The sequence below is a fragment of the Nothoprocta perdicaria genome, unplaced genomic scaffold (assembly GCF_003342845.1).
Source record: "Nothoprocta perdicaria isolate Ctin4 unplaced genomic scaffold, notPer1 scaffold_11, whole genome shotgun sequence".
Lineage (NCBI taxonomy): Eukaryota > Metazoa > Chordata > Aves > Tinamiformes > Tinamidae > Nothoprocta > Nothoprocta perdicaria.
The window spans coordinates 3,620,634-3,692,722 of NW_020454205.1; the positions used below are offsets into that span (position 1 = coordinate 3,620,634).

Genomic DNA, 72,089 nt, shown 5'->3' on the forward strand with positions numbered 1-72,089 from the left:
ACATCTAAAACATTTTATTTATTGTCTAATAGAAAGCACTTAATCTGTACCCACTCCGAGCTGTGCTGCCACTTGCATTCTGTACACACAGAGCAGAGCGGATGTGTTCTTATACATGCACACGACAGCTGATGAGTGGAGCAGAAATTCAGTCAAGAAGTCATAATTCCTATGAAATTGCTGGTGTAAATAAAAAGTTACTCCAGCACTTAACGTATGTACATAATAGTTGGGGACCACTGTGGTCTGATTTAAAACATCACATCGCACATTTACAATGTTGATTGTGAAATGCTTCTCAAAGGTTTATTACACAGGTAGCTGGTGCAGCTGCAGTTCCGCGCGGGATTCCGGTGACCGGCCCTGGTGCCGTCGTGGCCACAGTCGCTTTGGGAGCGGAACTGGAACAAAGTTGGGGAAAACGCTTCCAAACCAAGCAGTTTTACAGAACAATGGTACAATTGCAAGTATTTTTGGTTCCCCACAGAAGTATTTGTTATTCTTACTTTAATTCCCCCTGAAATAAGGCAGGAATTTTTCAGAATGTGGTTTCTTATATATTTATAAATCAATGTTGACTACCTGTGTGCAGCACCTTTAACTCATGTAGTAAGTGTAAATGTGATTATGTTAAAGCTGTTTAAAAACACTTCATAACTGTCAGCCAGAACAATATATTGCAGTTCTCTTGTAAGACTGTCAGATTCAACACTACCATAATATGAAATCTAATTAAAGCCAAAAAGATCTTGTAAGTCACAGGGAAATCTACAGCATTTTTTCCTCATGTTCCAGTTGAGCCTTAAAAGTAACGCGGGCAACTGGTTTCCACTGAACAAGGATGGAATAAATCTTGTAACTGGAATTCCACTGCTACCACTCTCCAACTTCTAAATTAAAGACAAAACTCAGAAGAGGCTTTAACCACGATAACCAGTTGCAGCAGCAGAATTTTTGGGTAACTTCACTTGTTTAAACTGACGTACACGAGTGTAAACTCAGTGCAAGGCTGGCCAGACCTTATACTTTAAGGGAGGCCTAAGCTGGATCTCTTTCAACCCGCTCAGGGCAGGCGCCTGGGTTTGCTCCTAGCCAGAAATGCAGAACGATGCCCAGCTTTCCTTGGAAAAACCTGTGCTCAAACACAAGGTACAGCTAAAAGTAATTACAACACACAGACCCGGTAAATCCACATGAATTTTTGCACATTTAGTGACAGTAGCCATCATTAACAAGAGTCAAAATACTAATTTTGTGTTAAATTCTGAAAAGTGACACGTATCAAGGAGATACAAGGAGTGATTTAGGAACGTGAGTTATCATTGCAAGCCAGTTTGGTTCAGTGGGAAGGAAGGGAAGAAAATATCTCATTCTAAGTTTTAACATTGTGTGAGTAGTTTAAGGCTTTTAAGTTTAATTCACAGGAACTAGTTTAAAAAAAATAGCTAAAGTCTTTTTTTTAAAAAAAAAAAAAAAGAAAAAAAAGTTGGCACTTCTGTGATTAATTTGAGAGGGTGTCATTTTCTTACATTATATACAGAAAATCTGCATGACAGCCACAAAAGTAACCGAGGAGGCTTATAGTCAACACACAGATATGCGTTTATACATTTTAATCGTTTTTGGTTTCAAGCATACAAACTTCGGATCACGTCTGGTGTCAGATCTCCCTGTATCTGCATGCCACTATCTGCCTTTTTGAGCAAGCCCAGAACACCCACTGTACAACATGCCAGAGAAAAGGGGGAGCAAAAAGAAGAAAAAAACATCAAAAATAGATTTACATAAAGAATAGAACCTTTTTAAGGGAAATCTTTTTCTCTATATATAATCTGTGAAAATGATATGTTGATTTTATTTCCATATTTACACCTTTTTCCTTCCTGGAAGAACCAGACATCCCTCACTCCATAGCTTCCATCCCCAAGAGCCTCCTAGCGCAGGAGGCGGAACAAGGCGGACCAAAGCCCCGGGAACAGGGAGCTCTCAGGGCAGAGCCCCAGGGAGCCCGTCAGGACCCGCTCCCGGCATCCCCGGGGGTTTGTACTTATCATCAGGCTGCAGTTCTGCCGGGGGTCAGCTCGCTAGCTGCGCTGTTGGATGTGAGCCATGCAGGTTACCCTTTCGAAAAGGAGCTCCTCATGCCACTGGAGTTTCGATAAGAAAAAGGAAGTCATGCGAACTTGGGTGAAGGTAGAGTACCAGCAGGTTGGAAAAAAAAAAAAAAAAATCTTCTGCTATTTCTGTAGTTTGAAACAGTTCTCTTATTGCACTTGGTCTGTTTCTCCTCCTTTGGTGGAGAAAAGAAGAAAAGCTGATTTGGAAACAGTTTCCTTTAACCCTGGACTGTTAACATTAACAGAAGAAAGGTAATGGAGAAAGTATAACACACTTCTCTCCACAAAGAACAGTTTTCTATCATCCCAAATCCCAACACCCCGGCATTGTGTCTAATGCATTTTTTTTTTTATGTGCTTGCTTACTGATTTATTTCCTGTACAACTACATACCCAAAATCCGGTAGTGCAAGGAGAAGCTTTGTGAATCAAGTTTCTTCAAATAGGGCCTTGTTGCGTTGGATCGAACCTTCGTTTTTTGACGTTTCTTCCAGGTTGCATCAAAAGAAGATGAAAAGAAAAAACAGCAAAACATTCGTCAGGAGTAGCAGGAACAGAGCGCAGCACTAAGGTCGTGGCAAAGCAAAAGGCTCACACCGAGGCAGCTTAACAAGGCCAATTGTCACCGCTTGGAAAATTTAAGCAGTTTGTGTGTTTTTTTGTACCGTAATTTCAATTACGAATTTCCTCGGGCAGTTCAGGGCTGTGCTGGCATCCTTCAGTTACTCCTGCTTCAAGCAGTGCTTTCAGCAGGCAGGGATTTCCCCCGGGTTCGTGTCCTGCTGGGGCGGGAGCCTCGGTGAGCCCCGGCCTCGCCACGCGCCGCGCGCTCCGAGCGAGGAAGAAGGTGCAAACAGAGGCAGGACGTGGCGCTCGGAGGAGACTGGACATGGCCACGAGCCGGGGGGTGGAATGTGATCAGAATAGCGGGTGGAGGTTCCCGCGCTGGCGTCCAGTCTCCTCCGACACTCGCGTCCTACGTCAAACAGCAAGACATTACAAGCGACAACAGAAGTTAGGTGCCACCTCCCCAGTGTCTGGCTTCATGTGGGGCATCAAGCAAGGGGCTCATGCATTTAATTTGAACGTTGGGCAGATGCACCACTACCGCCACCAAACTGACATGCAAAGAGTACCGAAAATCATGAATTCCCCCAAACTGTGCAGCATCCCCAGGACTGTTTCTGTAGCCCTACTGCTGCTACCCACTGTTCCTAGGGTACCTTAGTCAGGGGCTGCTGGGGGCTTAAGGGACAGGTCCAAAAGTCCCCCTCCTGCCCACAACTTTTCCCTGGGTACCAGTACCTTCTTTATTTATTTAAAGTATGCTTAAGAATTGCTTGTTTCTAAAGTATCATTATATTGTTTAATCATTTTCTTTCTAGCAGTGCTATGCTAAGTGCTCCTATAAACCATCACGTTCCAGTTAAACTTGAGGAGGAGGACTAATCATTAAGATTCTATGCTGAATTTTGTTACCAGAACTTTGTAAAATTAAATTGGAAAGTGGGTTTTGTGAGCTCTCATATAAGCTATGAGGGGGAAAAAACACGTCACTAACGTTCCCAGTAACACCTTCCAACTGAACCGTTCTGCCTTTTCCAAGCTGAGCCTTTTCTAATCCCACCTGCACCAGCGCACAGCAAAATGCATCAGACTGCTCTGCAGCGCCGGGTGCACCCGGGCTTTGGGGCAGCAGCCCCAGTGCTGCGGAGCCCTCAGCACGTGTCCTAGCGTGTGTCCAGACCGTCGCTTCACCCAGTTCCGTCAGCGGAACTGCGCACGTCCAGGAATGTCCCGCGCATCCAGCCGTTGCCTCGCACGTTCCGCTGACGCTACCGCCGCAGGGAGAAGCCTCCGAGGGTCCGCAGGCCCCGAGGCGGGAGCCCGAGGGAGGGCAGCAGCGCCGGGGAGGCCCTGTGGTGCGAGGCCTCCGTGGGTGCTCGCAGGGGCTCGTGTCCCCGAGGACACCGCGCTGGCTCTGCGCCACGGAGCAGGGCTCTCCTAGACAGCCAGCCTTGAGGCAGGGGTTCAGACAGAGCGGAGGACCTAAATGATACTTGATCCTGTTTCCTAGTTACTTGTTTTAGGTAGAATCTATAAAGCACTAACACATTAATATACTTAAATAACAATGTTCCACCTCTGTCTGTAACGCAGCAAGAAAACAAAAAAGTCTCTTATCTGGACAAAAACTAATTTACTGATAGTCCTGATTCAGAAGCAAGCAAACCACCCTATATGAGCTGCAGGACACGGCTCTCTACAACACGATTTTCCTGCACAGACCAAAAAATATTTCAGAAAACATCATCTTTTTCAAAAGGCTAAATAACATGTAAGAAAAATCATTCTTTGCTCCTCTGCTCTCTCCCTCCTCCCAATTAGAAATGTGTTTACACAACACCTCCTTGCTTGTGCGTCTCTGTCTGCTTTGTGTGCTGTCTAAAAACAATCAAGTCTTACAAAAGTACCTAAGATTTGCTCCAAATCAATATTTTAATCTCTTCAGATAACTAATGTTTCTATAAGCATTTTAAAGCAAGGTTGAAATGCTGAAGAAGGGATTAAATTAATGACCTTTTGCTGTAAACTGATGCAAATTAACAAAGAACTAAAATTAGCAGCTTAAAATAATAATATGTTGGCCTACCATTTATTGTATTAGTTTGGAGGAAAAAAAAAAAAAGATGATAAGTCCAGTTTGAATCTTTTGTTTAGATATGACTGTATCTGAATCACTGTTCATGCTGTAAAGAAACATTGGTAAGGGAGACAGGCACATACCTCAGCACAATCTCCATTAGTCTTTCAGTGCCTTATTTTGCAGAAACCTTTTTGGGCCTCTTTTGGGTATCTGCTGAGACCAGCAGACAATTTCAGACCTGTAAGGGCTGGGTAAGTCTTTGGTCCATCCATAAATTCTTAGTTTAAAAAAAAAAAAAAAAAAAAACCCACAAAACTCTGCCTAAACACCAGGCTGGCAGCTGCAGTTACTCTTTATCCTCGTTTACCAGACGCTGTCAGGTTCTGCAAAGCTCCTGCAGCAGCATCCAGGTGCTCATCCTGACAGGCCTTCCCTGCTCCGGCATGGAACACTGTGCATCCAAGCCCCGTGCAGACCTGCTGCACTGAAATGGGTATCAGCTTTGTGACTGCAATATTTCCCTGTATTGCCCAGCACAGTTCAGGTCAGTCCTATAACATGATTCCTTCCCTGCAGTCTAAACACCAGCAGCTTTAAAGGGACTGTGCGTGGCTCTGCTGAAGTTGTTTCCTAGCAAGGTTTCCACTCACACCCTTGTAACTCTACACCACCAGATTTATTTAGCCAGGCTCTGAGTTGCTCAAAACTTTGTCAGTAAACTTTCTAATTTCCTATTCTATTGGCATTATTAACTTGATCAGGAAAACTTAACCTAGGATTCATTCTTGAAACTGGAAGGTTTTACTGTTTCCTAAACCTGCATGAAACCTTCTTTTCCAGTTCCCCTTCCCCCCCTCAGCCCCTCCTCACCTCAGGCCATGAACAAAGTTTGCTTAGTTGCAGCTTACGTTTGATTTGGACTTGACACCACAGTACCGTATGTTCATATGAACATCTGATAACCTGTGAAACAAAAATCACATCTCCCAGTTTGTAAGGCATTAGCTACCTTCTCCCGCAGTCATAGTGACTAAACACGTCGCTTGCTTGAAAAGGAAAAGTTAAAATCCTCGTTTTTCTCCTCAGCTGTCCCTCCACAGATGTCTGATGCAAAGTGTTGGAGGGTCTTGTGTGTGCAGGCCAGTTCCCCTCTGAGCCCAAGAAGAAACATGCACTTCAAGCTGTGAGCTAGGCCAGCCCAGTGTATTTGAGGTTCTGCTACAGAAGAAACATCTTTACCTTGCTCTTTTGAGAGCAACAGCTTCAAGAGACTCTTCCAATATGCATCTTGAATAGGGATAACAAACTTCGTTTGAGCAAAGGAATAACACCAGGATGCAAAACTGAACAGTTGTGGCAGTAATTTAGGTACAAAGGTTCCTATGCAACAGGAGAGCTTCAAAAGAATTTGGAGCCAGATGCTGCCTAAAGTGCGAGCATTTTAAATTTTAATAACTTGTACTGTATTTTAGTCAAATTACCTTTTGGATTACAAATGCATTACTTAGGGGTAAATACTGATTTCTGTGCATGGAAAGTATATGCATTGTTAAGTAAAAATTCTCTCTCTGATACAGATCCAGAACTATAAACTGTCATATTTTTTTTTTCCAGTGAAACTTGCAAGTTTCTGTAAGAATTAAACATGCTAAGATCAATGTTTTTAATATTATCACTTTAAAAATTCATGCATTTGAGAACACTGTTGGTCTCAATAAATCAACAATATAACAGGAATATTAAATATAAGGCTTGCAGAAAACTTGGCTGTATTTTTTAAAAAGCCAACTGCAGTAAAATCAGTTCTGCAATTAAGCTATTTCCATATTGCTTTATGTAAGAGAAAGTCTTTTCACTTTTAATCTTACATCTTTTCTACATATCCTAGTAGATGTTAGTGCACCTGTACTAACTAATGCTACAGAATATGTCTAGTACCTAAAGAGTGTAAAAAGCACAAGGCCAGAACGGGCCCTTCACTTAAGAAATCTTTTGATTCATCAAGTGAAGACTCTAAAATATACACTTCATTTGAATTTCTGCCTTTTATTATCTATTTGAAGTAATACAACAAATCAAAACCACATAAATATTAAATAAGCAATTTAGAAATCTGGAAAATACTAACTGCAATTATTTTATGAGAAACAATGTTAAAGACACATGACTGCATTAAACTACTTTGTTAAGTAAGGATCATATGCCCATGGTTTAAACAAAGATAAGACTGACATGTATTTCATCTTTCCCGCTAAACAAATGAGGTGTGGTGCCTTTTAGACAGGAAAGGGCAAAGCATTTTCTCTTCTTGAATGGGCTAAAAGACACTTAGAAAGTTTCTACATCCATAAATATATATACTTACATAATGCAACTGAACACTATAAAAATGTAACAGTCTAAAATAAGAAAATAAAAAAATCCCCAGACTTTAGGGGACCATTCATAGTGAAGGTTATAGTAAAGTTACATATACACATAACTTCAGGGTTAAATATAACAAGGTGAACTCCTGAAGTTAAATTATTTCTCTCCTCATTGATTTTCAACTTTGCACCCCGATGCCATCTGTCTTGAATCTACCTCCTCCTCTCCCTCTGCGCATACATAATTCTTTCTCTTTAAGGAAGTTTGTTATAGTTTGGGTTTCCTTTTTCTTCTTTTTTTTTTTTTTTTTAGCACACAAATCTTGTAGCAGGAGCTCAAAAATTAGTGATGTAAGCAAGAGAGAAATGCCATAGCCACCGAAGAGAAGACATGCGGCACTGCTTACTTAAAGCCCCATCCTGTCCCCCCAAGGACAATAGCTGCTACCAGGATGGCACCAGCGATGGAGCCTATTATAAGATTGGTGGCACTAGGACCTGCGATAAAGGATTACGGGAAGAAAGACGTAAGAACCAACCACTTTATTCACGGTAAGTGAAGCAATTGAAGGGTAGGCAAACACTCAATGGAAAATAGACAGCACACCAGGTGATGTCTCCACACACTTTCAGCAGGCCCTACTTGCTTTTCTTTAATAGTAAGAATGAAAAAAGCTGTTGGTCTCTCCCAGGCCTACGTTAATGTCTACCACACATAAAAAGCTAGTATTAAAACATAAACTCTATTATGACTTCTCCATTATCTAGCAAATAAACTGTCACCTGAGAGCTTTACATTAATAAATAGTTCCTTAATTTAATTTAAAGGGAAAAAATTATGAATGTTGTGTTTTTTTTTATGCCTACAGCAAAAGAAAATCAGAAAGCCTGTTTTTTTTCCATGTAGATCCTGAAAGGTGGTAGATATTTTCTAATCTGAGCTAAGAGGATCTAGAGCTACATGCTGTCCAGAGTCTCTGCAATTACATCAGTACTAAACTTGCAAACAACAGCTTAACAAATAAAACAACGGGACTACATAATAAGGAACCAAATTTGAAAGAAAAGCTGTATGGCCATTAAACTTTCCAACATCAAAGTATTTCTTCAGCATCCTCAAGAAGCTACTTAACAACAAAGTAGGAAGGGCTGGAGCAGGAAGAAAGAACAAAAAGCAGCAGCACAAAATATATATGGGTAATTTTCTGAAGAGGGCAAGAGAACACCTAAATACAAAACTTACAATTAATGCTTAAGTGATCTATTTTCTGAGGGTGGAGGTAGACGAGAGGGATCATTGTTTTACCAATCTAATTTGCTCAGAACATGAATCCTACTGAGCAGCCTTTGATGTAAAGCTAATTGCAAATGAGTTCAAGGCAAAACGAAAGCACCACAGCAGTTCTGCAACAAGTTGCACACTTGGAGTTCAAACATCTACATGTCCAGAATTAGGCTTCAAAAACAGTGTTTATCTCCTATCCCAGGCCCCTCAAACCAACACTTCCACTCAGCAAGAGGGAATTTCTATTCTAAATAATTTCTATTCTCTGCTGCAGAGTCTGGGTGGGCAGCTGGCAGAGGGGCAGCTCTGCAAGTGCAGGGGAGCAACGAGAGCCTCAAGGCATCAGGCCAGTCCCACGTGCCCCTGTCCCAAGCACTACAAGAAGTGAGGACAGCAGCACTGCTGTTAGATACCACATCAGCCATAACCAAAATTTTAATTCGTAACTTTCAGTGTTATGAAGGAAATATTCTGCAAACGTTTCATTTACTCTTCATATAAAAATACATTTCAGGCACTGCAGAGCATACAGACCCAGCTGAAAGTCTGTATGACTTATCATTTTGATTTAGTACATATAAAATTATCCCTCATCCTTCAGAACAAAAACCCAGATCTTGAATGATCCCGGGTTGAACAGTATTACTGGTTTTCCAAGGAGTTCACATATACTTCAGGGGCACTGCTTGCAGATTTCTTTCAAACAAGTGTAGAAAAAATAGACATTTTCCAAAACCCTTTCAAACATTTGGCTTAGAAATGGCTTTCTGCAATTCCTACACAAAAAAAAAAAAGTGTTCAGGAATATTAGTAAAAGACTAAAATATAGAAATATATTTAATTAGAAAATAATATATAGTGATTTTTACATGTATAAGCAGGGCACAAACTTGACAACAATAATAAAAAGGTAATTTTTCCATGCTTTGGAAGAAGACATCTTACTGGGACTTACCTTTAAAATTCCACCTGGCTATAAATCAACAGTAGTGAGTGTGGTGGAGAGTAAAGAAGGGCCCTTTCACAGGCTTTATATTCCCAGCTGAAACTTTCCTTCAACAGTTAGTATCCTAATCAGCTAGTGCACCTGACTCAGAACTTTGGCTTTCTTCACCAAAAGAAACAGTACACAGCAAAAAACTGACAACAGAGCAAATATTGGCTGCACCATTTTTTAGAAGTCTTGAAAAATTCCGATGCTAATTTCTTGCTAGCCCTAGAATGTTATTTTTCCCACAGAGGAGACAAGAGGTACTATGATCAACTGTTAGTAATATATTTATAATTTAGATAATGAATTACCAAATGTCTATTTTTCAACATTTCCTTATAGGAACTCTATATTCCTGGTGATGTTTGCACATCCAGGTAACAGGCAGTGTGAACTTTCACACATAAGCAGGGAAGAATTCACTTAAAATTTAAACCACGGAGGGTAATATACAAACCAGTTAGGGCTAGTTGAGCAGAAACACAGTGAAATTACGGTAAATGTTAAAGGGGTTGCAATAAAAAGATTTTTCATGTCTTACTCAGTTTTAGGAAGTGTCATTAACTAAAAAAAACTTTATTTTTGACACAACTGTGAAAATCAAATGCTTATAAATATTAGACATTTCCAAATGCTTATAAATATTAGTCATGTAAATAAATCTGCTAAGAGCCTTATAGCAATGTAAAGAATAGATGGCTGTGAACAGGCAGATGGCATGTCTGTTTCTAGGGAATAATTCAAACCTCTTCAAAGACAGTCCTCCAGGAATAACAGGTGATATGAATGCAGAGAAACAGTTCTTTTTCCTAAATCAATTAAAGAAACCAGAAAGGCAACAATCAAGGTAAAATTTTACTTTTCTCAACAAGACTCTAATCTAATTTCAAGACTTCTGTGCAAAAACTGCTGATGAAATGTTTCTGCTTACTAAACATCATCGCCTTGGCTATGAGACTAGAGCTCTCCAAGCGAGCAGCTCCAGATCCAGAATATTTAGAGATTTGCAAGGATTGTTGGGAAGCCAAAGAACACAGCAGACTGCAGAGAATAGTACCTAAAAGGGAATGCAAATACTTTTACATAGTGTTGCTTGCCTTAAAGCCATATACATCACGTTTTACCAAGTGCACTAATGAATTAGGTTATTAACGAGGTAGAATCTAGCTACCACTATGAAGTGGTACTTTGCAGAGGGTTGCTACTTTAGTTTGTACCACATAGGAAAAAACTCAAGTATCTTTCAGCCAGATGGCCTTTCCTGGTCACAGAGCTGCGGCCAGACGGAAGGTGCTGGGGGGGCTTGGGGGCACCCCCTTCCCCGGGGCAGCTGGGGCCGCCTCGGCAGGGCTCTCTGCTGCCGCGTGGGCTCCAGCCCTCCCCTTAGACCTTGGTGCAAACCCTGCTGGAGCTGTTGGAGACGAAGCAGAAGCTACCTGTGCTAATATCCCTGGTCTTTCTAAATCTTCATCATCATCAGACAGCCTCTACAAGAGCTAAACACACGTTGTTTTGAAATTCTTTTTCGTCACAGAAGAGGTAAGGTTACAGATTGTCCTGAAAGTAACGACAGGCCCCAGCTTGATATTTTCTAAAACTTTTGTTCCTTTTGCCTATCACTCTGCCAACCTAAGCCCCCAGCCTACTTATCAAAGCCGGACAACCATTTCAGGATGAAAGTTGGAAGAAAAAGATTCAGCTGTATCATCCCACTTGGTTGCTATAATAACCCCACAGAGCATTGAAGTGAAATCACTTTTGAAGAAAAGTTTGCAATTGACAGCTGAAGGGGGTAGGGAGGAGGAGGAATGACCGGACCTGGCACTAGGGCAGTATTAGGGCCCTTGGACATCACTGTGAAAACTCATCCTGAGCTGCTCGAGTTTCCAAAGGCTGAAAATTGTGTCTCTGCTGCAGCGCTGTGGGACAGAGCAGATGGTGACAAGAGCAGCCTGCCCTGCAGTCAAGGCCATTGGAAACGCACAGGCTGTTGGTGCTGCCTCTGGTCTTTCTTGAACCCGAGTGCTCTGACCTGCAGGTTTGCAGCTGAAGGAGTTAGAGGAGCAGGAAAAGGGCAGCTGGGGTCTTAGACTCCAGAGGAAGCAAAGAGCAGAGGAAGAAAAGCTGGAATTAAGAGTTGAAGGATTCGGGAGCAAGAACAAATGGCCAGGGATGCCAGTAACAGCAGCAGGGAGCTGTGCCAGGAGGCAAGGCAAGATAAAAGCAGAAGGGAAGGGTTCAAGACAGTATAAGCAAAAAGCAGAACTGTCCTTAAGATTTAGTAAACACTCTGCTCCAGAATACCCCTACCTGGTGTATATTCTGCTCTACAATTTTCATAGTAAAAAAAAAAACAACCCACCACCCAGAAAAAAAACAACAACAACAACAAAAAAAACCCCACCACATCAACAACAAAAAAACTTTCTTCCTTTTACCTATTTTTCTGCAAGGTGTCCACTGTTGATCCCAGGGGTCTCTACTCTCCTGAAAATCTGAGCAGTCCAATTTGGAAAATAAAAAGCATAGCTAAGCCAGGGTTGCAAAATTAAACACACAAAGTGCTGCCTATTCTGGGGAGGCTGCTGTGTTTCCTTCATGTGAGCTGTGTGGCAATGCAACCTTCCTCACAAGGTCCAGTTAGAAATCAAACTATCCTGTTCTGATTAGAAATCAAACTATCTTGTTCTGTCCCCTGCTTCAGGAGGGTGGCGCAGGACGGATGCTTTCGGAAGACTGATGATAGAGTACTAGAAACGCCGTGAAGTTGGAAGTGCCAGAAGAGCAGATTAACAGCAGTTCATTCTGCAATTTGCACTGTGTTCTGTGAACACAGAATAAAGACAGCTCATTGCAGTGTGTGGTGACCAAACGGCTCACTCCAATAACCACTCTTAAAATTGAGACCACTAACACTTAAGCTTAGTTCCCCATAATTATGAAAAGACAATAAAACTATATATTTTATGTATGCACTATATATGAATTCTGTAGTGTTCTACTGCCTTGAKGTACCATAATCCTACCAACAGAACATCAGAAAACTTGACTCTAAAACTATATATAGACACTATTTTCAGTCTTCCTATTCTCAGACAGATTTTGAGACCCATTATTAGACTGAAAAACCCCATGGATTGAAATAAGCATTTTCTGCCCAGGTTGCTCTGAATCTATTTGGAAAAATAATTACAAGCTTTCATTTTTCCCCTCCCCCATTATTTTTAAAATTTGGAGCAATGGAAACATTTAGACATTCAATTATATTGTGACAATGCAAAAATCCACGAACTTACTGTTTTATGCCCCACATTATCCGAGACAGGAGAGGGTTCAACACCGCACGAGCAGATCGCACGACACAGACACGGTCAAAACCACACGACAAACACGGGCACCACACGACGAAGCTCATGGGGAGCACACAGAGGGCTCGGGGGCGCACAGTTACCTCACACACGAGGCACCAAACATCAAACTCAAACTGAGAAAAATGCTTACTCTATTCCCCACCCTGTGCCTCCAAAAATCACCCCCAAGGCCAGAATGGTCCCTGCCACTGCACCTATTAGCCTGTTAGTTGCCATGCTCACTGTGTGGAGGGAAAAGGGAAGATTCTTTAAGGAAATGATCACAAGTCATATATGTCTGAAATGAAAACATGAAATAATATCTCTAAAGAAAATTTTGCTCTGTAATCCATTTTCTGTGAAACAATTTAAACCCCCTAACAAAACCTTCCTGGACTCAAATACTGTATCTCTAAAAATGCACTATATTTGACTTTATATGAAAACTTGCAAACACTTCATTAAGAAATTCTCCTGTAAAATTTAAGACTATTTTCTTTTGCTTGTGATTCTATTGTGTACTTAAAAAATGAAATGTCTTCAATCTACTGTTTGTTTAAAGTATCCAAAGTGTAATAAAATCACTAAAAACTTCCTTTTGATCACCAGAAACATACTGTATCCATAGTATAACTTAACAAATAAAAACAGCTTGTCTGGAAACAGTTCCACTGCAGGAAAAATATGGGTTTTAATTGCAGCATTACTTATTTTGTTACCATATTTATATATATATATATATACACATACGACTTTATGTTTATCTGTATCTTACCAGAACAGCTTTAAAAGGAAAAGCCTACACTAGAAATTTGCTTCAGGTAGTACCCTGGAATTTTAATGTTCTGATGGTCTCTTTTAATATTTGTTTTTTCTTTTTTGAAGGGAACTCTTCTGAGAAAGAAAGCATCTATATACTTCCTGTGCTATTAAAGATTAAAAATACAATTGATTCATTCAGTCATAACAGACCGTAAGCAAGCACCTGAATTTACAGCTTCTTGGTCTAATGGAAAATTTTCTATATTCTAAAACTCCCTAGTCTTCATGCTGAAGAAAGTCTATTTTATAACCTCTGTTTTTTACCTTTTTTACATTTCATAAATGCACACACACACACTTAAGACAAATTTTGCATTAAAACAAACGAACAAACACCATTCCACTAGTCAAACGAGGGCCGAATTCTGCAAATGAAATTGCACAGGAAGAAACTCGTGTACATAAGGAGTCCCACTGACTTCAAAACTCGTGACCAACACTAACCTAATTCAGGGTTCCTGCAGTAGCCAAAAACTAACAGCATGAATTCCTTCTCTTCCCAAAACAGCTACCAGCCTGCATTGCTCTAGTGTGGTCTGTTAGGACAGGATACAGTAGGTTGCTGAGTTTAAGCTAATTCAAGACTCATGAATTAATGCCAACATAGTTATGGACAGCTTATTTTTAAATCCTGAAATATAGTATGAAGGCAAAAGCAATTGATGAATGATGGCAAGATCTGGAAAATAAAACAGAAGTGCAACAGGATGAGCAGTCAATTATCAAATATCGTAACAGTAAATGAATGGCAAGAAATACTTGTTAGCTACACATTCTCACAGTAAGAACAACGCAGGGATTGATGGTGTGAAAACTTAAATCACTTATCGAATTTTCACGTCTCTGAAAAGGTTTATAGCCTCTCTCTAAATAATTATCTGCTCTCATGATATTTAGACCCAAGGTTTCAACACTAAATGTCATAGCAAATGACTGAAATTAGAAGATGTTAAAGCCCTGAGTTACATACACACACTGATCATTGACTTAAGCAAATCCTCTTTCAAAGTGCCTCACTATGAAGGAAAAGAGGTCTAGTTTATTTGGTTGGTTTTCCTTATTATATCAAAATGCAGCAATTCCATTTGCTGCAAAGAATAACTCATTATCAAGAGACTTAGAAGAATCAGTACCTGGTGTCTGTACCTGGTGCCTGTACCTGGTGTAAGGCACAAAGTAGATGAAAGGGATTTGTTACTTAAAAGGAAAAAAAAAAAGAGATAGCAAAAAGAAAAAAAAATATGTAAAAGAACTATGTAAGCTATGGAAAGCTTTCCTAGGGTTGCCTTTATTATTTTCAATAAATATTAGGAGCTAAAATCTCCTCCCTCTTTAGTCTTTTCTGCACAAGTCCCTCAAATACGTAAACTATGGAAATATGTTATCTTAGATCAACCCTAAATGACAAATATAAAAGACAAAACTAATTTTTTTTTTTTTTAAGCATATCCTCAATGCAATACTTAAAAACTCTTTTCCACTTTTATTTGGATCTGGACATGGTTCGCTATTGAAGAATGAGGAAAAGAGAAAGATGAAGGTATTCCATGTGAAAGAACTTACCTCTTAAAAACTGACACATGGCAAGGGTGGCATTTCAACACTGTACAAACTGAAGGGCTGATACCAGTTCCACAGATGTGGCTATTCATTCTGGCCAGGCTTTATTTCATGGATTCTCCCTGGCTTTGAGAGTCAGGTTACACTAGTCCCAGTGTGAATCCTAATCCGAGAATTCTGGTCATTCTGGATGCCATTTTGTGAATGGAACTTCACAAAACTACAGAAATCTACTCTGTATCCTTTTTGACAAGGAGGTTGCTATCTTAGCACAGTAAAATATAATGTAACAACCAGCAACGTTCAAACTCCTATACTCATTTCTAGGAGATTCAGTATCAATAAAATAATAATGTAGGTAAATATAATTCCATCTTTTAAAATTTGTTCTTTGAGTCATCTTGTGACATAAACTTACTCTGCCTTTTTCAGTGGAGTTTACTGAAAAATGGAAACCAAATTTTAGGTCTGTAGCTACTGGCACAAATCCATACAGATACCATTCATTTAAGACTTCTTCTTCCGAACATTTCAGTATTGATGTATTAATTTTTTAAAAAGATATTTCCATTCTGAAATAACACAAGTTATAATTGAATTACAAAAATCTAACAAGATAGAAGTACCTTTCTTATAGACCATTTAACAGAGGAGGGAATCTTACTTCTAATCCACAGCACTTGGAAAGGAGCAAGACAAAGTCAAGTGCTCTTTAGTGTCACAACAGTAAAAAGTGCTGTCTCTTGCTGCAGGCAGGAGGAGCATCAGCTCTACAGTGCTGTCTTCTCCATACAGCCATTATGGAGACACATACCAAAATTTTGTCTTCCCTGAGAAATCTGAGTATTTTACATTCAGGATATTTTATCAGTTACAGTCTGCACCACAAGGCTTGCATTTTTAAACCCCTCTCTCTTCTTTCAATCAGCTTTACAGAAGGGATGGAGGGAACCAGAACTGGGACATAGGTGAAAAATTTTATTTGGGTTTCTCAGTTGTTTATTGGTAACTTTTTCTCTAAATGCATAATTATGGATAAATGTAGTCTGATGTTTCATAACAGTCTGATGACAGGAAAAACAAAAGCCTTGGATAGCACAACCCAAAGACATCCGGGAGAGTCTCAAGTGCTTTTCTTCCTTTTTAAGAAATGTTTCTGACAAATTATTTTCCTAATAGCTCCTCTTTTTATATCTACTTCATATACAGTTGAAGTATCTACTAAGTACATAAGAATAAAAACCCTAAGCAATAATGGTTGTAAGAATATCTTAAGTTCTTAAATTTATTATTTATTTATTTTCCTTCCCACTGAAACCTGACGTCAAGAGCCAAGGCTTTTTCCCTCAGGACAATCCAGGTCCCCTTTTGCTGGGTCACAGCTCTCTGAAACAGCTGAAAACAACTAAGGATCTGGAAATCTCTAATAATGGAGGAGTACTGAATTCTCATATAAAAGAAATAAGAACTATGTTTAGTCAGCTTCCAGTTACTGGAAAAAAATGTAAAGAATGAAGAAAAAAGGGTGAAGGAAATATCAGGAAGTATATACACTTATGCACTCAAATCTTCCCAATATTTACGTTAGAAAAATAAAAGTTTTATCAATTCTTAAAGCAGACAGACAGTCATAATCTAAACAAAGCAAAATTCTACTGTCTGGTTCTGAATAGGACTGTATGGCATTTCTTGCTAATTCTAATACCAGCTACCAACAGAAAAATATCATAATTATTTGAAAGAATGTCAAAACTGAAATCACACAAACCCTTGGGTCCTTCATCCTTCTTGTTACCAGTATCCCTGACAGGATCATCAATGCTGCAGTCTGTCCCAGCCCAGGAGAAATTACAAATGCAAGTGGCTTCATTACTACACACCTAGAAAAGGAAAACGCGTCAGAAATGCCTTTTTGACCATATTTTGACCACAGTTCTCTCACTGCTCACACCACTCTCCAAAACTTCCAAGAAAATTTCTATATCTCTATCCTTCCCCTACTTTCCAATTTAAAAGCTTTTCTTATGAAACTCTGACTTTCCTTTGTGGGGCTCACATTCACTTCACATCTTCAATTTCACATAAGGAAAAAAAAATATGGCATAAATTAAGCAAGTATCTGTGAGAACTGCCGCAGTCAGCTGAAACCCCCAGTGGCTCCTGCTCTCCTTAAGGAAAATCTGAAGTATAGCTAGCCTAAAATGGAAGAATCTTATAAATATTACAGTTAAGACATGAGTAGTGAATTTGTTGACAGACAAGTTCTTTCTTGTTAATAACAAAATTAGCACTTCAGATATAATTACAGAACTAATTTAATAACCTTGCTTCCTAAAATCTTATCGGTGCTCCTCATGTTGTCACAGAACAGCACTGTTTGCAGCATCTAACACTTGCTTTCAGGAGATGAACAGTTCTGAGGCATGTTTTTGGGTAGAAAGCTGCACAAGGTCTTTTAAAGTACCACACATGGAGAGGCTGGAGGCTGGGCCACCACGGTCCCATGCAGACTCACCCCGTGTCCAGAACAGACTTTTCCATTGGAGCCGATGGGACAGCTGCTTATGTTCAAGGACTGGATGGGCAGGCACTTTTTGTCCAGACACATCATGTGAGGACCACAGGGAGCTCCATCTTCCACATAACCTAAATCAGTATCATCATCTAAAAGGACATGAGCACCACTAGGAGAAATAAAATTTAGCATATTGTTAGTATTGTGACTAAAGTCTTTCAAAAATATTAAAGCTGTCAGTGCAGATACTAGAAACCCCACAGCTTTCCCTCTTCCAAACATACAGAAAGAACAAAGTCAGAGTTTATGTTCGAGCAGACAGACTAAAAATAAATCTAAATAAATCTAAGTGACTTAAATACTCAAAAAGGCATCTTAGTTTGCCTTTCTTTAATCAAATCTTTGATAAGCCAAAGGTATTTTTAATGTTACACAATGCCAAACACCATCTTCCCATGGAGAAGGCAGTATCACTAAAAACAACAAAAAGAATGAAATAACAGAAGAGTTGAAAACTATTTCTCACATAGGTTCTAACTATACAAGAGAGTATTCGTAGCCTAACAGTGATGGTGTCAATGTCTTTAAAATACAAAGCCATATTGTGCAGTAGCTTAAAACCACTTACATGTCTTAACCAGTCTGTAGTTTAACCTCTCATCCCGCCACTACTCTTCACCACACCCTCCCTATCAACCTTCGTTTTCCCTAAAACTTTGGGAATATAATACCCAAGATACATATATATTTAATATATGGATTTCTGGCCTTTACAGACAACAGTTATTGATGTATTTTTACAGAAAAGCCACAATGCTGAGTATTAATCTCGGGTCATGAAACTCTGCTTCTGATCCAGAGGGAGTAATCACAAGGGCAGCCCACCTGTCACATATCTCAAATATGGAGTATTAGTGGGGTGTTTTGTTTTTGTTTGTTCAGTTTTTTTTTTTTTTATTTATTTATTTTTATTTTTTTTTTATTTTTAATTTTATTTTTAAAACCATTTTACATTTATTTCTATCATTAGATTTGACAGAAAAATCAGCTTGGAACACTGTATTATTTTACCTGCAGTCCACTATGCGGCCTTGGTGATAAAAAGAATTTGGGATAATTTCTCCTTGAACTTGACCAACTCGTGGAACTTTAGTAAGATTAGTACAGAGCAAAAAGCCACAGAAAACATCACTGTAAAAGTAAAACAAAAATACAAACCAAAATGTTACTGGAGTAATACGAAGTAAACTTGCAAAAAGAAAGACTGGTAAATGCTGCCTTTATTCACAACAAATAATGTGTTACCGTAATTAGGGTGATATATTTTCGGTTTACATCTTTAGGAATAAAATATTTAATGTACGTAGTAGTGGCAGTATTAAGCAACAAAGAACTGTAGGAACTTAGTGACTTTATGCTGCCCTGTCCCCAGGTCCTCTGAAAGCCCCAAACTGGCAGTGTGTCTGTTTGAAAACTCAGATATGGGAAGTTCTTTAGCACTGCACTGCTGAGTCACCTATGAATTTCTCAGAGCTATGGAATATTTTTGAATTGTAAATCCTGTGAGGGAAGGGCAATTCAAAAGGAGGTAGAACAAACTGTGGAAATGCTAATGAAAAAAAGTAGGAATTATTAGATCATTTTAATTTCTAGACAAATCACCACTACCAAGCTGAACTTACTGTTTACTACACTGAATCCATCGATCTCCATCCTTCCCACAGTTTCCTTTTTTTGTGCCTTCTGTATTAAGCTTCTCATAACAAAATTTGTCAGATCCTGAAGACTCTGTTGATGAAAAAAGGAAAATGGAACATACTATCCACCAATGACACGAGTTATAAAAACTCTTTTCCTCTCCCCCAGGAATTCTCTATATGTTTGAACACAAAAATTTTAAATCTGACCAGAAGTCTGTCTATACAGACAGCAGCAGTTGCTGCCATATATGTGGCTTTACATATGCTTTAGAAAAAGCACACGAGCAAACACTATGTGTTAACGTACAGGAAGGGCATCCTGGAACTTCAGCTCTCCTGCACTACCCTCAAGTCATTACTGAAAACATTTATTCCTTCTTAGCTGCAAACAAAATTCATCACAAATATACTTCTATTTTACTGCACACATCTGGGCTTAAATTTGTACTGTGTCAATGTACTAAACTAGATCTGGGATTAATATAGGGCTTTTTTTTCCCCCTGGGTAAAGAATAAATTAAGGAAAGTGAAGCTAGGCAGGACAGCTGTATCTTGACTGACACCCTGGGTAAGAAAATAAGCAAAAATCTCTCATCTTTCTGTTTTGAACTTAACTCACATTAACTCAAAGTGATAAATATTTTGTGTAATTACAACTTGAGATTTCACTTGCCAATCAAGCCACAGTTTCTTTTTGCAATCTATGTTTCACTGAGGAGATAATTTCAACTAACAGTAGCAAGAACAAAAAATAAGACAATAAAAATACAGCCACGTAAATAACAACAACAACAGAAAAAACAAAGAAAACACAGAAGGAAAGGAACTGGATATAAAATATATTTAAGGAAATTAAATGCAACCTACTAGATCCCCAGATATATTTGCACTGATTATCTCTCGTCTTGCATTCTCCATTATAGCAACGGCCCTAAACAAAACAGAACATGTCAACAATGAGATCCAAACACTGTTTCTTTTTTCCCCCCTCCCTGCCACTTGTGTCCTTTTGATTCTTCGCCCATACAATGGGGTGTGTAACAGCTTTCATAAATTGGGTAGTTGCCAAAACTAGAGGACATACTGACCCACATTCCCAAAGTATTTTGGTGTCTAATACTTAAATTTCAGGAGCTGCTTTATACTTTTCACTTAAAAAGTTGTAAAGAGCTTATTAACATGCAGGACACAAAAGATCTACCTGTAAAATGTAAACATACCAAGCCCTTTTTTTGTTTTTAAACAGATTTTTTTTTACTATTCATAGAGTGCACAAAGCATAAACAGCATCCATATCTGAAAGACCAAATTCATGAAGAAATAATGAAAAAAACCCTACAGCTTTTATTTGGTCAGTTCCTATTTGCCAATGTGCAGAGATTTTAAAGAACTGGATACCTGATTAGAATCACAGGCATATCCATCTTGTTTATGAAGATTTGGTGGACACTGGAAAAAAAGTATATATTTGTAATCGGGTATACAGTAATAATGCATTAAAAGATCATATAAGGAATTTTCAGGTTTTAGAAGAGAAATATAATGCACAAAGTAGATGACATAATAAAACAATCATCTAAATGCCTTGAAATTTATGATTACTTTAGAAATCTTTACAGCAGTTAATAAAGAATGGAAAAAAAATAGTATCCTTTCCTAAATGCTATCCTACACATTAGCCATGAAACACAGCGTTTTATTCTAACTTTACTGCATATTATTAACAAAAAATAGGGTTTTATTCCAACTTTACTGCATATTATTAATGGAAATTGAGGTGAGGCAAGATACAGGGCAACACAAACACGCTGAATAACAGAGTATTTGGCAGCTACTGCTGGGACTCATTCCCTCTCCTCTGTCATGCTGCATTCCTGTAATAAATCTCTACAGTTATTGGCAGGAATATGACAATGCAATTTATTAGTCTGGATCTTTTTTTTTTTTTTTTTTTTTCCCTTAATTTNAAAAAAATAAGAAAAGACAGAAAGAAATATCTCCCTCGTGGAATAAGTGCAATAATTAATTTGCATCCATTTATTTAAGCTTCTGAGCAGTTAAAAGAGCAACAACCCCAACAACAACCCCCCCTTCCTTATTTTTCTTTTATTTTTCCCCTAATTTTCCCCGGCCGTCCACCCCGCGCGTCGCTGCGCGTGTGTCCGCGGTGCTAATGAAGTTCGCGCGGAGCCGGCTGCTCCTCCGCGAGCCTCCCGCGCCGCCGCGGCTGCCCCTTCGCGCGCCCCGGCGGCGGCGCGGGCTCCTGCGCGGGCTCCTGCGCGGGCTCCTGCGCGTCATTTGCAGCCCGGAGAATGTTGATCACCTCACTAATTACAGCTCTCCCTCTCCCCCCTTCCCTCTGCTCTCCCTCCTCTCTCTCTCTCTCTCTCTCTCCTCTCTCTCTCTCCCCTCTCTCTCTCTCTCTCTCTCATTCCCAGAGTGCATATCGGGAATAGACACACAAAGACATGCGCACTCAACTTAATCAGCCATTTTTTTAAACAGGGCTAAAACGATAATAATTAGCAGAATAAAGACATATCGGATTTTCATTTCCTTTCCTCCTTTTCCCAACCCCTTCACAACCAAACAGCGAGACCGCGGTCGGCACATGCTTTAACAACTCCCGGACCCCAAAGGACCGCTCCATGCCCCCCACTTCTTGCTCAATCATTTTTATTTTCACCCAATAAAGTTGGAGGATTATTTTTTTTATTATTTTTTTAATGAACCTTCTCTCGTTTACTTGGATGTGATCAGCTGTTAAGTAAATAAAGCAAAACAAAAAAGAGAGGCGAAGATCCAGTAGGAACTGCGAGGGGAAATGGAAAGTAAGTTTTTTCTTTAACTTTTATTGAGTAGTTTGTGTTAAATTTAGGTCGAGTATCGATTATCTTTCCAGGCTGATCTTGCACAATCTTTGATATTTTGCTCTCTCTCTCTCTCTCTCCCTCTCTCCGTGCCTCTTTCTCTCTCTCTCACATACACACACACACTCACATCCCCAGATCCTATGTATCTCTCCCCTCTCTCTCTCCCCCCTTTTTCTGCCTGTTTCCCCATTTTTAGATACAGTATTTGCTCTCATATGGGGAGGAGGGGCTGCTTTTTTTCTCTCTCTCTTCTTTCTCTCTCTCTCTGTCTCTCTTTTATTCCGGGGGTTACGTTTTGTTTGGGTCTTTTTTTTGTTTTGTTTTGGATCTTTTTTTTTTTTTTTTTTTTTCCCTTAATTTGACATAAAATGAGTGCTAACAAGTTTCCACAGAATAAGCAGAGCTATACTATATATAGTACACTATACTATAAAGCTTCTGTGCACATACCTGGCCAGAATCCCCGGGGCATAACTCAGCAATATCACATTCATTCACTGCGTCTCGGCAATCATAGCCTCGTGGGAAAAACTAGAAAACGAGGAATATAGTTCAGGAGGAGGAAGATTACGTGAAAGCAAAATTCAAGGCTCCTGTTTGGAATAACTCCTCGTGGTACTAGGTTGTAAATACTCTTCTCACATATATTTGGCTTTTTAGATCATTCTACATGAAGCACACTACCTATAACGGGGTATACACAACCTCCACAAATAGAGACACACACCAGATCCATCCCAACCACTCACGAGACACGATGTATTACAGCAGGGTCCATCACTGCAGTGAGCTCCGTTAGAAAGGGAACACTTCTTGCAACAGTCTGCGTAGCACTCCTGAAAGAAATAAAGGGATTTGTTAGTTCTCCATTTAAAATAACTTGTCTTTCCCAAACTTTCTAAGAACTATCATGTATCAGAGGACAAAAGATTCAGTTCAGCACTGAGGACTAGGAATCATCAGCTGGAAGAACCCTTTGCATCACTGAAATATAAACTAAAGGGAAAGTATGCTACATGCTACAGTAACAGGAGGGTTCACATCTTCTGAAGCCTCATACAGGACTGGATTAGCCCGTGCCAGTGCACATATCTTAGTCAAACTGGAAGAAATGCAAAAGAAAGTTTATGAAAATTATATATGTGATTCTATTTAAAGAATAAAACATGGATTCAAGCCTGAGGGGCAGATTTTTGCAGAAAAAAAATCTTGGAATATTTCTACAAAGAAAAGAGGTTCTCAGAACATATTACGTATCTCCAAAGTTCAGTCTATGAAAGGGGTGACTGCTACACCCTTTCATCAGCATGAAAGGAAGGCTGTACTGAGGAGACACTGTTTTCACACTCATTCTCACTGTAAAATAACACAGTCCTTTGACCGAGCTGCTCTGTAACAAAGGCAAAAGAAGTTATTGCCATAACCTTCTCCGCTCCCTCATCTATCATATTATTTATTATATTTTTTGAGAAAAACCCATGGAATAATACACAAGTCTTTACTTGCCATTCGGAAACCACAGTCACATTCTTCTCCTGCTTCCACATACCCATTTCCACACTCAGTAGTTTCAAACAGCTGAAAGCAGAAAGAAACCCACTAAGTTCACCTAGTTAAAACTGTACAGACATAAAAGATGCTCAGCTAAATTATAAATCCCAGCCATATTTGCGAAAATACTGATCTCAGAAGATTAAATTAAAAAAAGATGATTTTTCCACCTACCATAGAAATAATTTTGCAAAATCCTTCTCTGCTTTTGACAACAGCTCAAAAATTGTCCTAAATAGTTAAAAAAAATTCCAAAACTACTAAAGAATAAAGTCCAGGTCAACTGGATTATTAGCTACAGAAACAGTCATGACTTGAATAAGGTTGAAAGCTCAAGTTAAAATGAGATCAGATAAATATGCAGCTCAATGTCTGTGCAACCTGAGTAAACGTGGTTGCTTCTGTAAGGGCTTAATATATAAGTATCCTTAAAAAAACACCCTTCACTTTAACTCTCTAAGCACTTTTTACTACTATTCTCCGCGCGCGCGTGTGTGTGTGTGTATGTGTGTGTGTGTGTGTAAACATCAAGATCTCTTTTTCTGAGCCTGAAATTCACTTCTCCATCAGACTCAATTATTTGACCTGTAGCTGAAAAGGGACCTGGAAGGGGCCAACCAGAGAAACATGAAGTGGAAATGTCCAAGGCTTAAAACTTCAAACATCAAAACAACAACAAAAAATAGGAGCTCCTACAGCATTAGCAGACAGTGACCAGGAAGCTTCAAACATTCATACCTGTCAGAGTCTAATTAAAAGGTTTTAACCAAAAATAGGGTTAAGATGACTGTGTAACAAGTGCTTTTTGTTTGCCTAACTGCTAAATACACTATTTCACAACTTATCTTCTGGTTTAAAAAAAATAAATAAAATAAATAGTCCTTGAATTTGAAAAGTATGAAACACTAACACAAAATGCAATTAATAGACATAGAGTTATAAAATTAAATATAGACATATATTTAATCATTCTCTGGGGAACACTTTTACTGAAGTAAACCAGATTTTTATTCTACATGCAGGCTATTTGGCAACATGTCTGTTACCTTGCTAGGTAAGCACCATCAGATGTCATTTTTGGTGTCATTTTAATGACACAAAAATCAAACTTTTGTTTTTAGTCTTTTTTTTTTTTTTTTTTTTTTTTTTTTTTTTTTTTTTTTTTTTTTNTTTTTTTTTGGCAGTTATGTATGCAAGCAGAAATTACAAATAACCTAGCCTGGAAAAAGATTAAAAAGCACAGTATCAAGCAGAATTTTTTAGTCAATTTTGTAAGGTGGTATCTCCCAAGAGATACAGTAAACAGAACAACAGTCCCATGGCACTACTTTCCTCAACTACATCAAATTTGGTATCATGAATAGACAGAACATTAACACCTTGGGTTGCTCTTACTTTGCAAAAAGAGCCATATGGAATACTTTACAGTAATTAGCCTTAGAAGGATGCCAGGCTACTATTGCCTTAGTTAGAAAAATGCATAAGTTAAAATAAAGGAAAAGAATGCAATGGATGGTAGAAGGAAACAGCGATAAATTACAAAGCTTATTATTGATACGAATTTAAGTTGGTTAATAAACACATGCTGCTAAAGTTTTTATGAAGCAAGTTATTGATTTCTAATGTTACTGGCATGTTTCTTAACACCCTTACGCACAAGGTCCAAGAATTGAGTGGCCATGGAGCATTCACCATGACCTCACCTCTGGATTTATTTTGCACTAGTTCCAGCTTACTAAGTGTAGCCAGGATGAGTGGGCCTCCATCTAGCAGTGTGAATCAAACTACAAATTTACAAGATTTGAACCTAAAGAATTGATGGAAAGCAAGTCACATGACTCCTCCTAAAATTATTTTCAAATGTTATTACTCTGCCTGGGAAAGAACATTCAACTCATCACAAATAACCCCAAGAAAATCTATAATTCCCACAGAGACAATTTGACTAAATCAGACAGGAGTTAGCGAACTGATTGCATTTTCATTGTAATGTAAGCAAAGGACACCACTGCCAACACTTTTATTACCTTTGTTGGCCTGTTGAAAAGACAGGCACCTCCCCCACGAAGCAAAAATTCTTTGTATTCTGCAATGCTGCACTTGGAGAATTTCCTGGAATGGTAAACCCTAAAACAACAAAGAATCAGGGAGTAAATGCCTTGAAACATCAACAGTTACTAGAAGGGGGAGACAAAAGGGGTCACAACACTTTTTAATACTATAAAACCCCATTTCTTATAACCACTATGCACAACAATATGTGAGTTCAGTCTTATCTCAAAAAAAAAAAAAACCCTTTTAAAAGATTCTGCAATTTTTGCTATATAGATCTATGATGTAGTGAATTTGCAGTCTTCTAATCCTCCTACTGTATGTGAAATATACTATCATAACAGTTGCTGTGCAACTTCTTGATTGTATAATCCAGTGTTTTATTTGGTGTACTTTTGCTGCAGCTTCAATTTAAATGATGGATTACATTCCAAATCCCTGATTGCATGCCAGGGTTTGAAAACTGTTCAAGCATCTGTTAACATGGTTCATTTTTAATCTAAAAGTGTTTGCAACCAAAAAAAAAACCCAGTACACTGTCAGATTATACTTTGCCCATATCCCATCTCTGATTCTGGTACAGAAAATATAGCCTGGAAAAAAGCAAGGAACAGAGCACTGCATTACTACTTGCAGAATATTCTTCTCATTTCCAATAATTTTCATCTCAAGGGCTTTCTCAGGAAGCCTTATTCTGCTTTATTTAACAACCTTCATTTTATTTTTCTTCCATGACTTTATCCACTCTCTTTAAATATCTACAAGATGGTAAAGCAAGGAGTTTCACAGCTTATTACAGATTGGTAGAACATCTTCGTCTCTGTTCTGCCACTTACTTGCTAGTTTCATTTCACGTTTCCCTAGTTCTTACCAGAAGAGACAGAGATCATTTCCCATGCTGTTTGTGATGTTATAGCTTTCTTTCATATTTCATCTTCATACTCTTTCTCCCAGCCTGATGAAATCTTATTTTATTTACCATTCTCACACAGGATGCCTTTCAATGCCTTTAAGGAACATTTTTGACATTTTATGTAGGTTTTCCAATTTTATTAGGCTTGTTTTGAGATTTGGGAATCAGAACTACTCATGCTATTATAGGTGTAGGCAATCAGTGGCATAACAACATGCTACATTTTTTTTCTATTCCCTTCCCAACAGCTCCTAACATCAGATTTGTTTGACTGCTACTAAGCTTATTGTGGAGAAAACAATCTTTGGCAGGATAATGTGGGCAGAGGGCAAGGAAACCACATGTGCTCCCATTAAGATCTGCTTCACCCTCAGAATTCAGCGACCACTTAGCCAAAGACTGAGAGCACTTGCTGAAATCATGAAAGAATTCAGCTCTCCACTTCTATTCACTGGAAGTATAGAGATCTGATGTCAATGTCCATGCAAAATTTCATCACTGAGGTCACATAAAAAATGTAATTGAAAACTGGGAAGGAAATGGAAATATCACTTATTATAATACAATTTTGGTATTTTTCAGCAGCATATAACGAATATAACCATGAAAAACTTATTTTTTAAACATATTAGACATTTGTAGCATTAATGATAATACTGCATTGTGCATCAAAATTTTAAATTCTGTGTGAATATCTTCATAAAATGTTCCTGCAGAGCAGAGGAGGGCACTTGCTGAAACTAACAATCTATCAATTTGTGTTGTTCCAATTATCTTTACTTTTTCACTTATTAGTGCTAATATTTGTAACAATGTTAACTACTAACTCATTTGAGAGTCCTCAAATTACTGGCAGTTACAACATACCCTGTTTCCTCCATGATGCAGCCACCCCAGGATTCAGTGCAGTCACACTCTTCTCAGACAAGACCAAAACACAACAGGAAAGCAGTTATAAATATGCTTATAATAGATATAAAGTACTATAAAAACAGACCTTGATTGCTTATACGTAGGTTACACCGCTGCCTGCCCGCACAGCATCGATCCCCAAAACGAACAGGGCCCCCTTGAAGGGATGCTAATTCATTTCCAATGAATGTGATCCTGGCGTGTTTCGACTCAAGTTTCAGGCAGGACAGAAGGCCAAAGATAGATTTTAAATGTTCATATCCCCTCTGTGACATACCTTCCTGCCTAAACTGGGTATAGAACACCCTGAAGGAGAATTATTACTGCATAGGCCACAATTTTTTCCTCCAAGGCATTAGATTCTTAATATTAATATGTACATCAGCCTATCAAGCAGGCATAAAAAAAAGCAGTTGAGTGAAAGCAGATTTACTGTTTGCTTAGAGCTATAGCATTCAAATCAACAGCGACCAAATTCACAAATTAAAAACAAATGGTCAATATCTTACGGTCAGTAAAACAGCAGTTACGAACTATTCATAAACACACATTGACTAACACATGGAATATCTTAAACAAAGAATCTGCATCTTGGTTATCATAGCAAACTCAGACTGTTTTGCAATAACAAGCATTCACAAATTATTTATATGACTATTTTTTCTATCTGGGTCTTTCATTAATCTTTCCCTCTGTAAGGCATCAAAACAAGGAAATTAACAGAGCATTTTAACAACTCACCTACATTAAAAAAAAAAAAAAAAAATGATTTCCAGAGTATGTGAACTCTCTTTTACCCATAAACTGAAATCAGTGGTACAGAAAATACTTCAGCAATTTCCATGTTTTTACAGTCCCGAAGCAACGCTTTATAAAACAACATTCCCTCAGGCTTTCTACACTAATTTCTAATTAGTAGATCTCTTAAGTGAGTAGAATAAAGTCAGTATTGCCATTCAGATTTTTATGGAAGAAGCAAAAGGACAAAGTGGCCCATGTCCTTATAAAATTTGACCCCCCCCAAAAAGCCCCGATTCTGACTAGCCCAATAAAGGGCTTTTGAAGCAGTTTTGTACCTACACCCTGGTTTAAGGCTATGTGCACCCAATTTTCTGAAGCAGCAAGATACAAGCTAAACTAATATCACCCTGTACATTACAGCTTCTTGCTATTTCTTCAAATATAAAGTATGTTTTTCTTGCTGTTTTTAAACTTAGTAATATAAGGTCAGTGTAGTTCTAGATTACAGATTCTTTTATAACTGATAATGACTTTTGAGTTAAATTAGTGACATTTCTGTGTTATACATCTGAATATGTCATTTATAAATCTAATCTCCTAACTCAGAACACCAGAGATCATCACAAAACCAGTGCTAAATTGGTGGTTCTTACTTTGGTTAAACTCAAATTGTAGTACTTTTTTGTATATCTCAAAGCAGCATTTCTTGCTCCACATTTGCAGCTAGTTGGGTATCTATTTCAAAGATGACAAAGCAAAAGGTTCTGTATCTAGCCAAAGAGGAGCATAGAAGACTCCATGCCCATGTACATACTCGGTTTCCTGGCTGCTGGCTCCCACTGTATCCCAAGGTTCTGGGCGAGACTTTGTGCCAATTCCTGTGCCATGGCCAAAGGGAGGCCATACTGCATTCCAAGAGGACAGCAATTAAAAGTAGTGGGGAGGGAGGGAAGGAGAGAGAGAAAAAGTTATCAAAATGGATACTGCCCTAGCTCAGTTTGGCTTACAATGCATCTACTACTTCCAAGTAATTTTGTGTGCTTTGGGTGCTTTTAAAAAATAACAAGGAAATACTTAAAGCAATTTTCCCATCTTAATTCTGAGTGAATCCCTTTAACTGGTTGATTTATTTCATATACAAGTACACTTAACCCAAGCCCTAACAAGAGATTTCATTACAGATTTTTAAACTGGGCTGGAAAAAAAAAAATCTATTTCTAGTTTCAATGTTTAAAAAAAAAAGAGAGAGAGAACGATACACCTTTAACACCTCAAAAGATCAATGCTCTCACACTGAGAAGACCCAAAAAGAATTTCAATGATGTATTTCAAATACTCAAGTATGAATTTTCGGTCTAAATTTCTGTCAGGCATACTGAAAAACAATTTAAAATCTTAATGAAAGTATAATGCAGAATGAAGGAATATTTTTTAACAAGCAAAGATGTGTCATTAAAGATGACACATGAAGTATTGCTGTAACAACTTCAATGTTTCAGTATGATAGTGATGTTTTAAAGTCATCTCTAAAGCCCTGAAGAGCAAAATTATATAAAAACACTGAGGCTATAAAATATATTTCCTACTTTATTTCATTTTAGTGGTGAAAGGAATTACCTCATTCACTCCTACTCCTCTGGTCACAGAACACACCCCTCCAAAGTAACTTAAGCTGCTCCTTTTGTAATGAAATGTCACATTCCTTATGAAAAAAATAAAGAAAATATAGTAAATTGACACTGGACACCAAGATGCAATTAGCATTGTGCTGCAATCTCCGTTTTAAGGCAGTGCAATTATAGCAGAGGCTGGAGAAGTTTTTCTTTTTTTCCCCCCTAATTTTAGCTTCCTGTGCAGAAGACTAATGCTAGGAGAACTAAATGGAAGAGATTTTGATTCCACCCTCCACAGCAGTGCAAGCTGCTGGGAAAAGGCTTAAGAGGTTTATGCTGCAGAGAGGAACACAGTTTTCTTCTTCTGTCCTGACAATGCAGCAGAAAAAATGCTCAGGCTTCACGTTAAGCTCAGTGAAACCAGTGCATTTTCCCCCTACATACCTAGTGGCTTACAAAGCTATTCAATATCACTCTAAGGAAGGAGAACTTCTACTAGCAAATGTCCCACTAAAGGCATAACTAGAAGGCTCTTGTGGAAATACATAACAGTTGTCAGCTCTGCCCCCTGCTTTTTACCAGTAAAGCAGTATATTAGAAAGTTTGTTAGCAAAACTAAGTTATCCTTAAGAACTTGTCAGAATACATTTTAAATATGAACACTGTCTCCCAGTTGCAAAGACATTAAAATTTCATTATATCATAAATCTATGTGCACCTGTAAAAAAGAATAATACATGAAAAAAATCAAAGTTGCTAATGCAGATGTCGTCTAATTTAGAGATGGTAATTAAGTAAAACAGTAAACAGGAAGAGATTGACAAAAGCAGTAGACACAGAAGTATATTTAAGTATAATGATCAAAATCACTGTTAATGGTACATACGAGAGCAGGTGGACAGCATCAGCATGCTGTTTGATGTAGTGCTGTCGATATTTGGAGAAATCATGGAGCATCTGCAGAGGGTCAGGGTGAATATTAATGCGATCTCTCTCTGTCCAGGTCTCCACAGCCACGAGAACCACCCTGGTGTTCAGCTGTTCCTTGTAAATCTGAGGGCAGAGACAGGACAGGCACAGGAGTAGAACACTGGGTCAAACATGCACAGCTAGCCAGTAAGAGTAAAGCGGAAGGACAAGAGGGATAAAGCAGGAGGGAAACATGGGGAAATCATTAGCTCGGTGCCTTAGACCTCCTAAAATTACTGCTCTGATCATCCTGAATTTTACGTTTTAGAGGGCCAAAAAACTTGCTGCTCTTTCTTAGAACTATCCCTTTTCTCTTCAACTCTCATGTCAAATAGTTTCACCACTGAGTTTTGCACAAAATCCATGCAAAACCCAGAGAAGAGCTAAACACTGTGATCTCATCAGACAAGAAAAAGCCAAAGTCAAGATTGTATTTACACCTTCTCAGTTTTCTGCAATATACCAAAACCTTAAGTATGTACAGCTCAGTTTTCATTTACAGTATGATGACTTCATGCTGCTAAAGTAATATGAGATGGAAATTAATAACATTTGTATCAGCTTAAATGTCACAGAAGTACGTGAATAAGTGACAAACAGGCACCAAAAAATTAGAAAATGTCTATAAAATATCAATTTTAATTTTATTCATGATCTGCTTCAGAGATAAAACAGTACCTCACTATAAGGTCAGGTCATAAAATGCCAAATTTTAGTAACTAACATTCACAAATTGAAGAGCTACTAGAGATATTCTTTGTCATAGATGCTCTGCATTTTTTAGGGCTCAAAAACCACTTATTGACCAAATATATTTAGTTATGATCTAAAAATATTGGATAATTATTCCACTGGCTGCTTAATCCATAAAACATACAAACATTGGTTTACTAGAACCCCACCAATCATCATCACAAACATATGACTAATTTTTTGTCCAAATTATACTTCTGATACACACCATGAATTGCAAATATCCTCTTGCATATATAGTAGTTAAACATACTAAATAAATTAGTGCTTGATGGCTTTTTTTTTATATCAAAGATAGTATTATCCTTATGAAAAGTTGATGGTATAATATTCAGCATAGAAAGATGACAATAAACATAGAAAAACTTCTAAGGAAAAAAGAATGTTAATATGCCTTATTTTGAAGAAGGGTAAGGCCATACATAAGAAAACTGTTAACAACAAAAGAAAAATCAATGACAGGAAAAATTAGAAAATGTACATGTACATTTTTTCTGCCCAAAAGTTGTACAGAAATTGTACAATAAGCCTGAATTCTGTTAGCTCAGAAGAGCACTGAAGTGAACAGGAAGGGAAGGAGGAAAGAAGGATCAGAGAAACTGGCAGTCTCTGAATCTTTATATCATTTTTCTGCTAATATTTCAGTTAAAAAATACAGACCGCTCCCTACGAACACAAGGGAATAACAAGGCAGAAATTTGTACTATTTTTCACGCTTTATTTATGAGGTGGAACTATTCATACATAGGCACATGAGTGCAAAAGCACACAGCAAAGGATGATGAAAAACTGTAAGAACAGTTGAAGAAATGAAGATAGATTAAATAATTTTTGTAGCAATTTTATAAGTTTGCTGCTAAATAATAAAGTTACTGAGTCTCCAGAAGTCACAATGATACTTACAGCATCCACAAGGTTTACTACAGACTTGGCAAAATTGTTCGTGTACGCATTTGAAGAACGATGCTTTTTGAACTAGAAGGAGAAAAGTATAGAAAACAGTGAGATCTTGAGTATTAACTACCATTTCCTTATTTTTACAACATATATTTCATGCTCAAGAAACCCTGTGTGATAAACAAAGTCATGGCTGCTAGAAAATCTTTTACATCACCAAAAAGACCACTTGATCATAAGATGTATCCTGTTTAGAACCATGGTTCAAATGTTGAAAAGAAAATTAAAAGCAAATTGATTTCTCCAGATCCCATAAACAGGAACTCAAGAAAACTGAGACGTTGTTGTACTCATTAAGGCGCCACTTAACCTGACGACAAGAATATCAAACCCTGATAGTCATATATCATGGCTATAAGACATGAAAACAACCCCTTTATCATTTGTCCTGTGCACAACTCCTGGCACAGCTCAACTTCCTCCAGTGTAGGAAGAGACTTTTATGATCTGGGAGTACCAGGTATGCCAACTGAAAAAAAGAGAGGAAATGCATGCTAAACGTGCATTTGAGTACTGAAAGAGTTGCATTTGATATCTTTTATGTGCTTAATTTTAAAGTTTTTCCATTTTCATAGATTTAGAGCCACACTGCAAGTTCTGTTTCCTGCGCATGTCAACATAACAACTGTGTGTCTTTCTGCACCCAGCTCTGCAAGGTCCGTACGTATGTTTTCTTACATTGACACTTACTCACTGTTAAATTCTATGATTCTCTCATACCTCAGTGTGCACAGACAAAAAAATCCTACTACATAGGTCTGCAGGGACCCCATTTCTACAGCTATTCTCAAAACAAAGTGCTTTCAGCAGTGCTAGTGGGGCTTTAAAATGTACGCTTAAAATAGCTGCCATATCACAGGATTCTTTTTGTTCAGAACAGGGAACAAAAGGACAAAATAATGGAGGGGATTATTATGGAGGGGGAAAGATTTGCTTTGTCTTTTTGTTTTATGTTTATGTTTTATGTTTATGTTTAGAAGTGGAAAACTAAAATAACACAGTTGAAAAAATGTCCTTGGCTTTCAGTAACATTTATTTACTAAAACCAATATTGATATGCCATGACATGCCTTCGAGCACAGTTTCTAAAACAGAAATTGCAAAGACTAACTCTGTAAAAAGTACAAAAATATGATCAAACAAATTTAACTATGTCTTATGTGTTATAAGAAATGAAAACTTTGTGAGCATGTCCAAAGAGGTTTAAGATACTCACTCCCAAAGTGGAATCTTGTCAAAAAAGAAATCTGCCCTCTACTGGTAACTAGATAATCTTAAAAATACTTTTAATAAACTCTGGTTTGGTAGCTCTTAACTGTGAACACTTCCTGTGTATCAATTTTACTCCATGAACAGCATTTTGAGTCCCTAAAGTTCTAGCAAATAAAGCTTGAGATGAAGCAACAAGGTTGAACATCCTTTAAGCCCCTAACACAGGAGGCACGTGAAACATCCTCTTCCTGCCATTTATAAACCAGAAACAAGGAAGTCAACCCATCTGTTCAGCCCTGGAACAAACACACAATATTTCATCCTATTCTGATCCCAACTATTTCTTACTCTTCAATATATCCTCCTTCAGTGTTTTCAAGGAGCCCAAAACAGCAATATACAAAAATGGGAAAATATGCAGCAGAATGAGAGACTCAAAGAGCCCATTCATCTATCTAATTTTAAAAGGTGATTTTACTTACACATTAAAAAAAAAAAAAAAGAGAGAAAAGAAAACCACTTATCAATATAACTTGATTGGAAACGGGGAAAAAAATGTTGATGCCCAAAAAGCTACACAAGGCAAGGTCACACTCAAAATAAAGCATGTTTCAGGTTGCTATTAATATGTTGTGGGTTGCAGAATATTCTTCATCGCTGGAAAATTTTCAAACCCACACTGTGTATTTCTCCATAATAGATATGGCTGTCGCTAAAAATGTGGCTATTGGACTCAAAAAAAAGAATTCAGAAAAGTCCTTCAGCCTGTAAGCTTAGAACATCAGTCTTACCACCCATCAACGCACAAAAATACAACTATTCACCAAAATAAGTCACAGCATTGGGCATACATGTTCTAGACATTTAACAAACAGATATTTCCAGCTCTATCTTTTGAAATTATGTGCAAAACCTTTGTTTTTCTAAAAAGACCTTAAAATAGTTGTTGAATTTTACAAGACTTATTACTTTATAGGCCTCAATCTTCTGACTCCTTTTTCATAGTGGTAACGCACTGACATTTTGATAGCTTTGCCTTACTTAGCATAATTAGTGAAAGCAATAGCAATTAAGTAACATGTCAGCTGATTTTTTTTTTGTTCTCCCTACCCTCTCGCCCCCCCCCCCATTATAACTCAAGGCAAAAAGGAAAAAGACCATGCCTGCCTCCCTCACTTTTTAAATTACAAATGTCAAACACTTTCCCAATCAGAAATATCTTGTATTTCATAATGAAACTTGTTTGTATAAGCATGCTTGTATAAGCATGAAATAGCCAGGAAAAATAATGAGATGTTTTTTTCAATATACTTTGCTGCATTCAATTTTAAGTTAGCAAAACCGAACTCAGGGTAACAAGTTTTGACTTCTGTATTTCTCTAAAAATAGGAGGCAATTTTAGATTCTGACAATGTATGTACTTCAGACAGAAAAGCTTTATTGCATTACTGTGTTGTTAACAGGTGTACTAAATTCTACATACTATATCAAAATGTTTCAGACATATTTTGAATATTTAAATTCAATAGAAATTCTAGATATCATTTAGATATCATTAAGAATTATTAACCATCATGGCCTGAATCTTACAGTGAAATGGTAGTAATTTGTGATTTATAAAATACTTGAGCCAAAAAAGGCTGATGAGACATGATGCTGTATGTGTATCAACCTACTAATTCCGAGCAAACAGAAGATTGCCTGTGAATTGATATACTTGCCATTTTATGATCATTGACTATCATGAGCTCCAGATATTTCATCTCTTCAAAGACACCACGAGTTGCCTGATGGATGGAAGACAAATTTTGAGAAATAAAGAGGCTGTAGTAATTTTCAAAGATATCTGCAATTGATTTAATAGGATTAGTCATATGTATGTCGTAGGGGGTAAACCTGTCAGAACTGTGCCAGCTCTTTAACTAGAGTAAATCATCACAGCTCTACTAACTTCGTGAATTATGATAACTGGCGATGGCCAAGAATCTGAGTCACATCATTTGGAATAAGTTTAGAGTCAATTCTTTTGGTTTGACATAGAAGCAGCCCCCATTTGTCTTATTTGCACAAAGGAGCACTAAAAGTTCTTGGTTTACTGTACTATTCATGACAGATTTAAGGGGGAAGTTACAAAAAATAGATAGGTCTCAAAAATACACTGTGTATTGTATGACTCAGTGTAGAAATATATCTTCTTAAACTTGTGCATTCCACCAGCTCTGACATATATGCATGTGCAGATCATATAGCCTGTCCACTTCTATTCTACACAAAACTGGGAGAAGCAACTGACACATCAGAGGACTGTGCTGCCATTCAGAGAACTGGACAGGAGACTTGGGGGGAGAGGAACCTCATGAAATTGAGCTCATAAGGAAAAACAACTTCTCTGGGAGGGTGGCAGAGCCCTGGAACAGGTTTCCCAGAGAACTTGTGGTGCCTCCTATGTAGAAAAGCTGTCTAGACATGATCCTATGCAAGATGCCCTAGGTGATCCTGCTTAAGCAGAGGAGGTTGGACTAGATGGTTTCCAGAGGTACCTTCCTACCTCAACCATTCTGTGATTCTGTGAATATTTTTTTCATAAGTTATCACACTTCTACTCACTGCTCTCTTTCTTCTCTTTCTTCTCAGCCACTGTAATTCAGATAGGAAGGGCCATTCAGAACTAGACTCAGTTTCTGTAGAAAGTAGAATTTAAGAATTTCATGACATCAAGTAAAAACTACTGATGTATGCTATCCAAACAAAAATTAGATTGAATTCACCAAAACAATAATCTTTGATATTTAACAGCTCATTCTTTAAAATCTACAAAACAAAGCATCTCCAGTTAAGAAATTTATCAAGAGTAATTTAGAAACCTAAATTTAGAATTAAAGGATGCATAGTGAGGTAGCAATTGGAATAGGTGTTCTCTTTCATCATTTGCTCTTGCAGTCACTTGTAATTTAGAAACTATATCGTAATAATTAGTTAGTTTAATTTACTATTTAATTCTTTTTCTAAATAAGCAGAAATTAAGTATAGACTATGGTAGCCTAATATGGAAGTTATTCAAGCTAGACATACAATTATTTCCCATATGTAAAAAACTCAGAACATCAGCAAAAACATACCAAGATCTTGCAACTGCTTCAGGGCTTGTGTTCCATAAGTTCTCTGAATGATGTGTGGTCTACTTTTACTTTCCTGGCAAGAAAAAATATATGACATTTTCGTTTTCTTAATAATGTCAAGATAGGGTGAAGCACTTCAGTATTTATCATATTTATTTTTTTCCACAGAATATAGTTCCACAGAACTATAGTGACAATCTGACATAGAGTCAAATTAAAGCAATGTTTGCAATTCTGAGAAAATCACAGAGCCTATGTACTTCAGACCATTCTCTGGCCTACAAAACTGAAATATAACATAAGTCTTTTGAGATTAATAAATAAATAAATCTTTAGCATTATAGAATGCAAAACATTGTTTTCCAGTAAGTCAGAGGCTATATATCTAGACAAAATCTTTCTGACAGACGAAAAGCAAGTATACAGTTAGTACGTATCACAGAAATGTGGCTTCCTAATTGCACGACAACGCAGAACTAAGAAGATAACATTTTTCTTTTCTCCTGGTTTGAAATCTGAACACACCAATAAAAAGGGAGAATATTTAATAAAGGGGAGAGTTATTTAATACTTTGAAGGAAAATACTGCACAAATTCTCTGTGTTTCTGTGAACAAAATTTTATACAGTATCTACCATACTTAACCATTCTGACTAAACCACATGCTGAAATTGATAATAGCTGTCACCAAGATCTTTATCTCACACTGGACAATCAAAGATGAGCCTCTGAGGGCTTTCTGCAGCTATATTATTTTGATCTTCAGCAGTTTTGAAAAAATATTCATCTCATCTGTCTTCTTATGGTTCAAATTTCCATTTGAATCCTCATCAGATTTCATAGCTGACCATTTTATAACTGGCACTGTATTTTAAGGATAGCTTATAAGCTGTCTGTCTTTTTTTGATTCATTTCCAAGTTTTCCTGAAATAATACACTTAGACTATTTTTCTTGAAGAGAACCTCCTAATTTTCTGTTCACTTGTGAAGAAAACACAATTTTGACAAATTCTTTTTTGTCTGCTATATGAACACTATGGTATTAAACAACATTTTGATGCAAAGTCTCAAAATGCAACACACAGCTTGCCACATGGCACATAATATCATTTCTGAGAACACTGAGATACTGGGATTTTTTTAAGGTGAAATACTTTCCACAGTATCATTTATGGACCAAGAACTGACTATTCAAATGACACTGATTCTTTTGAATGTTAATCTAGTCTACTTTAAAACTATGAAGGGTCAAAAATTTTGTAGATCTATCTCTGGTCTCTTAAGTTCAGCTCTACAGCATCTATAAAACACTCTACAGACCAGAAAGAACAAAAACATTAGGAATTCCTTGTCTCAAGGCTGCAATTTTTTTCCCCCCCAAAATAATTCAAATCTTTGAGCCATTCAAGAGGCTGAAACACACCTAGCTTTACATATAGGCTATGAAATGCAGTCAATTCTATTAACAGACAAAATTTTAGAAACAGCTGTAAGATTATAATATACTTAAGATGCAGTAACAAAAAAAAATATGGTTAACAAGGCATTTCCATAAAACAGTCCCAAATGCTGCTCCAGCACGTTCAGATGCCTGGAACTGGATAATTTAAGCTAATGGTGACCATGGACTTTAAACCTACAACCTATAGGGTAGCCAGATATTCATTAAGCATCGTGTGAAAATATAGAAGATCGAAGTAGCATCTCATTTAAGATCAAAATTAGATCCATCTTTTTTAAGAGAATTGATCAAATGACTTCCACAGCACCATTATATGCGTTTATATATCTCTGAGTTTAAGTAGCAAATCACATTTATACATACTTTTTGTCAGGCCATAATCACTTGCTATAGAAACACAATCTTACAATCAAACATGTAAAATATCAACAATTGGAAAAAAAATTAATAAGGCAGAGAAAAATCCTAAATCATTCATATGTGCATAGTTCTTGCCTTAAATAAATGTCAAGTACATATTTTAAAAGAATATATTTTTCATATGAGTGCTTGACTGAGTTGCTTCATCTACTGATTTATTCTAATACTTTCATTTGCTATTCCTTGTGTAATCTCTTTCCCAAACCAAGTAAAATACAGATTGGAATATACTTACTGCATTGTGGGTCAAATTCATTGGTTCTATCAAGTACAAGTAAGTACTGTCTTCAAACATACCACTAGAAAATGGAGAAACAAAAGACATTCAGAATTATCACAGGAATTTGATTCTAGTATAAGCTTTTTGATGAGATGAAACAAAATTTAAAGCTGAAAAACTGATCATACTAAAATAAAATCTATACATAATTGTTACTAACAAATGTGGCTAAAATGCAGTTAATTTTGTGATAGACACGGTACTTTGTAATTGACTAATATTGAATGTTAAAGGTAACATAATGGTAAAACACCATGCAGTCTTGAGAAAGAAATTAGCAGGCAAAGCATAATTAGCTTTCCTTATATTCTTCCTTACATAATATAACAAAAAGATTGCATTTTCAAGAGTCTGCTGTAACCATACTTGACTCGAGTGCTGAACTACAATTCTTGTTTATGTTCTGCCATAGTCAGTTATCTGGTGAAGCACTTACCATATTCAAATGCCTCATGAGACAGTATCAAGAATCTTAATCCTGATGGCACTAAAAAAATGAGTTAGCTTGGTACAGCTGGCACTGGTACTTCAAAACATCAAAAACTTTGGGCATGCAGAATTTCAGTCCATCACACATTAAGAGATAAGACCAAGAGTAGAAGTAGTAGTGAACTAATAGTCTTGTCTGAAAAGTAGAAAGTGCACTTACTGAAGCCCATTACAAGTTGAAAGAGCAGCTTTAGAGTCCTCGATACCCCTGATAATTCCATGATAGTAACAATGCTCTCCACCCTAACAACGTTAAAAACAAAGAAACAAAACAAAAAAGCAACACAAGAATAAAATTACTATGATGTCATACATGTTGCTTAAAACCAAGGGAAAAAAAAATACCTAGTATCTAGTATCAGATAAAATTTCAGAGAAAAGAGTGACTACTAAAGTAAAGGATAGAACACATGCAACACTGAGTGACAAGACTGTGATCCTCACGAAACAAGGTTGTGGTGGGCTGTTTCTTTTTTTAATACATACTTTTTATAGTTTCTAAATGTGTCATTTTTAGCTAAATGTTCTGGTTTGTTTTCTATCAACAGAAATCATCAGGATCTCATTATATTTAGAGAAAAAACACACACGCAACACTGACTTTCTAAAGAAAAAGGACTCATATTGTTTGAAAACATATTGCTCATCATCAAAATATTCTTAATTCTGATAAATGTTATGTATCATCTGAATTCTAACAACTATATCCACAATTAGATTCAGAGCTTGTGCAATTATGCTAACTCAAGAAATCACCAAAGATCTAAAAAATATTTGTTTAACCACATACAGCATTATTTTCATTTTGCATCTTGTTTAATAAGCTATTCAGATTCTGAATGAAATTTCTATTAGACTCTATTGGGCTCAATTAAATACATGTATCAAGGAAAAAGCAATTGCCACATATTTACTCTCCTATCAGTGAGGATGCATTATAATGACAATGCTTTATAACAATCAAATGGTGATCATTTTTATCACACAAGCAGTTTTCTGAAAATTAAGGTGAGTGAAAAATAGTGTTTGTTCTTCAGTGTTTTCACTCTTACAGTACACTACTGTGTCTTGTAGAAAATGCAGTCTCACTTCTTTATAACCACATCAGGAAACAAAACTACTATTTATCTAAGTCTAAAAAGGATTACAAAATATTGTAAAAGCTTAGGGTACAGTCCTTATTTGATCTCCAGAAACGTGTGTATATTTTTTGAACTTATAATGAAGCCTTTTTTGGATTAATGTGACCTCAAGGAGCTCCATTACTGTTTCTAAATCAATCGATTCAGAAAGCATCCCCCAGGAAGTTTGGATCAAGTTACTGCAGCATGCAAAGGTAGCCCATTTGCTGAGTCTAAAATTCTAATAAAAATTTCCAGTCAGATTCATGATTCAGCAACCGCAGTGCTCAGTGCTTGTGCTGCAGCTGACAATTGCCTGAGCTTGTCTAAATGCCAAAAGGAACCGTTTTCTTGCTTCATTTAGCACTTTTGCCCATTCTCCAGAGTATTAAGTCTTACTGAGATGAAACAATTTCCTTAATACGGGTGCATGAAGCAATTTCTTCTTTTAATGGAAGAAAACAAAATAGTATATAACAATAATTATATGGTAATATAATCACCTAACTTCAACTGAGTTTGCGATATATCATTCCATATGAAATTTTCTACAACAAAGTCCAAACAATCAATTAGATATTTAATACTTGGACAAGTAACAGTCTTACCTTGATCTGTGAGGGTAAGTGTAGTTTGAATATCTGCCTTCCTCCGCTCTTAATAGCGATGTAAAAAGTAAATAAAAACCTCCAACAAATACTCATAACAAACAGGGCTACAAATAAATTCATATCAAATTTGGAAAAAAAATCCATGAAAATGTGATTTATAAACTTCCTACGAGTCTACCAAGCTACCAAGAGCAACCCAAAAGTTTATTTGCTTCCCTTAGTCTCTGCTTAAGTATCTTGCACAATTTTATCTCTGTCTTTGGATCACTATTGTATACCACTGAATTAAATATAGGAGTTAGTCTCCTAAGTAATTGGGCATCAAGTTATACACAGATTTTGTATTAGTCCCAGAGGTAATGATATCACATAGACCTTTATTTTGTTTCACAATTGTACAATTCTTGCAAAGAAAAGTCATGGCAAGTTTGTCTTAAATTTCCATCCTCTCTGCCACTGTACTTTGTGCGAAGCACAAGTAATTAATGAAGATGATCCTCATGGTAACCTCTTTGTAGAGGCAACTAAAAAAAAAAACCGAACAAACAAACAAAACCTTATTCTGATCCGGCAATGTCTGGATTATTTTCACGGTTACTGAAGTAGTGCCACTACTAAGTGGCGGCACTGAAAATAAAACCACCACCTCTCTAAGCTTTCCTGTTGCACAGTTCTTGACGTATCACTGAGGTTACATCAGATCACAGTTACATTATACAGGTGGACAAACGTTTCTGGTGTTTGAAAAGTCTTGGAAAAAATTCTTTTAAAGCACTGCATTAGTACTGCTCCTGCAGAGGCAAAATCCTGCTGTATATTCAGAGCACAATACCTTAGAAAATTTCTGCTTTCCATCTTCATAGTGAATCTCCACATAATTGGATGATAACAAATCACTGTCAAGAAAAAGAAACCAAGTGAAAAAAAAAAAAACCCAAATATTCTTTTCTACTTTCACACTGCGTTAGTTAGGAGCCCCAAATCATTTTTAACTTTCCTATAAATTGGTTAAAAAAAGTAAGCAGCTTGTATCCAATGGTTTACTGATGCACTGTGATGTAGAGTGTGTTTCAGACAGAATTATTCTGCAATTCAATTGCCTTTATTTTAGCTTCACAGTAAGATTATCATTCTTTTAAATACAGGGAAAATTTCAATGACTTTTGAATTATTTTGTTGCTAACTGCTATTGATGAAATGTATGCTTAGTTTGTTGCTTTCAAATAAGTTTTATATGTGATCTAAAAATGACACAATATATGTAAGACTGGACAAATACATTTGTCTTCAGGAGCACGATGTAATTTGTACACTTTTATCTGTACTTCATCCAAAAACCTTGAACTTTTTCTTAGTGTTTTAACATTCTCAAATAAATAAATAAACAAATCACTATCCCTTTTTCTTCCTCAACCCTTCTTCTTAAATCCTCCTCTCACTTTTAATTCTTCACAAACCATTCTGGTAAAATACAACATTTCTAAAGCATAAAAGGTCCCCACACTGGGGAGGCGGAGCGGGGAAAGCAGAGCAGTCTTAATTTCTTTTTTAAAACACTAGGCAGTCTGTGCATATTCAGAGATAGCTTCAATGCCCCATTCAATTCTCAACTCACAATTAAAAACTCAATTAGTATCAGAGTTGGAACATACTGGCCTGGGAACAGCAAAACAGTTAAACATCTTTTCAGGCGCTATGATGTATGTAACACGAATTTTAATGTATGTGGTCTCCCTCAGCATTTTTCAGGTTTCTGACCTCTGAGAGCCTTTACCTTTCTCAGTTAAAAATTCATGGAAGGCTCTGGTTGTGACACAGATATGAAAAATACTGCTGCTATGAATAATAATAAAATCCTTATGAAAGCCTGATCTGACAAAACAGTTCTGATGGAAATTCATGACTAAAAACAACTTGAAATAACGGATATCTCAAATACAAGTGAGGCTATTAGCAATCCTTATTACACTTTTATTCTAGGACTATTCGCTCATAAAATCAATTCTTCATGTTGCATTTATCAGGCTTTATACTTACCAGAGAACTTCTGTAGAATTAGTTATCAATGATTCTCTAACAGCCATTTTTCATGGTACTGAGAGAATATGGGCATTGCTTGTACATGCAAAACCAACAGGAACAGTCATGGATAACCAGCAAATTCTCATCATTGGCCTTAACCTTAATCTTTATAACATTATTTTAGAGATACACTTTTAATGTGCAGATTTAGAAACAAATCTAATTGCTTAAAATCATTTTAAAATTTACTTGCATCATGGTAAATTTTAATTTCTTGTAAAACAATACAACACTTCATAACTCTTGAGTATAATACAGGATTCACTACATTTAATTTGGCAAAGTTTGAAGCTTCTAAACAGGAATGCATACACAACATATCAGTACTTGAAAGTACTGATAAATCCCTTTTTTGTTTAAATTTTACACTGTTATTCTGAAGCATAAGGTCAGCTGTCCTTAATTACCTACTAGGATGATCTAAACAAGACTAGAGACAACTGAGAATCAGGAAATTCTCATCAAGATATACACTAAAATAAACAAAACAAAGAAAGAGAGGTGATGATTAAGCATTGTAATAAGATCCCAGAGAATCTGAGAAAAGAGCCCTGCATAATCCAAAGGAGCAGGACACGACGACCTTCAGAAATCCATCCCAACTTTAATTATTCTGTGTTTCTAACCGTAGTTTTCTTCAACCCTACATTGCAGTCCACTGACAGAATTTATAGTCTCTATAGTAGCTCTAATGAAGTTGAAGTGACAAACAAGTAATAAATTTGCTTGTCTATTGAAAGTTATGTTCATGGTACTATACACAAGATTTTTATAGCTGAAAGTTCAAGTCTTGAAGTTGTTTTTTTTTAAACCTGTTGCTTGAAACTATTACACACAAAGGTTTCTCATTACAAATCTGCCCTCAGCTTGCATTCAGTATTAGCTCACACATCAGAACCTTCTCTCCAGTGTCAGTGCTTGCTTTATCTTTCCTATTTTAGCACCAAAAAGAAAGAGCTTTTCCCAGAGGACACCAACAGACCTGAGATTATTAACACTTTGTCTTGGATAACTGTCTCTATCAAGTTGCTCTGCCTCACTAGCTCTACCCAAATTATATTGGGAGATGACTTAAAAGCTAAACAGGCAGCAAAGGAACATGTCCTTTCTCTTGGCTGCCTTCTTTGAAGGCACAGGACAGCAACATGCAGCTCTCATCCACCTCTGGGGCACACATGCCACTGCTGTGGTCACCATCAGGGAGAGCTACAGTGTGACAAGCAGCTACTCCAGGTCCTGAGGCTTTGAACTTAGTCAAAGATCTTCAGGAGAGCAGAGCAACATTTTTTAATTAGTGCAGAGGAATCCACAATTTAAGGACTTGAAATTCAGATATTGCAACAGAGTTTCTATGACTAAAATCATAAGCTGTCTCCCACTAACATTAAGGGAAATGAACACTTATGTTATAAGTATTTGCCAAATGAGATGAAGAAAAGGCTGTCTCTCTCTGTGTGTTTTTCCTATCCCCCAAAAACTAAATTTTAAGGGATACTTTCATCTTGGCTTTTTTTGGCTTCTGTTTCTATCCTGCTGACATGCTGAATTCCCTATTGCATGCCTTTGCCTCAACCTCTAGAATCTCTGGAGAGGAAGGCTCTTTGCACAGCTCTTTGTTAAGAGATTGGCCTGAACCATCAGCCAAAAAAACTGCTGTTCCTGCGCAAAAGGCGCTGCAGCTAACTACTCTCCTCACTAGAAAAGCAGGAAGTACCTATTTTTAATTCACTGCTTTTGATAATATAGTTTGTCTCTAACTTGTATTAGCTTAACAGGAAACAATTCCACCTAGAAACACTTGTCCTTTAACTTAAAAGTAACAACATGAAAGTCTTTTATATGGTAGTTAAAGAGAGCAAAGAGTTCATTAGAGAATAATTTATCACCTCACATATAGGTTTATACACATAATATATAAATGACACAAAGGATGAAAAATGTTCAAGTGTACCACAGATCGTATTTTTGTCTTCAAACTCAGTGCTGTCAGTGCAATTTTTTTATATATATATATTATATATATTATATATATATAAATGCAAAACTTGTTAAAAAATTTCTTAAAGATTGGGAGTTAAGACCAATACAAATGTTACTTGTTTGATACGGAATATTTAATTTGGGCAGACAATCACAGCTGAATTATAAGGATTTTACTTTTCAAATGGAATTAATTTTATCCCACTAGAATCCAATTATCTTTCATTTTTGTACTAAGAGCATTACTTAATTCATTGTAGATGAGAAGAAAAGTATCACTATTCATGTTATTTTCATTATCTGCAACCATTATGCCCTGATGCCACTAATGACATCAAGTTGACAGCCTAAAATTAGTCAAACATTTAAATGGGACAAAGGGCAAAACATTTATTACTTCAGAGCTGACCCACCTTGCTAAACAGCTCAAACTTCTAATTAGCCTCTTTTTTTCCAAATCTTGTCAGCAAAAACTACCAGCAATGTTCTTTATGATAATAAACTCCTATTTGTATGTTATAACTACTAAGGTATTTGGTATGTCTTATCAACAAGCTTCGGCAGAGATGGGGCTAATTACTCCTTCAAGCTCCATACAAGTAAAATTTTGTGTGAACAACCAATTTTATTAAACAGCAGTTGGAATATAAAGAGTAAACAACTGCAGTTTCCAACAACGGCAAACTAAAGACTTCAAACTGAAAGGCATTTCTAGGCAGCAACCATTCTCTGATTTTAGTTTTACATACTTGAACAACTTTCAGAAACAAAGGTAGTGAGACAAAAATACTGACAAAACCAGAACAAACGCTTAACTTAGACATATATATATTTCACAATTTTTTCTAGATGTTGAATACCTATCCTACATATGAGAGTAGATTATTTTGGATAACAGACTATAACAGTTCAAGCCAACAGTTCAAGTCCACCTTTTCTTCTCCTCTGAGCAGGACAACTGACAAAATTCAATATGATCCAACACTATGGCAAAAGACATTTTGCTGAAGAAACATAACAGAAATGCAAAAATTGGTCTTACTGAATTGATTACCTAGGAGTGTTCGTGACTTATAATGCTGTAAGTCTTAAAACTTACAAATATGACATGCCATACAGAGAAGAGGGACTTAAAAAAAATGAGCATGAGTTCTGGATAGAACAGAGATTAATAGTTGAACATTATGAGTCAGAAACAGCAGAGGTGGAGGATGGTTAACATTACAAGGATACGTGGAATGTGAGGATATCCAATTTACTCTGCATGGGTCCAACTCCAAATCTCATAATGTAGTTTTTTTGGACACAGAACACCCAGGCATCTTCAAGGACTCTTTTCCTTTCCATTCTGCTGTTCACCGATTTTGTACAATATCATATCCTGCCAACCACTGAAGACATTTTAAAAGACAGTGCTAGAAGAGAAGTCTAACTTTAAAATCATGCATACATGAGGGTAAAGGTTTTTAGCTTAATGCAAAACATCAGATATCTAAAAGATGAGAAGGAGAGCGTGTGAATCTAATAGTTCAGCAAACTTTTAGAAGTCAGAACTTGTTCCTTCGAAAAGCTATTGGATTTGATAAGGTTGCATATTTCTCCATAGCAAGATTTTCACTAGAGTTGGCAGGTAAAAACAAAATAAGACCTCAGATGGCCCTCAAGAATATTGCAATATTTTTTAATCACTGATACGCAATTGCTTCTGTGATTTTTTTTTTTCTTTAAGTGTGCTGAAAGACTGATGGACATCAGAAGCTGAAGATGCACTTTTATTCGATACTTCAGATAATTTTGTCTGCCAGGTGATTTTATACTTTTACTTTACTCTTAAACTTTCTCAATGTAAATTCTTAAAGTGCTATGAAAACATTCATAGTTCTATGGTTTTTTTTAGAAAAACAAGCAGTTTCATAGTACCTCTAGCTAAATATATAAATAGATGTGATACAACCAAAGTCACAGAGATGTATATTACAAATCAGATGACTTGGACCTGCCAATGCTGTTATTTATCTTACTGCTAAACAGAATCCAGCTGCAACTTTCGATGTAGTCAGTCCCTTAAGATACCTGTTTCGTAACAAACTTGCTGATTATAATGACAGTGCAGCATTTTCCAGGTCATTACAGATCAGTCATTCACAGAGGTATTTACAATATTACTACACACCAACATGAATAACTAAAGGAAGACTCACCTACATTACAGTTCATCAATAAGTCAAAAAAACTTTCAAACACTAGTGGTAATGAAAGCTCTCCTGTTACAAATCTAGAAGATAAATGACATCTAATTTTTGCCCCTTCAAGTGGAGTAAATAGTATCAATAAGACAGAAACTAAAAATACATGTTACTTTCCTGAATCAGTCCAGTATAGAGATATAAATAAACGGCAACGATGATGACAAATAGCTCTATTCACAGTCCAAAATGCTGAACCACATTTTTCCATGCTTTAAGTAAAGATCATTTAAACTAGCATATATATCATTTCATGAAACATTTTTTGAGTGAATGTTTTATACATCATTTTCTGAAACGTTTCTCATATTAATCTCTCTTCTACAATATTTCCATTTGTTTAGTACACTGGCAACAACTGGCAAGCTGTATTATTGGCAATTTGGCAGTTTTCTACATTTTTCTACTAAACATGAAGCTTATTCCATGCTTTCTATTATTCTTATTACAGATTCTGAGCTTGTAGGACATTAGTAAAAAGCAAACATTCTGCAATGACTTGTGTTACATCAAAATGTAAAGAAACATACTATATACAAGATATATAGAAAATGAAGTTCCTCTGTTTTCATCATTTTGATTACCATAAGTGGCTGATGGTTTAGCAGCCAATAATTTAACCACAGTTGAATTGTGAGGTTCAAGTCATAAATGATAAATATAGTTACTGAACCTGTATTAATACAAAGATCAATACTGAACCTGTATTAATACAAAGATGCCCTTAAGTTCCAAGGGCATAAACTGTTTTATATTTTTATCTTAATATAGCATTACTTTTCCCGAATGACAAAATTTAAGGCTATGTCATTGGTGTCAGCAAGGTAACAGTTACCTTACTTTAAAATAAGCTGAATGCTGTTTATATTAATCAACCTGCATAAAAGGATATTTTTCCATAGAACTTGGGACTGCATGTGCCCTGGTATTGTATCACAGAAGTTAATAACAGAACAGGACAGAAAGAAATTTCTGAGTGTGCACTCACTTATTCAATACGAGGTCAAGGATGAATTTGGAGCCAAAGGCCTCAATTTGGAAACTTGCCTGGGCCAGATGGACAGCCTGTAAACATGAATACACAGAAGTACTTTAGAATTTTGCAAAACAAAGTTTTCAAAAGAACTACAAAGTTTACACAGCAAATATTTGCTATAAAATCTTTGAAAAAAAGTGGAAAATACGCTTATCCTCGTGAATCTTAAAAGAAGATGAAATCTTTGCCCTTGCATTTGGGTAAATTACAAAATGAATTTGGATTCAAAAGGATTTCTTTTGTAGGAAAGAGGGACGTTGAAGGAAAAAAAGAGAAGTAAATAGTACCTTCAAGCACACAGACAGGCAAGTCATTCCTTACAAAATTAATTCACCTTCACCACAAAAAAATCAGAGCATTCCTACAAATATCTGCAGTGTTTGTTGCCAAAAATAGATAAGCCTGTAAGCAATTAAGTACACTTCTCTGTTAACTATGTTATTGGAGTCAGCAACATAAAAATGAATCGATTATTAAAGCACTTGTGATACAAGCCTTCAAACACAAATTAATGGCAAAGTTCGCATTGCACGTTATGAAGGTCTTCTTCAAAGTAAACCTTTCACAACCAAAGGCCTCGTATTTGGCAATGCTATCAAATGAATCGATATGTGACTGTTGATGCTTAACATGCAGCACAAGCCCACTAGCTTGTCTTGCATATGAAGTTAACTAACTTTTATGAAATTCAATTCTTGTCAAATATACTGTATTATTTCGCCTATTGTTTCTATACTGCTGTGACTGAAGGTGAAAGATTTAAAATGTATTCATCTGTTTTCTAGCAAAATAAGGAGGACAACGGATCTCAAGCAAGAACTTGGTTTTGTGAAGACAGGTTTCCAGCAGTCAAGAAGAGATTAGATCCATATATCATATAACCTCTCTCTTGGAACACCTCTTGAAAATCAAATCATTCTTACTTATAACCCGAAGAGATAAAAATTAGTAAATCAATAAAGTTGGAATATTATGTCTATAACCATAATCAAAAGAAAAATATACTAGTGTTTATTATATACCAAAATGAATCTTTAGATACGCCATAAAAATGATATAAAGCTCTAGTAGTTTTTTGGCAAATTATAATTAATAGTTAGCTTTAAAGGCCCACAAAGCCTGTAATTTTGTTTTGCTTTAGAATTTTCCAGAAAGAATAAGTTCTTTGTGCACCTCTGCCATCCCTGCACTACTTATAGTAACACTGAGTATTCATCATCTTTAATAAAAATCTTCTCTGTGTGTGTGTGTATATATTTTTTTTTAATTCCACATGTTGCTATCATGTCTAAATTCAGCTGGGATGCTTCCTGTTTATCTGTTCTTGGGCCACATTCTTTGCCTCTCAATTAACAAGAGCCACAGAACTAAACAAGAAATTTTCTAAAAATTCCTAAAAAACAGATTTTAAAACAATATTAACAAATATGTGTACAGTAAAATAGAACTGAACTACATCATCACTCCCTGTTGCACCTTTTGTTGAATCAAAATTGAAGACTTTCTCAATAGTTTAACATTCCAGGGAGATAACACTGACCAGGTGAACTGAGTTGAACAGTTGAAACAAACAGGTATCTTGATGGAAAGGATTTGTTGCAAGGATGAAGCTATATTTAAAATGGCAAAAAAACCTTACTTCAGTTCAAAAGCATTCCTACCATAAAGGCCTTCTCAGCTCCTGCTTCTACTTCTTTCTACACAGTGAAACTAAGGGAAAAGTGCCAATAGGAGTTTTTCAAACATCTATTCATAAGAACGTGTGTTCAATCTTTAAGTAGACCAAAGAAATCATGACAAAAAATACATATAATGTTCTGTTTCCATCAAAATACACAATCTCATGAGTTTTTAAGAAATAGTCAACATTTTTTGCAGGAAATTGGTCACTATTAGTGACCATTACTCCCCTTTAAAGAGTTATAGGAGCTGCTGATTTGAGTCTCCTATCCATGAAAAATTCATCTAAAATAATGACTAACTGTCTTTGAATGTATGCTACCAACCAGACTTCAAGGGTGAGGCAGAACCTTTTCTTGAAGGTTCTAAAGCATCAACTATATACTTCTTTTGCTTGTGCCATCTATAGCTATTTAAAGTAACTTTTATTCTCTGTCTATAGTTACACCAAAAAAAAGGTTTATCTTGTAGTATTAGATATAGCATTGCTATTTCTGAAAACAATAATTCCATATATAAAAATACCATTTGCTAACTATTGCTGTGCCTCACTTAAAACAAAAACAGTCTGTACACATAGGCAATTATTTCAAAGTAGCTGACATGCAGTAATTTACTACCCTGCAGCAAGGAATGCTCTCCAACAAACTCTGCTCAAACCACTGCTTGTAAAAGGCTTTAAATCTTGGCAGGTTAGCAGAAAAATGGTTTTGAATTCAGGTAAATCTGACACTTCACTGCTGTAGTAAAATAGAGATCTTGCTTAAGCCAATCAATAATAGGTAGTCACCCATGGAAGCTAGGAGCTTGCAGTTAAATTAAGATAATGAGACTAAACTATTTCATCCTGAAACTGATATTTTTCCAGTAAAAAGATAGCACAGAAAGTTACCGGGGAGCTGTTACTGTGTGTTTTAGCCATAATAACTGTCAAGTAGCACTGTGACAAGAGAATTATGTCAAAAAAAAAAAAAGATTTTCCTATGCACTTTACCATTTAACAGTATTCCCTTATCTGCCTACTTTTCAAAACTCTAATATAATGATTTAAGTATAATTCTTCTTCCAGTTAACAGAAATATAAATTTCACAAGAATATAAGGCATATTTAAATCAGTTTTGTGAGATTATATATGAACTATATATGAAAAATACTGCATACGTACTACTTTTATCATCTGCATACATATATGAGTTTGCACAGAGTACTCTTAAGTACACACAAGACACTAAGTTGCTAGGAAACATGGATATAGATCTACTGGAAAAAAAGATGGGATAAGGAAGGACCAATTTCAACTCCTGTTAGCTGGACCACTGAAAATACAGTTTACAAACAAGAGCTTCTAGCTTGCATGTAAATTCATTTTAGAATCAAAGATGAAAAATTATGCATAAAAGTATCAGTATTGGCAATGAGAGAGTTCATTTCACGGCAAAGAGCCATAAAATGAATACAGGATTTTCATGGAGTGAAATTGTAGAAATATCTTCACAGTCAAAACAAATGACAGAAATATGCAGCAGTAGTAGTAGTTAGGATACGTAGAGTAGTTTTATTAAAACACAGCCTTCCCCTTCTTCCTACCCTATATGCCCTTTCCCCCATACTCCCCCCAAAAAACACATTATCAGTTTCAAATTCTGAATGAACAGATAAGCAATACTGCTTCTCCAAAACTTTTGAGAATTTAAGATTTTACTGATTCTTTCCAAAAGTTAGAAACTGTCCAGCAGATATATCCTTTTTCTTCATAAATGCCCAATTCAAGTTTTTCCTCCCATCCTACTCACAATTAGGTAAGGTTTCCCTGAACTGCATTTCCCTGACAATCCAATAATCCTGAGATCCAATCTTGTGCTTTTTGTTGGACCATGATAAGGATTTGCTCCTAGCATTTTGGGAAAAAATCTGCACCATGAAGTCTTCCCATTAAGTCCTAAAAAACTTGTATGCAGGTGGGAAACATGTATTAAAGCAGTCATTAGGGCTGATAACGGGGCTATCATTTCATTCAAATTGCTACCTGCATGTGCAGAAGTTTAGAAAGATTAGAAAGACAGACGCAGAATACAGATGACTCAGAGCTCCTTAACAAGTTTAAGGATTCTTACAAGCTTCTTTAGTATGTTTTTATAAACAGACGCTCATTTCTAAGCATCTCACTTTAAAAATAATCTCAGAAGATCTCAAAGAAAACAGTCAGCCTTAATTCAAGTATGGAAAAAAAAAATAAGAGCGAGAGAAAGAATAAGAGAACAAGAACTTAAGAGAGGGCAATCCTACCAACAATTTAGATCACATTTAGATCACCCTTTCATGATGATGGAATGTACACTTCAACAAATTCAAGAACAGAATGAAGATAAAGAGAATCAATTCTAAGAAAATAATTTATAAATTTAAACTTCCGATTCTCTGGTACAGTGTCTTCTTGACCACTCCTTTATCTCTACGACATATTTCATGACAAAGGTTGCAGATCATTACTTTCAAAAAGAGAATTCTAACGAAAAAGGAAAAAAAACAGATTTTAAGTCATTTTATGTATTTCTCTAGAGGTATCTTTTTTTTCCCACACATGCATGCAATTTCATCAACTATTCTCTCTCCTATAGTGACTCAGCATTTTCAAGGCATTCACAGGCTTAAGACCAAAACTATCCATATGGCTTATACTCTTCTGCTCACTATAAGGAAGACCCATAAAAAGAATTTATCAGATAATATCTGTAGTTAGGAACTGGTTTAGTATCATAAGTCCTTAAATAGTTCATTAAGCCTCACAAGTATATTCATGTCAAACAATGCATTTTTCTAAGAGCACTTAAAAATAGGAGAAGAATTTTTCTTCCTCAGTATTGCACACGGCCATCATGCCGGTCTTTGTTCTCACGTGCACTCCTCTTCACTCCTAAATACAGGTTTCTTTTTGTTCAGCCATGAAGTTATTCCGGTTATTTTCTTTCATTACCAGCATGAGAGACGGTAAAATCTCCTAATCAGGAGATATTATAATATACCATTTATTTTAAGTCTGGAAAAGGATAAAAGCAAATGCTAAGATATCCCCAACAAAATCAAAATCCTCCTGTGCACCTTTCACATTTCCATTGCACCCTCTTTTTGAGTTACTTCCATTTTGCATCCTCAGCATCTTTTTTCCTCAACTATTGTTCTACAGAGACGACTGTTAATCTTTTTTAAACATTGAACAGTAAGCCAAAATGTTCCATGTTACGTTATGGTCCCATAGGTGGAAAAGCAGGGAATAAAGGATTTCTGCAGAGAAAGGCAGAAGATGCAAGCTGGGGAGCAGAGAGTGAAACATTCTGCTGCTCTGGAAGCAGAAGATGCAAGATCAATCTGGTCAAGGAATAAAATCAACCCTTTCCTTCAATTAGATGGATCAAAGCGATGGAAGTTTCACGCTTCAGAAGAAAGAAGTCAGTGTAATGCCACACTCTCCATAAAGCATCAGACTTAAAGAACCTTCTGAGACCACTGCAGGGTTAGCAGGAATATAGAGAATAGAAAGGAGAACCACTTTGCACAATGCTTAGCACCAAACATACCCAAGGAAATCAATGTCAGTTCCATCAGCATTGATTTCTGAAGAGCTTTACCCCAGGAGTTTCAGATAGGGTAGGGCAAAGGAAGGAGAGGCAACAGCAAGCAATGTTCTTGTGGGAATGCTAGGTAAGTAATGAGATAAGCAGACATTCTCTGCTGTGTATTCTTTCTCCACAGAAAGAGAAAAAAAAGGAAAAAACAACAACAAAAAGCCCCTCAGAACTGATGTAGAAGCATGGAGGAAGCATTGTTCTCAAAGGCAGGTCTACAGCCACTTCAAGATTGCAAATGCCTTTCTTTTCACACCATTTTCCAAAGAGAGAGAGTCTTCAGGATTTGCATGTTTTCCTGAAAATAGTGGTCTCACTTTAAAAGGCCCCACAAAAAATTAATCAACTGAAGAAAGGAAATACCCACAAATTTAATAATGTGCAGCTTTAGGAGAAAAATCACAATTCCTAAGGATTTACATTTTTTCCATGTTTCTAGAGATTGCAGTATGTTCAGGGAAGTGTTTGTTTTTAAAAAAGCACTCGCTACTCATTTCTTACTAAAAAGACATTTAGAGAGACAGTTCTAACCTCACCAAGAGAAAAAAAATAAGTTACTTCAAAGAGATACCGTTTTAGTTTAGACAGTAGTATTCTTTTAAGTAGCTCCATTCTCCAGGAGAGAGAACAGGGGAGCAGCTTTTCTGTGTGCCATCAGCAAGATACTGCCATACTTGAATGCATCCCATGGCACATGCTTGGGAAGCTAGGAAGCAACCCTTCCTAATCAAAACATCCAAACTACGTAACAGCAGCTTCTTCCCTAAAAATTAGAGAATAACTCCACATTTTTACTTCAGTCTGAAATACTCCATAATAAATATAAAAGTAGTATTATGTTATGCATATTAAATTCACTGTCTAAAATTTCAAATGATTTAAATGATTTCAAATGATATTAATGACTAGGGACTCCAATATATCCAAGTCTTTCAGTAATATAATGCATACTGATCTAACTTCAATGTGTCTTCTCCCCTGTGTTGATCTTCTGTTCTTATACGAATCTTCTTCTATATTGCCTTTTTAATCTATGAAAGAAGATAGTTTCCTGCAAATTCAAGCAAGATTTTTTTCACTGAAAACAAAAAATTGTAGGTGTTCAGGGCCTGGTTGCTACTTTTGACAAAGAAATAGTAGAACTTTTCAATAGTTTTCACTGGTCATACACCAGCAGCAAAAAATAACTTCATTTATTAGGTACTCGATGACAAGCTCAAAACCAAGAAATTTATGCTTTAAGTTAAGGATCCTAAAGAAATCCCCTTTGCAAAAATTTGAACAGTGAATAGCTCTTTTGAAAGGTGCATTTTGCTGGTGATTGTGTAAGTCAAGACACTGGAGCCTACTCTAATCAGACAAGCCAGCATCATGTAATTCCTATTCAGTTTATCTACAGTTCAGCATCTGAACCAACCTGAAATTTAAAATTGTTGTTCTTAATTAAAACAAGAGGAATCACATCCTTATTTAATTACTTGCCCTCCTTTAATTCCTAAAAACGATGGCAATTTAAGTCTCAGAGATCGGCAGAATAAGACATTCTAACATCGTTACACATCACATACTACCGTTTTCAAAATTCTGTAGGTTGGCCTCTTTTTACCCTACCTTGTTGTGTTTCTGCTGGTGCCTTGCTCTAGTATCCAGGATATGGTAAGGGGTTTCAGAGTCTCTGTTGATATAATAGATCAGTCTTGAAGGCAGCGTGATTTCTTTCTGTATTGCGTTGCTGTGGCTGTTGTTTTCATTATTACTGTTTTTATTCTGTTGAAATGCAGGCTCTTCATCTGCCAGTCCCCCCTCCATACTGCTTGCCGTTTCATTCCAATGCAGGTCTGAGGAACAGAGACATACCAGCCATAAATTAGACTGCAGAACATGTTTACTTCCATGAAATACAGCTATATATTTTATCTTGCAATAGTCTAATATTTTTATTCACTCAAACAAAAAGCAAGCTTACTCAGGGAGTTAGATTTAATTCATTTCCGCACATAAAATGGTTGCAGAAACAGCATTATTTATTTAAACACCTGTGTATTTTCACATGCAGTCATGGATCATAAATTTTTTAATACATTTATCTTCCAAAATGAAAAAATACCAAAAAACTCACATCAAATAACTCCCTTTAATGGCTACGGATCCATCTCCTGCATACTGGTTTACTAGCTAAGTTTAAGTTCTCTTTCCTTCCACAACACATGCACATCTACACGTACATTTACAAAATGACCAAAACAGCCTGAATTCAGAGCCCGCGCGCCCTGAAAGCTGATCAATTCCCTTTACATAACACCAAGTATTCCTTTCTTTCTCTTCTAACTTCGAGCCTGGCAGGAGCCGTTCTCCCCAGGAGCCTTTTCCATCTGAAAACGTTTATCTTCCCCGATCCCGATTCCAGCACGCAGCGAGCCAGCAGGCAACGCAACCAGCGCAGCGTGACTCAGAAGGCAACTACACCCAACTTCCACGTATCACTTAGGCCTCGATTAAAGAGTAGATAGCACCCCCAAAACCACTTTTTCTCCTTTATTTTATTTTTTTCCTTTTTTTTTAATTTTTTTTAAATTTTTTTTGGGGGGTCGCAAAGCAGCCTGCGCTGCGGCACCTTTCCCTGCACCGCTCCCCCTCTCCTGCCCGCACCGAGACACCCACCGGCGGCCGCCGCAGCCGAGCCAGCCCCGGGGCAGGAGCCATGGAGGAGGAGCAGGAGCAGCAGCAACGGCGCCGACAGCGGGAGGAGGCGGCCGAGGAGCGCGGGGCAGCCGGCGGCGGCGGGGAGGCGGCGGCGGCCGCAGCAGCCGGGCGGCCGCAGGGAGCTGCTGCCGGGCGGCTTCATGGCTCATAGCGGCCCGCGGGGCGGCCGGGGGCGGCGCGGGGCCCGGGGGCGGCGGCTCCCCGCGCGGGCGGCTCCGCTCCGCTCCGCTCCGCGCCTCGCCTCGCCGCGGCAGGCGCCCGTTACCTCAGCGCCGGGGCGGGCGGGCGGGGCGGCGCGCGCGCAGCCGCTGCGCATGCGCATGCGCGGCGGGCGCTGGCCGTGGTGCTGCGCCCTGAGAGAGCCGCCATGGCGCCCGCCTCACCTCGTGGCCGCGGCCCGCTTGTCTTCCCCCCGTCTCTCCCGTCCGCCACCCCGAGCGGGATGCGAGTCCCTGTCCCTATCTTCCCCTTAAATATTTTGGATTCTCATCGCCTAAGCATACACAAAACCACCTTTATCAGAGCCATGTGTATATACAAACAACACGGACACAGAGCCTTGTGAGAATAAAAAGGAGCCTGTTTTTCCAGGCTACCAGACACCCCTTCTGTGTGTTTGCCTTGAGCTTGCCTATGTAACATATATAATGCCGTTTCCAGCATCCTTGCAGCATTCCAGGTGCGCCCAGGTACCTGCTCCCACCAGAGCAGGGCTGGGGGCACCAGCCCCACACACCCACCCTCGCCAAAGGGCCCCCAAGGCCTCATTAACACTAATTAGGACCTGACACACACAAGCTGTGCCTCGTTCCCTACTGAGGGCAGGGAGCACACCCCTGCCTCCTGTTCACGCTGCTTTTACCTTAAGGCCACCTGCCTCCTGTTCACACTGTTTTTACCGCAAGGCCACCTCTGTCAGGGTGTGAGCTGCAACACCAGGAGCAGGGACACCGTGTCCTCGCCGTCAGCCCTGCGGCAGAGATGGGGCAGGCAAGGGGGAGAGGTGGCGGCCGAGCCTGCCCCAGCGAGAGCAGCCACCGCCTTTCCCCTTGTAATCGGGGCAGGCAATTCCGTGGCTGAGACGGCGCGGAAACTCGCTCTTACGGCGCCAAAAATTGCAAGAAAATCATTTGAATATTTCCAAACCCAGCTTATGAGCTTCCTGCAGAGCAAAATTGCTTTGAAAATTGGCAGCCTAAAGCAGGAGTTGGAGGAGATTCTGGGAGAAAAGAGGAAGCAGCACATGGATCAGCTTGTTCTTCTCCAAAGTACTGAGGCAGGCATTTCTCCCTTCCTTGGGAAGCTCTGCACACACACAGATAAGGCAAATGAGCCATTGCACAACTTGCAATCCTCATATACTGCAGAGGGCTGGAAAAAGCCCTTCTCTTTAGCTCTCACACTTAGGGTCTTCTCTGCAAGACTTCTGTGGGACTTCAGGCTCTTCTGTGCTCCCTCCTGAGACCTCTAGTCAGTGGGCTTGATCCTTCCAGCTCCTCAGTCGTCCCTTCTTTTGTTCATGTGTCCCCTTCAGACACTGCTGTAAAGTGAATTAGAGGCCAGCTTGTAAGGATAATGGTTATGCAATTAAGATCCAAACGTTACCAAAAGAGAGAACGTTGACAAAGAAAAAAATGGATATATGTACATACCATAAAGTGGAGCGCTATAGGAAGATTCAGAATCAGCTTGCAGCCTGGTGCAAATCAGTACCAGGGTGCTGCATATGCCAGCAGACAGCCTGGGCCATGAACAGAAGCGTTAGTGCCTTCCTTTAGAGCAAAGAGCATCTCTTTTACTTCAGTCCAGCAGGAACTAGCAAAAGTGAAGAATATTTGCAAAGATAAAAATAACTTCAAAGAGATACCATAAGATTAACCTGCTTTCATTCTGTGGCTTCAGGAGTCAGAAAACATTGAAGTTGACTTACTTTAGAGACAAGCTTAGATATTGAGTTCTTAGCACACATTTTGCCCAACAGACTTCTAATATCCCAAAATAGATATGTTTTCTTTCAGTGCAAGTCTTGCTGCTGAGGAAATAAAGTGTTTCTCTTTTTTGTCCTTTCTTTTTTTTTTTTTTTTTTTGTGTGTGTGTGTGTGTGTGTGTGTGTGTTTGTGTGTGTGAATCCGAGTCTGGATACCAGATGAATTTCCAGGAAGATACAAATTTCCTCTGCCTCATGTAATTTTTTTTAGAAACACAGAACTAATGGAAGCTAGAATCCCCCTCTGAATTCATTATAATTGTTAATACAGAAAGAATAAGCAGTTTTATGAATCATTGCAATGCAGACCATTTTATAGCAGTAGTGTTTTGAATCTGAAAAATGAATACCTTAAGCTGGGCAAACAGGTGCTGCTGGAACAAGATCAAAATTTAAGTGTGTGATGGCATAAAACAAGTAGAAGACAAATCCATGGAATGGCTGTGTGTGAAAAATAGCAGAAATCATGCCTTAGGATTTCTGAGTTATTTGGGTTCAGGAAGAAAATGATTCCAATTTTCTACCAAAATTGAGTTTTCCTCAAAAGCCCTTTGCCAGATGCTTTCCATATAGTCTAAGCCTAATCAGATAACGTTAGAACCTTTCAACCAACAGCAGCTCATGTTTTATCCCTATAAATATATAAACAGAGCAAAGAACTAGTCATGTTAATGCATCTATATCAGGAAAAAAAAAATCCCTCAAAATATTTTGGGAGCTAAGAACAAAGACTGGAATGTCTGTACAATTATAAAATAAAGGCCAGAAGCTAACTTCCACTATTCTATAAAAATACATGTCAAGCAACAATGAATGGTAAAAATACCTGTTTCCTGAAACCACCCATTTTTATTTTTACTCCTCAATTTTTGAGGGGGAAAATAGAGATAGGTTCATTCTCCAAAGCTTATCTAGGGCAAAAGTTTTCTAAAATCCTTCTAGGTCAAGCAGAAGATTGTAACAGAAGAAAATTCATGCAACTGTTTCAAGCAGGCGTGCTTAGGCTCCCAAACCCTTTTGGGTACGTAACTCAGAAGCTATGTTTTACACAACAGCTACAAACCTCCAGGTAGTCACAGGCGATTCATGGTGCATAATCAGCTCCAGGTGAAATATCCCACTAAGACAGAGAGCTGCTTTTTTGAAAACTGCTTTGATCTTTGAAAGAGAGTGTGAAATATTCCCAAATAGACTGTACTGCGGATGTCTGAAACCAAAATATGAGAAGCATGGATTGTCGTAGCTACATCTGTATCCAATGAAAGAAAATGAAAGCTCCCAAGTCAGAACAACTCGGGAAACTACTGATAGCCAGTGCTTCAAGACTAGCTAAGGGGCAAACTCATTACATAAGGTACATGCCTTCAAGCTGTCTGATAAGTAGAATCTACCTCATATCTCCAGATTATTGCCCAGAGCTTTTAAATTCATCACTCCTTTATCAGGATGGGGGTCAGTGAGCACATGGGATGGAAATCTGTGCCGTGCTACAATTCAAATCAGAAGGGCTGCCGAGTCAGAACTGCTGATAACAGTCTTGGCTGTTCATACCTAATAGCCAGTCAGGAAGCACTAGTCCAGATTCTATTAAATCAGTAACAAGATAAAACTATTCAGCAAAATCAAATTCCTTTTCTGATACCATCTGAGGAAAGAATAATGTCAGTGTACCACTTCACTTGGGAAAGTCTCTATATAGAATAAGGTTTTAATTAACGTGGAAGACATAATACCTTTGACCGTACAAAGAGCTTTACCCCAGTGAGGTAGCGAGGAGCATCTTATAGAATCATAGAATCATAGAATGCCGAAGGTTGGAAGGGACCTCAGAGGTCATCGAGTCCAACCCCCCTGCTCACGCAGGGTCACCTAGAGCACGTGGCACAGGGCTGCATCCAAGCGGGTTTTAAAGATCTCCAAAGAAGGAGACTCCACAACCTCTCTGGGCAGCCTGTTCCAGTGCTTTGTCACCCTCACAGTGAAGAAATGCTTCCTTAAGTTCCTGTGGAACTTCCGATGCTTCAGTTTGAAGCCATTTCCTCTAGTCCTATCCCTGCTCACCACTGAAAAGAGGCCGCCCCCCTCCTCCTCACTGCCTCCCTTGAGGTATTTATACACGCTGATCAGGTCCCCCCTCAGCCTCCTCTTCTCCAGGCTGAACAGACCCAGCTCTCTCAGCCTTTGCTCATAGGGCAGATGTTCCAGGCCCCTGATCATCCTCGTAGCCCTGTGCTGGACTCTCTCCAGCAGCTCCACATCCCTCTTGTACTGGGGAGCCCAGAACTGGACGCAGTACTCCAGATGTGGCCTCACCAGGGCTGAGTAGAGGGGGATGATCACTTCCCTCGACCTGCTGGAGACGCTTTTCTTAATGCACCCCAGGATCCCGTTGGCCTTCTTGGCCACCAGGGCACACTGCTGCCTCATGGTCAACTTGTCGTCCACCATGACACCCAGGTCCCTCTCTGCGGGGCTGCTCTCCAGCAGGTCCACCCCTAATCTGTACTGGTGTCCAGGGTTATTCCTCCCCAAGTGCAGGACCTTGCACTTGCCCTGTTGAACCTCATGAGGTTTCTCGCCGCCCAGTCCTCCAGTCTGTCCAGGTCCCTCTGGATGGCAGCACAGCCCTCAGGGCTATCAGCTACTCCACCCAGTTTGGTATCGTCGGCAAACTTGCTGAGGGAGCACTCCAGCCCTTCATCCAGGTCGTTAATGAATAAGTTGAACAGGACCAGACCGAGAACTGATCCCTGGGGGACACCACTAAGTACAGGCCTCCAGCTGGACTCCGCACCATTGACAACCACTCTCTGCACCCTGCCATCGAGCCAATTCCTAATCCACCTCCCTGTCCACTCATCTATCCCACACCTTCGGAGCTTGCCCAGGAGGATGCTGTGAGGGACAGTGTCAAAAGCCTTGCTCAAATCCAGATAGATGACATCCACCGCTCTGCCCTCATCTATCCAGCTAGATATTCCTTTGTAGAAGGTGATCAGGTTAGTCAAGCAGGATTTCCCCTTGGTGAATCCATGCTGGCTACTCCTGAGCACCTTCTTCTCCTCCATGTGTCTGGAGAGAGCAGCCAGGATGAGCTTACCCAGTTATTAGAAAATTTTGAGATTCCAATAGAATCCAGAAAAAGATTTAAACATAGGTGCTCAGAGGAGCTCAGGAGAAACGTAGATGACAACTTCTCAAACAAGTCTTGGCAAGGATGGCATAAGAACCCTGGCTATCGTGTTACTAATAAAGGCAAGAATAGGAAACTGCAACATTCAGTATTCAGATTAAGGGGAGTCTGCAGGAATGGCTTAGTTACTCTGGCAATAACAGATGATATAAGGTTAAGGGTAGGGCACAGCACAGTAAAAACAGCACAAGCAGCAGGGCAGAAACACCAGCAATGGCTGCTGAACTCTGCTGACAACCGTGTGCTGCAGTCAAGCATGATTATGGTTGATTTGTACTACTGTACCCTGGGAAGGCTCAGCCATGGGCAAAGGTCCCTCTGTGCCGCACACTCTACAAACACAGGACAAGACGACAGAAATTTCTCGTCAGAGAAACTTCCAGAGAAATAACAGGTCAAGACATTGACGTGGACTGACAAGAAAGCTCCAGGAAAAGCTATTTCTGGAAGCTGATGCAGAGGTAGAATTGTGGCGAGCTCATCCCGAGTTTATGGGAGAGAAGTCGCAGATGCTTCTCTAATAAACATGACCAGTAGGCATGGAGGCCTACGTTAGGCTGCAGTCATGAAAGATTAAGCTGTTGCATTGATCACGTTAATCAGCTTGAAATCACAATAGTAAATAAATCAGCTGGTACCATGAAAAATTGAACAACTGTAGCTAGTTAGGGCAGGAAGGAGACTGGTCTAAAAGGTAGTAATTCCAGAGGGGACACTAAACAGTAGAAGCTCATTAGTTTGCCTATAGCCTCTACTTTGCATGCAAAAGAAAGCAGTAGCCATCCTGTTTCTCAAGAGGGGTATAAAAGTTAGAGACAAAGCTCTGTGCAACGGAGGCTTCATTACTTTCATAAAATATGCTATAACGCACTTAAAAAGAATCATAATGCAGTGTGAGTATTAATAATTTATATTAAAAAGAAACTTGTGAAATACAATGAACAATGCAATATATTAGCATAACTTTTTTTGAATCATACGTGGCTGAATCCTCAGTTACTCTCAATGTTTATCTATTCTCAAAGAGTCCTCTAGTCATTAGTGAAAGACAGTTATTCTATATTAAAGCCCATTAGATTTCTTCCATAATGTGCAGTCTGTAGTAGGAGATGGTCAATCAAATACTACCACCCTACAGACCAGCAGCAACCCAGCATTTGGTCAGCAGAATAGGCTCTTTTCAGTCATCACACATTCTTTGAGTTTTAGCAATCAGAAAACAGCACGCATTGCAGTCAGGGGACAAACACATAAGACAGATTTAAGAAATCTGCATTTTTCTTAAGCAAGCATCACTATTCAAAACGTAGAGCTAACAGAACAGGCTTTCCATTGCTCACCTCTTTTTCGGTCTCTTTCATTTCAACCTCACACTCTTCAAAGGAAGAGCTTTCTCCTGTTACTTAGCCCATAGTCCAACAGAGTGTTAAAAACACACCACTAACTCTCACCTCCAGGTACTATTAAGTACAACGTTATTTTGAACACAGTAACATCAGAAACTAGAATATATCAGAAATGCCACTCATTTACCATGCACCGGGTGCATAACATAACTGCTAGCTACTCCTCTCACCGATAGCATTACAAAAATGAACAAATACCATATGTTCCTTCCAGTATTACAGGTTAGGATGTACACAATAATTAGAATATGCTTCCTCTCTCTCTCTCTCTCTCTCTCTCTCTCTCCATTATGAAATGTTAATGACAAGGTCAAGAGAAAAAATACAATGATGAAAAACATATCTTACCAATATTCACAAGGAAAGGAGAAGAACCCAGCTGTGCTGCTAATACAGGAAAGGAGTCAGGTTTTTAGTAATTGCAGTTTACTTTACATCCAGGTGAAACTTAAGCTAATTCTGATTGCAAGAAAGAGTTGCTTTGGATAAGCCACAACAGGCAGTGATTTAAGAATGAACTCACTGTGTATTCTCATATAACTAACTGTGCTTTACATTTAGCATGGGTTAGTAACAAGGCACCCGTAGCTGAAGGATTTCACACCTTGTTTAGTAATATTCCTTAGTGATGTTTAAATTAGTGCATATAAGTCATTGTACACAAGATACTGCATTGAGGTACTTTTGCCATCAATGGAAGTGCCATAGTTCTGAAGGCTCTGATTATTTGCCTTATTAAACTGGACAATTATATTGTCCAGTTTATCAGAGACAGCAGCAACAGAACCATGCGGGTCAGCAGGGCTATCTAAAATATATTTGTTATTCCTTCTGACATGGATATAGCTAGCAAGTAAAACATCTGCTGCCAGGAGAAAGAAATGCTGCTCTTCTAATAAGCAAATGCTGTTAACCATGGCTGTAGCCTCAGGCTTGTTCCTTTTTGCCAGTTTGTTTCTTTCTTGTGTGTTAAAATATAAAAAGATTTACAAGACGGACACCAGAGGGGCAAAGAGGGATCTTGTTTAACTGTGTTTCAAATTATAATTTTGTAAAACTAAGTACATGGAGTTTGCATCCCGAGGACTTGTCACAGCTGACCAAATGCTTCCTGATGGGTTCTTGGAGAGCCAGACGGCAGCTATTCCAGCTTTGCGGAGAGGATGGAAAAAAGTCATCACTCTCCCACTGACCCACTTGCACACACAAGGGCGTGGGTGGAGGAGGACTGCAAAGCACCTCCCAAGTCAGCCTTGGGTAGCTATTCCACCTCACAATTCCTTTCACGTGGAAAAGGAAAGGGATGGCTCCATTTCAAATCAAGTCAGGATTTTACCCTTCTACTGCCACTGGAAGGCTTTTCCAGCAGCTTATTATTCCGATCACTAAGTAAATCCTCCTACTCCCCAGCCCGAATTTATTCATGCCTAAGAGAAACGCGCTTGTTCTGGTGCCAGCGCCAGCATTAACAGCTCGTTCCCCCTGCTGGTAGAAGTGACCAAGCTGCGGATGCCTGCGGTATCAAACCCAAGGCGTAGGCAAAAACACCGTGAGACTGTCAGTGAAAACACCCAAGGTGTTATCTTCAGTACAGAGAGGACCAGAATAGCAAGGACTGCATTAGCCCGAGAAACAGGAGGGGTCTGGTCACGCCGGTACAGCGTGTGCTCGAGGCGCTCAACCCCGTTGAGAACAAGAACTCGCCAACTGCGGCTGCTCCGCAGCTTTTCCCAAGTGTGTTCCCCCAGGAGCTCCAAAATAAAATAAAAAACACCAATATATATGCTCACCGTGCCCCCTCTAATACTTGCAGGCACTGAGGGTGTTGCTCAGGTACCAGCTCTGGTCCAGAGCTGCTGCTATGGGTGCTGCGATCCAGTGTTCCAAAAGTACAGCTGAGCAGTGTTAGCCAGGCAAGGGAAACCCTGGAGTTTCCATAAAATATTTCTCTATGAAATAAGAAAAAAAAAAAATAGAAACAGCTACATACAATTAGCTGTTCTGTCTATTCTCCATAGACATAACTTGGATACGTTTCCTCTTTCCTATCCTAATTTGGCATAGAAATGAATCATCAGATAGGAAACACTATCATGAAAGACTCCTGTTTGAGAACGTATGTGGGATTTGGCACTGAATCCTCTAGAGGACTTAATACAACATTTAACCATCACTTCACTACAGAGGTATTCTGAATTTTTAAGAAAGATCAGTGAAGAGGGATACCAAAGGTCTGCACTGAAGGCTCAAGTATCTGACATATGTGAGTTAAGGAAATATATATAATTTTGGGAGGTCACAAACTACTTGCGGAGTTAGATGTGAATTCCAAATTGGTGCTCCCTAAAAGGTATTCTAAACAAATTTGCTTATGAGCCCACTATACAATTAAAGAAAAACATCTTTAATTTTCTCCCCTTCAGTAAGTCTGGGCCCATAGGTTCCCAAATTTTGAAAAGGTCACTCACGTTTGCATGGATTGCAGTGAATGCTTGGCATAACTTATGCTGCTGTTTTCTTTAGCAGATCCTTTCTTGCTCATGAAGATGAGTTTTAATGTCTCAAAGCACAGTACTAACCACAACCCTCTAACATTTCAGTAGTTTATTACAATCCAACTGCCAGCTCCGTAATGGAACAATCTTTTCCTGCACAAACTCCGTGCCTATGTTCCCAGTGATTCTCCAGAGTCACCTATCCCACCGGCAAGGTTAAACACATAGCTACAGAAGTCTTAGTGGTTTTTGAAAACTTCCTTGAAAATTAAAACAGCATTATCGTATTCCAAGCGATCTTTGCAGCACAGCCAACTGAAAAACTGCACACTCAAGTGCTACTTTTCCAATACTGTTTTCTCCCCATGAACATGTTTATTATTCAAAATCTATACTTCAAAATATTTTTTCTATTATTGCATACCTAACTTTTAGAAGAAATTCGTTAATTTGCTTTTGCCTCCTAAATTCCATCATTTAACCAATTCCATTGGGTTCCAATGCTGAAAGTTTAACCACCTTTCAGCTTTTCAACCTCTTCATCTTTGAGAATCCAAAGACTTACTTGCATAACGAATTCATAACCATTTCTTGCTGCAGAGAGGCATTCTTTCTATTTTGAATAAGACTGCATCAGGAAATACAGCCTGCTCAGTGATTTTCTGGGTTTGGGCTGGTTTTTGACCCTATGTATGCAGGCGGCTTGGACTAGATGATCTCCAAAGGTCCCTTCCAACCTTAATGATTCTGTGATTCAAAAAAATAATAAATACACTTCAACGGGTATAATTTTGTGAACCGAAGCAGGGGAACTTTCCCAAAGACACAAAGTAGATCAGGCTCCAGTCTCAAGTACAATCTGACCTCCGCAGGCCAAAGGCAGTTTAAGGCCCTTCCTTAAAGCATTTTCCTATCTTTATTTTGTTATTATTGTTGTTATATTGGCCCCATCCCAAAAATCTGTCTTGCCCGCCCACACACTCGCACGATCAATGAAACTCTCTTTTAGCTAAGAAAACCTGCTGAGCACAAAATGCCTTTTCCTCACTCCACCTATAGATAAATTGGCTGCTCTTATAGAGGAGAAAACAGCTTCTAAGCAGCCATAACCATCCACTGTTTTGGCCCTGGTTTAAACAAAGCCTCAGTTCTTCAGCAGCGTTATTCCAGCTACAGTTTTTATGAGGGAATAACAGTAGCTCATACAAATACGGACAGATTTGGACAAAAAGTATCACTGAAATTAAAAAAAAAAAATCATGTTTGGAAAAAAATACGCATATACAGTCCAAGTTCCTTCATTTCTCCATTATTTTGCCAAGTAAACCGCAGGAAATCCAAGCAATTCCCTTTCTGCTTCAGAATGGTCAGCTACCCAACATTACAGCACAGAATACCAGCCTATTTTATGATATTTAAAGAAATCCTCTCTTTTCTAGACCCTCACCATCTTAAACATGACTTCCCCACTCTGCCCTGCAGTATCTCTATTGCACAGCACGGAACAGCACAGGTTACCATGTCGGAGCTGCCCTGCTTGAAGCCTCTCCTTGGTTTCCTAGTCCAGACAAGGTCTAAGGCTTTCAGGTTTGTTCACATGCTCTGGGGCATGATTTTCAGCTAAGAAGCTACCCTAAGAACGCTCTTATTGCCCCCTTAAGAGCTGCCTTTAGCCAGGCAAATTGCTGGGCAGGGTTCCCATGCTCCTTCCTCTGTGCTGCAGGGCCGGGGGTGATATCTTATATTTAGCAGTTCCCAGGAGAGAAGCCCTTATAGATGTGGCCAGGCCCACAGCTCTCAGTCTAGGCTTAGATAAGCACATGGTTAGGTTTAAAGCAACATTTCAGTGGTGGCTTCTGGAGCCCTTTTTGGGTCCTATATCTGCAAATGCAATGTGTTGCAAAGTCAAAACCAGCATCTGCCCTGGAAGTGCTAATGTGCCTATCCATGCAGGGTCTGAAATGCAGCTTGGTTTATACAAGCTGTCATGAAGCTGAGCTGCACAGCTCAAATTTAAAATATTCATCATCATTCCAGCAGTCTTTTTTCTTCTTTTTCCTCCCCTCTCAAGAGCACAAGGAAGAAACTGCCTTACATTTTAAAATGTAACTATTTGTTTTACAGAGGGAACATCTTTTGTGGGCTGCCAAGCCTGAGTCATCCCTACAGACTCATTTCCAGAAGAGTGCATATAGGACTGACAGCTGATCACAAGCTTTCTCCATTAAGATCTTACAGGCTTTAAGGTAGCCTTGGAATATTAAGGCACTGTTACCTTTTCCTTATAGTGGCAAATATTAATAAAACCCTCTGTTGTTGCAGTTATGAATAGGGGAAAAAAAAAGGTCTTTTCTTCATAAAACTAGGTCACCAAGGGCATAATATGCTCACATTGCAGGGAACACTCTCTGCACCTGCAGATACAGCATCTCCCAGCTTGAACTGCCCATTACAGCAGACCTGACAGAGATGAGTGAGAGAAGAGGCTGCAATCAAGCTCTAGCAGCTGGTGCTTTACAGCACTAAGAGGACAAACTGCAGGTGGTCACAGCTTTAACTACTAGAAAGCACAGGCACCGGGTAAATGCTAACCTTCCCTTGGGGATTTTTCCTTCACTGGAGATTGGGCACGGGAGTTTGATGGTCACTTTTCAAGATGAACATTAATTTTCGGTGAGCAACTGAACCAACGGGCGTGCATCATTATGAGCACAGGCTTTGTCTCCCGCTCGTTCTCTGAATCTGCAATTAAAACAGACCAAACATTAAATAATCTGTATTAAGTGCAAAACGCTCTCACTTCAAATGTGCCAATTAAAACCAGGTTTGTGCCAAGTCTTACAACGCTCCTTCTCGTTAACCCTGTCATCTGGGACACCATGAATTCGGTAGCCAATCTGGCCTTAGGTAAAGCAGCCAGACCACCTTTACATTTGTAAGCAATTTCCCAGTCACCTAGAAGGGAAGAGGCTGCATGCCTACAACACAGTTTTTAGATGTGGAGGTTGCTATTCACAGCGGTATTTAAAAATCGTTCCATCTCTACCCATTGGATTCTGACTCAGAGATGATAATAAGTTTGTTTTACAATTTAAGATGTACTCAGGCAAAATTTGAATATAACCTTAATTATACTGAACTTTTCGGTCTAAAGCACCACCAAAGGATATCCAAAGCTTGCTAATAGCTGAAAGTTTCAGATAGGCTGTCATGAGTCAACGAAAGGTGACGCACATTGAAACGTGGTACAAATGCAGTCTATCCTGCCCAGTAACCCTTTAACTGACCCAATAACAAAAAGGATATGATTTTTCGCCCATGTGATTATACCATGTATACACACACACATACATATATAAGGTTAGAGCAGAGCCTTAGTCCACATAGAGAAAAATATTATTCCAGTTACTTTCACAACCTCATTGACAGGAAGGGAGGGAGGGAGGGAGGGAGGAAGGGAGGTCTTCTGCTGGACAATTTGGGCAATACAGAGGGATGTGTTGCCTCTGATCAGATAGGGCTTTGGTCCCCTGATAACAAAATCAGACCACCTTTCATGTTCACCGTCTCACAATCTCACCCTTTCACGTTCACCATCGTGCTGTTGGGCAGGAGGTGGGAAGGAGGATTAGAGATGGCAGCAGTTATGTAAGAGCCTATGGGTTCTTTGGGAATTGTCAGGACAAGAGCTCTTCCGGAGCATTTTTCCCTGTGGAAGGACTCGACCGAGCACGCAGAAAGCCTGTCACTGTTCACTGCTCGGGGGAACATTCCTAAATGTCAGGCTGAGGGATGGCAAAGGAAAGGGGGGGGTGAGCACCACACTTCGTTGTGTTTGGGCCTCATGGCCTTTGCTTGAATTGTGACGACAAGGAGGCCCCTTCTAAGGGCCCAGAAAACTCACTAATGCACACTCGGAGGTAGGTGTGTGCGGTAGGCACGGAGCTCCTTCTCCCTCCTCAGCGCTGCTGCCAAGCTCTTCTCTGGAGGAAAAACCTCTCTGCTAGATTGAGCACTGGGAGCCCCTACTTCATTTCCTCCTGCAGCCACATCACCTACCGGCCACCCCAGATTTTGTGGTGTGAGGTAGCATTTTCTTTCTTTCTCTCTCTCTGTCTCTCTTTCCTTCCTATCTTCCTTCCTTCCTTCCTTCCTTCAGGTCCCCTTTGGCATCTGCCAATAAGTTTTCTGGATCAATATTCAGGAGTTTGCTCCTTCCTTAACAGCTCTGGAAGTACGGAGCTCTCTGTGTTTCATGGGGGTGCATCTCAGATTTCATCAAGCAATTTTCCAATATCAGGCAAGCATTTTTTATTTCCAGGCCTCTTTCTGGCCTGTTTGCTGGGATGGGTACTTTGTCACCTCAATGGAACTTCAAATAACGAGACAAGAAATGCGAAATGGTCACCCAGTGAACCTTATACCCTGCTGTTCACAGGTCTCAAAGCTTGGAAGGAGATACTGAGAGAACCTTTGCTGTCTCCCTTGAAAATTAACTCTGATTTGTTTGCAAGAAGCTCTGACCTCCTCGACTTTTTTTCTTAAGCCACCTGTTTGCTGTCTCTGAAGAATAACCAACCTTCACCTGACCTTTTATTCACTATCTTGACTTCGGAAAAGTTTCTGCTTCAAACTAAAGTGGATTTTTACCTTGCCATTCTTTTCGGATGTCAGATGCTCTAAGTTTAATGTTATCATACTTGTTTCTAAAAGGATTTAGCTATGACCTATACAGCAACAATTTTCTAGGAGTTTTGTAAGATCAGAAATAAATGTACACCTTTGGTACACACAGGTTCTGTTCTGTGGGAAATACCTTCCTATAAACGATGGCCTCTTACCTTCTACACATATGGAAACCTTAGAAAGGTCATGACGTTCAATGTGAACATTAGATTTCTTCTTGATGCCTGTTTATCATAAAAGTGATAAATGAACATCATAAACTGTCTTTCCAATTGTCAACTACTCGGGGAGTAGCTGAGCTACTTGTTTCAGCCAAATCTAAATTCATCTTCAATACTTTGGGTTATTCCAGTCCTGTCCTACAAAAGGCAGAAAAAAAAAAAACTGTTTTTTTCTTTACTCAGTCCTCCAGATATTTTCATTCCCATTTTCCCTGCCGCAGAGTGGCACCAGCACAACCTCCACTGAGCCCAGCCCTGGAGGGATGTGAATTAGGCTGTCACTTTTGCAACTGCCACTTGGAGACAGCAAAGATTTCTTACTTTTTCCCCCCGCTTTTGCAGTGAGGTTGCCTTCAAGGCATTTACATGAGGATCTTTATTACCTTCATGAGCAGACATTTCTGTTCCAATGTAAAGGTGACTGAGGATCTCGAAGGTTCTCTGGGCAAGGCACATCTTTGCAAGCATTGCTCGTGCTGGGAGGAATGGATTGGGACCCTCCCCAGCCATGCAGCAAACACACCTTTCCTATGTCAAAAGAACATTTTGCCATATAAACTGCTAGACAGATGTATTCACACAACTTTGAAATTTTGTAATTTTCCAGTGAAAATATATATTCTTACACTATATTTAATTGCAATTTAGTTGGTTTTGAGCTCTCTACAAGGGAGGGTACTTAGACTCCCAGAGCAGTTGTACTGCCCGATAGTGCAGCAGTTGGACATTTCTTCTGCTGGGCCCTTATCAAAACAGGACTGTTTTGCCTGAGGTGCTGAAGCACCTTCTACATGCAGCTCTTCACACAGATAATACAAGAAGCAGGAGATGAGAGAGAAGATTACGCATAGTCCACTGCCAAGCCAAGTCTTATGTCAGGACAGAAAACACTTACCAGCAAACTGAGCCTCCTTAAGTAACAGCTTTCCCCTTGTTTCAGCATTCATAGCTGGATCCTCTGATGTGATTAAAAACTTAACAAGAGCTGCTGAGCGTCCTCAGCATCCCCCGACTTCAAAAGCTGAGTGTAACACACTGTGAGGACTAAACCGGGATGGAGCTTTGTGCCTCAAAAGAGTTCTTCTGATATCTAATTTCTGTAATGATTTACAATCCAAACCACAACAGCCCTGTTACACTTTGTGAGCCTTGTCACGAGTACAAGCCTTCACACTGGCATATTTTAAAAATAACCAGTGAGTAAGATCCTGTTCTCATTTCTATAAAAACTCCCCTACTGATGATAAAAACTGGTTAATAATTTAACAAAGTAATCTGAGTGTTCTAAAAGTGGTACAGAGCCATTTATATTTAAAGAAAGTGCTTAGTTATAGAAGATTAGTCCCTCA

At 38.4% G+C, this 72,089-nt stretch overlaps 1 protein-coding gene across 2 annotated transcripts; it reads right to left on the reverse strand.

Annotated features, from left to right (window-relative positions):
* Positions 1-1,967: 1,967 nt before the first annotated feature.
* On the reverse strand, positions 1,968-56,894 carry ADAM23 (ADAM metallopeptidase domain 23). 2 transcript variants are annotated; one of them, XM_026049228.1, is made up of 27 exons: positions 56,711-56,894; positions 55,661-55,887; positions 48,698-48,774; positions 42,234-42,297; positions 39,830-39,912; positions 39,136-39,199; positions 37,019-37,091; positions 36,507-36,580; positions 35,621-35,686; positions 32,634-32,705; positions 30,895-31,061; positions 30,013-30,097; positions 29,210-29,300; positions 27,610-27,658; positions 25,805-25,904; positions 23,733-23,804; positions 22,976-23,062; positions 22,677-22,757; positions 20,752-20,802; positions 20,221-20,284; positions 19,336-19,441; positions 18,725-18,844; positions 17,654-17,822; positions 16,907-17,018; positions 7,538-7,628; positions 2,511-2,604; positions 1,968-2,290 (listed from the first exon to the last, which is right to left on the reverse strand). In XM_026049228.1, exons 1-26 carry the CDS (start codon positions 56,892-56,894, stop codon positions 2,556-2,558), a joined length of 2,478 nt encoding a protein of 825 aa, XP_025905013.1. In that variant the 3' UTR covers positions 1,968-2,290; positions 2,511-2,555. The 2 variants fall into 2 exon arrangements, with proteins under 2 accessions (XP_025905013.1, XP_025905022.1); XM_026049237.1 differs by lacking the exons at positions 1,968-2,290; positions 2,511-2,604 and having other exon boundaries at positions 7,534-7,628.
* Between the last annotated feature and the right edge of the window lie 15,195 nt (positions 56,895-72,089).

Bases quoted from the DNA above. Each gene is read 5' to 3' on its own strand.
- ADAM23 (XM_026049228.1), bottom strand. From the start codon at position 56,894: ATGAAGCCGCCCGGCAGCAGCTCCCTGCGGCCGCCCGGCTGCTGCGGC. The intron at 55,888-56,710 runs GTGGGTGTCTCG...TCTGTTCCTCAG, and splicing joins CTCGGCTGCGGCGGCCGCCG to ACCTGCATTGGAATGAAACG. The intron at 35,687-36,506 runs GTGAGTAGAAGT...TCCATCCATCAG, and splicing joins GAAAGAGAAGAAAGAGAGCA to GCAACTCGTGGTGTCTTTGA.